Genomic DNA, 72,089 nt, shown 5'->3' on the forward strand with positions numbered 1-72,089 from the left:
CCTCGATAACACAAAAGTTTACTCCAAACCAAACTTAAAGAACTTGGAAAACCTTCAATGCACCAACTTTTAATATTAAGCGTCGAAACGCTCTCCGGTCATTCAAAACCCGATCCGAACACACGCTTAAGTCCAAAATTATCATACGAACCTATTGGGATCGTCAAATCCTGGTTCTGAGGTCGTTTACTCAAAACGTTGACTCAAGTCAAACTTAACCATTATAGGCTACTATTAAGGAACTAAGTGTTCAAATTTTAACCCGAACCCTTCCAAACCCGAACTAACCATCCCCGCAAGTCATAAAATAGTAAATCACATATAGGGAGTCTTAGTTAGGGGAACAGGAAAAGCAAAACGATCGGTCTAGTCGTTGCACTATATTAAAATAACTGTCATGAAAATGGATATTAAATTCAAACAAGCTAATAAAAAGCCACATGACAATGTAATAATTTTAAGTATTTAATAATATAATAGCAAAATAAGGAACAAATAGAGAAAAAATCAAATGTTTATCATAAAGGAAAAAAAAGGATAAAACTTACTCAAATTTAATATGAGAAAGTTATTTTTAAGTATGATAAGAAAGGTCATGATGTGGATAATGCTACAAAATTAAAATTTAATAGATAAAATAAAGAATTAAAAATATTAAATAATAAAAATAAATTAGAGAGAATGGGATGATATTTATACTAAGAATTAGTTTAGAAAATAAAATAAAATAAATATATAATATTTAAAAAGATTATTAATAAATTTAAATAATTTAACAATTTCGTGTATTAATATAAAATTAAATAAATAAATATTTCAAGATTAAAAAACCACATATCGGTCTATATTATATTAAAAGATAATAATGGATTATGATATAAAGAGGCAAGTAAATGAAAGCCGCATGAAAACATGAAATACTATATATTAGGTAACGTAATTGTCACGAGCCAAAATTCACTATAAGCCATGATGCCGCCCAACGTCACCGTTAGGCAAGCCAACACTTAATTATTTATTTTATTATTTTTAAAATCATGACTCTTACTTAGATAGAGAGGTTAGTGCATTAAAATAAATCGTAGTTACGTACAATTTTGTTAAAATAATAAGTGAAAGTGTATCAATGTAAAACAATCCATAACAAATTCTAGAACACACCAAAATCCGGTATCACAAGTGCATGAGCATCTACTAGAAAGTACAATAACAATAGAACATTCGTATGGAATAGTTAGACAGGAAAAATGTAAATAACTCCGATGGAGACTCCATATGCTGCGGATCGTAACATGGGATGCAGCTCGCCGTAAATCCTCGCAATAGCTGCGCCTTTGTGCCCAAAAGACCACCCGAAATATATACCTGCACAATAAGTGCAGAAGTATAGCGTGAGTATGTAAATCAACGCGTACCCAGTAAGTATCTAGACTAACCCCAGAGAAGTAGTGACGAGGGGTCGACATTGACACTTACTAGTGGTCTAATAAATCAAGTATAATAGAAAATAAATAAGTATGAGGCATGGTAAATAAACAATGTAAAAAAATATAGGTACATGGTATGATCCTCCTCTAAACAGTAAACACAAGCTCTCCATTATCGGTTACCTCCTCAACCGGAGTAGATAGGCCGTCACAATTTAAATCAGGAAAACTCATGGATACATTGGCTTCTTGTCAAATATTAAGCATGATTATCCTAAGGCGAATGACCCGATCCCATAAGAGTGTTTCATGAAGTTGCCAAGGTGAACGACCCAATTCGATAAGAGTATTTTACAGAAATGCTGAGGTAAACGATCCGATCCCATAAGAATATGATACTTGATACTGCCGAGGCGAACGACCCGATCCCATGAGATTATGATACTACCAAGGCGAACGACCTGATCCATAAGAATATGATACTGCCGAGGCGAACGACCCGATCCCATAAGAATATGATATTATCGAGGCGAATGGCCCGATCCCACAAGAATATGATACTGCCGAGGTGAATCGCCCGATCCCATAAGAATATGATACTACCGAGGCGAACGACCCGATCCCATAAGAATATGATACTACCGAGGCGAACGGCCCGATCCCATAAGAGTATGATACTTTAACGGGTCCTTGACCCCACTCACGAATAAACGTGTGAGTTATGAAATTTATGGAAGCTTTTTAATGGAAACACATAACATGGGAGAAATTCGTAAGGGAAAACAAAATTATTTCACGGCTAATCAAGTAGCTCATCAAATCTCTACAATAGCGAGTTTTTCACTCCACGCAAGCATAGTCTCAGGTCATAACGAGAAATAAAGGAATTAAACAGGCAAGGATAACTCAATTAGTACAATTAAAGCATGGAGTGAACCTAGGTCTACCCGGACATAATCAGGAATTCTAGCATACGCATGAACACTCGTCACCTCATACGTGCGTAACTCCCACAATAGGTAGAATATAACATACGAGGTAAATTCCCCCTCACAGGGTTAGACAAGAGACTTACCTTGCTCCGAAGTTCCATAACTGGCCTCGATGCCTCTCTAACACCTCAAACGGATGGCCATCGATCCGAAACTAGTCAAACAATATTAAAACCAATAAAAATATACTCTAATACTCATAATAATCAATTTGTATCAATTCCTAACTCCGCTCGAAAAGTCAACAAAGTCAACCATCGGGTCCACGTGCCCAGATTTTGAAATTGTTTGAAGATAAACATTATCCATAAAGTCACGAACTCAAATATATAATTTATTCTTAGATCCATGTCCAATTTCATGGTCAAAATCCAAAAATACGATTTTTATGTTTTTCTTCAAAACAAAATCCCACAATTTTCCATAATTTTCATGTTAAATCCTTGTAGAATCCATGTAATTAACTCACAATATGTGGGAATTACTTACCTTTCAATAGATGATGAAAATCTTGCCTCCAAGAGCTCCAAACATCGGCCAACCAAATAAAAATATAAGAGAAATGGGCTAAGTCTCGAAATGAAGCCTTAATAACAACCTCAGATGTCGCATTTGTGACAAGAGCCGCGCAAATGCGATGGTCGTAAATGTGAAATTGGCATCGCAAATGCAAAGCCTGACTAACACTGTCTACATCGCAAATGCGACAAAAGTCTGGTATATGCGACCATCACACCAGAACCTCGCAAATGCGAGAACAGTGCACCAGAACCAGCTGAACCTCTCCGAACTCCTCCGAAACGCGTCCAAAACTCATTCGAGCTCTCGGGGCTCCAAACAAAACATCCATACAAGTCTAAAAATATAACGCGAACTTGTTCGCGCGATCAAAACACACAAATAACCTCTAGAATAACCCTTGCAAGTCGGCCGGTCCAGGACCGAGACCGACCCAGGACCGCGACCAATATGGGTAGTGGGCCTAAACGGTCATAACAGTTTAAGACAGGGACCGGAGGGAGGTGGGCCTGCAAGTGGGCCGGTACTTTGCGCGAGGCTCGCGAGACCAGATCATTTGGGATCGGGACCGGACGGGTCGTGGTGGGCCTAAACGGTCCCAAACGGTCCTAACGGCTCTAAACTTTAAAAACAAATCTCTCGTTGGGGAATTTAAAATGTAGTCGTTTCCTTTGCCAAAATAGTCATTGGTCATTTACAAAATAGCCATTTAACCCTCTAACTTTGTTTTAACCCCAAACTTTTTATAATTATACTTTTTCCTATTTTCAACTATAAAGACCCCCTCATTCTTTCATTTTTTCTCACAAAATCATCAATCTCTCTCTTATTATCTTCTATAATTGCTTACTTTATTGTTATAATTTGTGCAAAATTGTGAAGTTGATGAATTGAAGTCTTCAAGTCTTCAACGATAATTAATTTTCAACAAGTTGTTCGTCAATTCGGTAAACTCGTTCCAACTCTTAAGTTTTAATATTATAGTTTTTTTTGTTTTATTTACTTTCTATTGCTTGATTAATTAAGATGGCTTATTCCTTAAAAATATGTTTAGTAAAAATAAGGAAAAATCCAAGAGTGGTGAATCTAGTGGCCAATCTGTTCCTCCTCCACTTCTCCCGGCTCCCCGACCCAAACCTGTTACCCGTCCTATACCTGATATTCTTGATAGCGATAATAGTTTATTACAATTAACCGAGAGTCAATTTTACAATAATATTATACCTGGCGAACAATTAAACCATGAATATATGAATGCTCTTTATGGTAATCGAACTATTGATGAAAATGATGATGAAGAAATAGATTTTGATGAAACGCAACCGGATGACGATACACCCATTAGTTCTGCTCCTGATGTTAGCCCAACTAATAATAATCCAAATGATACCCCGTCTGACCCTCCTGTTACTGCCCTTACTTTTTCTAGACAACCTTCTAAACGGACAGAAACATCTATTGTTTGGCCTTTTTTTACTCAACTAAGAGAAAAAAATAGGGCTTAGTGTAAAACTTGTGGCAAAGAGTTAGTTTTTAAATATGTTGGAGGTCGGGGGAGGGGAGGGGGGACGAGAAGTTTGACTAGACACATATTGCTACACCCTCAAGATAAAGCTAGATATTTTCGTATGAAAGCTTTGGCCGAGGGGACAAGTGTACCTAGTCAGGCTGACCTTAGTACCTGGTCAAATCAATTTAAACCGGAAATTAATATTGTTAGTAGTGGTATTTTATATTATGATCCAAAAAAGAGCGGGAAGAATTGGAATAAATGGTTACTGTTATGTGCTTACCCTATAGATTTCCTTCTAACCCTCACTTTGTGCATTATATTAGAAAAGTTTATAATCCTATTTATAAAGGTTTTCCTCGCACAACCGTAAAGAGAGATATTTATAAATATAAACATAAATATGAACAATATTTGCTATATTTATTTACTTATATAAATTATCGTGTTGCTATTACAACTGATATTGGTAGAAGTGGTAATGACTGTGATTACCTTACTGTTACCAGTCATTGGGTTGATGAGGATTGGATAATGCAAAAGCGCATTATTGCTTATAGAATAATTAATTCACGTCACACAAGGAAGTTTATTTCTAGCACGGTTACATATATTTGTTGATATTTTTGCATTAGTGATACAATAATATCAGTTTCAATGGATAATGCTACTAGTAACACAAATGTTGTAGCCTTGTTTACCACTATACTAAGTCCTGCATTTAATAATATTTTTCATGTTAGATGTATTTGTCATATTTACCATTTAATTGTGGGTGATGGTATGCGAATTTTAAATGTTAAAATTGAAAAGGTTAAAATGGCTCTTAATTAGCTTTTTTAGTCAAACCGTAGAAGTAGACTTAGAGAATATTTTAAAAGATGCGATGAATATGGCCTAAAGGAAAGAAAGGTTCCTAAACCTTGTCCAACTAGATGGAATTACATGTATGAAAGTTTAGTTGTTGCATATGAATATAGAAACCCCATAAACTCAACGTTTAATGCTCATGTAAGTTATGATGAAAAGCACCTTACAAATGTGGATTGAGCTAATGTTAAAATGCTTGTTCATACTACTACAAATAAATATTTTGGGCAATATTATCCTACTATTTCTAACTGTTTAGTTTATATTGCAGAACTTACAAATTTGTTTGATCATTTTTCAGAGGGTGGGGAAATTTATTAACTTGCTATTGATTCTATGAGAAAAAAAGTTTAAAAAATATTTTTCCCCTATTCCCCCTATTTATGGTATTGCTGCATTGTTAAATCCTACTATGAAATTAGGAGGTCCTCAATTTTAGTATGAAACTGTTTATAATGGTTTAGCACTTGAAGATGAGGAGTTGTCTAAACTTCCGGACGCAATAGCCTCAATTAAAATAAATGTTCAAACTATTTATAATGCTTATCAAGTTGCATTAGATCATGATAGACCAAATATTCCAAGTCCTTCTTCTTCTAGATCTCAATCATCTAAAAGAACTGTGGGAGTAAGAGCACTTAGTCTTGGGCGGGGTTCAGGGGTTCTCAAGGTTCTAGTACTAGTGATTTTTCACAAATAAATGAACTTGAAGTTTATTTGTCATAGGGAATTAAGGAAGTGAATCCTGACGGCTCCTTTAATATTTTGGAATGGTGGAAGGACAAAGAAAAACACTTTCCGATTCTTTCAAGGATGGCCCGAGATATTTTAACTATTTAAGCTTCAAAGTGGCATTAGAGTGCGCTTTCAGTCAAGCAAGACATCAACTCGGTGATTATAGAGCATCTATGAGGAAGATTTTGGAAAAATTAGTACTTTTCAGAGATTGGATCCGTTCGGATAGAAGAAATTTTGGACTTGCTGAATCACAACCAGAGGTAGACGAAGCTTACGAAGAAATGCTAGCTGAACTTGCGGAGGATGCTGCTTCGCCCGGAAGCGGTGATAACCATGCTTCTTTTCCGCCACCACCAACGAAAATTCCTCCGAACCTTGAAGGATTTATGAAATTTGTAAGAGATACCATGTAACTTGTATGAACAAAAATTAATATGTAACTTGTATTTTGGCACATCTTGATTATTTTCTTTTTCTTCTCAATGGTAGTATTAGCACCTTGTTGTGCTCATTTTATAGGGGCAGGAAGACTAAGAAAGATATTGCCATGTTGTTTTAATGCTATAATAAAATTATAGCGCATTGCTTTGAATATATCTTTACAATATTTTTGTCTTTAAATTTGAATTAAAAAATTTAGGTCACAATTCTATAATATAATTTACAAGGAATTGCCTTAGATATTTTTATTACCATTTTTTTTCTCTAACTTTTATAATTTTAAAAAAAAAATAGAAAGTATCTGTTGGGATAAGAAGCCTGCGGAGCCCGGGCCCACTTAGCACCATTTAAGTTGGGATCGGGCCCACTTAGGACAGGACCACGAAGCCCACTTAGGACCGGGCCCGGCCCACATGCTACCCTTACTCTAGAATCACGAATCGGACACAAAAATGCATAAAAATCACAATGAACTTCAAGAACTTCTAGAATTGCAACCAATCGTCCGAACCACATCAAATTAACACCAATGACACCAAATTTTGCAGGCAAGTTCCAAATGATGAAACAGACCTATTCCAAGTCCCGAACCTAAAATCTGAACTCGATAGCCTTAAAGTCAAACCATGGTCAAACTTAGGAAAAATTCCGAACTTTCAAACATTCAAACATCGACGAACTCGTCTGATTCATACTTAAACATCCCGGAATGACGTCAAACTTTATACACAAGTCATAAATCACAATACGAACCTATTCCAAGGCCCAAAATCCCAAACGGACATCGGTAACACCAAAGTTCACTTCAAACCAAACTTAGGAAACTCTTACACTCTCAAACTTCTAACTTTCCATAATAAGCGACGAAATACTCCCGGACCACCCGATACTCAACCTGAACATATGCCCAAGTCCGAAATCATTATACGAATCTATTAAAACCTTCAAATCTAGATTCCGAGTTCGTTTAATCAAAAGTCAAACCTTAGTCAACTCTTCCAACTTAAAGCTTTCGAATTGAGAATTTTCCTTCCGAAACAACTCCAAACTTCCCAAAATTCAATTCGGCTACATGTACAAGTCATAATGCATAAAGTTAAGCTACGCAAGGCCTCAAACTGATGGGCGACGCGCTATAACTCAAAATGACCGGTCGGATCATTATATTTTCCCTCACTTAAATATACGTTCGTCCTCGAACGTGCTAAGAACCATTTCGGAGTTGACCAAAAATCACTTTTTAACACCTCGTGCACCTATTCGTGCCACCACAACCCACGTGAGCCCATTCGCTCGAGCCAGACCGAAGATCCTCCTTTTATTTTAGCCAACAAGCCTTAGGACCAAATTCCAACATCCGAAATTCTCTACCAGGTCTGATTCCAACATACAAACATCGTAACAGTCTCTACCATTGTACCAAATATGATTATGCACCCATACTGAGATCATACAATGTACGACATATTTTGTATGATTATAATAACATCCTCTGACTACAATAGCTGCTTATTTACGAACTAGATGCTCGTAGTATACATCATAACACACATAAGCCCGGTCTTAACCCTCACAATGCTGCAACGATGAAAGAGATGTGCAGGAACTCACCCCCGTTAAATAAATGTCTCATGGAGTTTCCTCGTTTGACAAGAACCATTACCCTATTCTGAACTGAATAGTGACATCTTCTCGTTAATATACTTTACATAATCGTACTAATTTCAAGTCCAATAGCCTCGTCTCAACCAGTGCAAATTGCTCAGGTAATAAGCTACCTCAAACACTGACTAAAATCTCATATGATGCCATTAATGTGCCAACAAGCTATAACTCGAATATGACACATAAGGAAGAACGAACTCTGGCAAAGAACTATCCAGCCCGCGTAACGAATAAAACAGTCAATGAATGCTTTGAACCTTTCAAGGAGATGAGAAACAAGACACAAAAACAAGTATAGGGAACCGTACTCAATATCTCACGGTTAAGGCGTGCAACCCAATCCACACATGATACCGTTACGGTGTGCAACCCGATCCAAACATCATACCTATGGCGGCGTGTCACCCGATCAACACATAACAATCAATAAGGAAATACCCATTGAGGCATAATGCCCTGACCTACGAAATGCTCGAATATCGACCACAAGCACGCCAAGTGCATAAATAAAACCTTGGGGAAACGGATAGTGCTACGCGCTATAAAAACTCAAGCACATCTAAGGTGCAATAATGACAAGCTACATAGGACCACAACCAAAGGAATAGAGCACCTCTCAGTCATAACCTCTCCCGTTGGCGACAACACCAAAATTTCCATACCTGATTTCAATCTCTAACAATTAAATGACTAACACATCACACTTATACAATATTCCTATGGGACATATTCCCACGACTTTCCACACCAGGTAGTAAAATTTGAATAATAATGGCCATCAACCATGCTATTACCATAGTGCTAGACATGTATCCGCATTTCAATTCCCAACACTTCTTCCACAAAATAGACCATCATCAGATTGCCCGAAAATAATGCCAGCATACTTTGAACACCTTAAACCTTCCCTCGTTCCTCCGAGCTCGTGACATTCTTATCAAAACCGAACCGCAACCTTGATCCTCAACTTCCAATCTCTATACCGCTCACTGTACCCATCAAGACGCTACGCGAGAGTCCAAGAATTTCATCAAAATCCCCTAAACCACAAGTAGAATAAACACTTCATCAGCTAGAACCCCCTTTCACTCCACTTATTTTAGAAGAATAATTGCAACACGCAACCAATTTCCCATAATCGCCGGAAATCAAACCTCCAGTTGTAGTCTAAACTACCTTAACTCTTCCGGAATCCATTTACACATAACAGAACCATTAGAATTAAATACCTCCAAATCAATCAAATCACCGAGGCTACCAATCTCATACGTACAGCCAAAAATCACCTATATAATCTTACCACACCGAAGGAACAAATCATTTCCTTAACCATGCTGATCCAAACCACTACTAGGCTGACTCACCTTCGTCCGATTTCTCCTTGACTTGCCTTTAGAATCAATACCTATATTCAATCATATAATGGATCCCAATCAACACTCATCCCGAGTGACACAAATCATGAGAACACGTCATTTCGATACCTATAAGCCATCTCATACCCTCCTCGTGCACTCCATAGTATCTCCAACTGATGCACCTGCGCTGATTAGATCTTCTGCAAATCTAAAGTTGTTTCTCCCACTTCACTAACATTATACCGTAGACCTAATGATAACATAGAACACTCCAAGTACCTTTCACACTTTGCTGCAAAACCCAATCTTTAGCCATATAACGAACCCAAAAATCCTTTAGCCCATCTGTGTACCCTCATCTCAACCTGCTCTAACTTCATGGCTATAGTTCCATCCATCATGAAATCAACTAACCTCCCTAGGTCCACACTGATCCGCCATCCGTAAGAATCCTTTCATCCATCAACACCACCCGAAAGGTCCAACAACGTGTTTGAAACTTGAAGTCATAACTCACCCAAGACAATGATCGAATACTTCACCTTTTCCTATATTCCAATCAAGCCCTTCTCGTCACGTTCAAATTCTCAAGCATCAAAACCACCTCAGAGATTATATCTCTCAAACCATCAACACTGGAAACGCCGGTCCGATTCTAAAGTCGCAACACACAACCATCCCTGATAACTTCCTCTTTGGTTCCATCTTACAACACCGTGCCCAGAGGTAACCAAATGAAGACCAACATACCGATGAGCCTAAATGCATTCAATCAAGGACGGTGACACTACAATATTAACAAGAATTCCACCAAATTCAAAAATATCAAATCTCGAATGTAAGCAATATCAACACTAGGCTGAAATGATAGAACACCCCTCCACAAGGCGATGATAATAGCCCACTCAAATACGTAGGGAGAAATATCCTGCACCACATATGCGATACCTTTACAAATCCTTGATTCTCAATTGATAACAAGCGCTCAACACCGTATAAGAATGAGTAGAAAGGAAATGAAGGTATAAGCCTTAATGGAATCAAATCACACACGAGGAATCAAGAAGGGAAGTGCTCTTAACAGCCATGTAGCCTCTTGAAGATAAGTATAAACGTCTTTGTACCAATCCGCAAGACTCTACTAGACTTGCTGATGACTCATGAGATCTAAGTGAACCCAATGCTCTGATATCAAGCTGTCACGACCCAAAATCCACTATAGGTCGTGATGGCGCCCAACGTCGCTCTTAGGCAAGCCAACACTTAAGTATTCATTTTATTATTTTTAAAATCATGAATCTTACTTAGATAGAGAGGTCAGTGCATTAAAATAAATCATAGTTACGCACATTTTTTTTAAATAATAAGTGAAAGTGTATCAATATAAAACAATCCATAAAAAATTCTAGAACACCCCCAAAACCCGGTGTCACATGTGCATGAGCATCTACTAGAAAGTACTATAACAATACAACATCTGCTTGGAATACAAGTTAGACATGAAAAATGTAAATAACTATGATGGAGGATCCGTATGTTGCGGATCGTAACATGGGATGGAGCTCACTGTAAAATCCCCGCAATAGCTAAGCCTTTGCGCCCAAAAGACTACCAGAAATATATACCTGCACAATAAGTGCAGAAGTGTAACATGAATACGTAAATCAACGCATACCCAGTAAGTATCTAGCCTAACCATGGATAAGTAGTGAGGAGAGGTCGATATTAACACTTACTAGTGGTCGAATAAATCAAGTATAATAGAAAGTAAACAAGTATGAGGCATGGTAAATAAACAGTGTAAACAAATATAGGTACGTGGTATGATCCTCCTCTGAATCGTAAACACAAGCTCTCAATTACCGGTTACCTCCTCAACCGGAGTACATATATAAAATAATCCCCACCAGATAGGCCGTCACACTTTAAATCAGAAAAATTCATAGATACACTGGCTTCTTGTCAAATATTAAGCCCGATTTTGCTGAGGCGAACGACCCGACTGTTGATACCAAATTTTTCCCTCATATTTTATAAATATTATATATACTTTCAAAATATTAATTTTCACTATTATCCAATTTATTGTGGTTATATAAGTATTTCCTGTAATTTTTCCATAATATTTAAAGATTTAAAATTGATTTTGTTGCATTTAAATTGTTCAAATGTTTACTAATTACCCTTTTCAAATTACCTTATGATGACTTAATCATTAAAATTTATTATTTACATTCACATATATGTTTTATAACATATTTTTACTTCATAAGATGTAATTATATTTGTATTTTTGAGTTATTTTCATTTTTGCAATAATAGCCTATATTTTACAACTAATTGCATTTTACTATTTTATTTAGTGTCAAAACAACTTTTTATATATTTATAACCTTAAGCTATTATTTGTAAATACTTGTTTGTTTAAATAATATTTTTTATACTTATTTAGTTATTTTATTAATTTATGTTTCTCTTAATTTCATTATTTTAAAATCTGGCCCAAATTATGCCTAATATTCTGACCAATTAAGGTCCAAACAAATGAGCCCAACCCCAATTGACCCCCAAAAACACAAAACCAAGCAACCCAATAAGCCTGGACATTTGCGACCCGACCCTAGCACCCTTTAATCTCGGTCGTTGATCTCAAATGATCAACGACCCATAATAAATCCCACATTCTCCTTATATCCCATAACCCAAACCCTAGACCCCATTTCCCGTCTCCGCCGCCTTCAAACACTTTCCCTTCTTCTCTTAGAGAAACGCTAACCGACCTAAAAGAACCCCCATTGCCTTCGTCATATGCGTTCCTACATGGATTCTACTTACCTTTTCTGTTATTATCATTCATTTATGGTAACTTTCGCTACCATTATACTTATGGAAAGTTTGATCCTCACAGATTTGGATTTGATTCTATGGTTCTGGGTGCGTTTATGGTTTTATACACTGGAGAAGAGAAAAATCTCTCTTGTATCTAGTATATATTCATTGATTCCGTCGTGATTGGGGCTTGTGAATGATTTGCCCTGAATTCTATTCCAACTAGGGTTTGGGATCCGATTCCTCTTTTACTGGTTCTATCATTAATTGCATGTGATATTTTCTTTCTTATTTTGTGTTTAATTGATTGTCTTCTATGTTTGTTCGTTCAATTTCTACCACTATATAAATCCTTCCCCAAATCTCCTAAGGAGACCGGAATCACTGTATTATTGTCTCACTCTCATTTATAATACTCTGAAACTCGAGACCTTGGCCGGAAAGCCAAGGCCATTCAAATTCGATTGTGTTCTTTCTCAGTGAGAGCACTGCCCGGGGTTCATTTCAAACCCTTGGGAACTCTGACGCACTGGGATTTTTAGGGGTTCTATTGCTCTTTTGCTACTGACAATTAAAGCACTACTGGAAATTATTCTTCTTACTTACCTGTTCGTTAATTTGTAATTGGTAAGTGCCTTTGGCCTTTGCAGTTTCATTCTCTATTCATTTGTATTCACGCTCTGTATATTTATGTGATTGAAACCTTTTTGAATCAATGTGCTACTATGTCATCTCTGTTTGAAGCCCTTTTTGCTCTGAATTTATTCTCGTGGCTTTATATTTTTTCTAGCACCTGAACTAGCCCAAATTCTAACCCTGATTCTTGCTTTCTTAAGCATGTCTAGCCTATTGTGTTTGTGTGCATCTGAATGCTTACATCTGCTTCTTGTCGTGAGTTTATCTTTTATATTGTTCTAGATTCTTGTGATTAAACCAATTTACGCCCAGAATATGTTCTAATTCCTGTTAAACCATTCATATATAACTTAATGCTTTCATATAGTTATTTCTTGATCATGTTGATTAGCCAAACATGCTTTCTTTGTACTTAACGTGTGCTCTTTGATTTGTTCAATCCAGTGCTCTTTAATATTGCCTAAGACATTTAGAATGAGATTCAATATCTAGCTCATTCTCCTATATGTGATTAAGACCTAGTGTATGCATATCTTGTTAATTTGGAGTTGATATATTTTCATCTATCATGAGTTCTGATATTATTTTTGAACCTTTTATAATGTGATTGATAGTCAATATGTTAAGTCTCATGTTCGACTAAGTGACATGTTTGCCCATTGTTGTAAATTATGTCCACTAGCATATTTTTATACTATTTGTGACCACATGCACACTAGGCTTTCATGTTAAAAACCTTCATGTAAAAACTGCCATCCACTTGTTACTGTCTATAACTTCACTAGATTCTCATGTTAATTGTCTGAAGACTTTTAGGCTAATTCTGGACTATGCTTTGCTTTGAAACTCTATTTGAAGTAGTTTTCTAGCTTAAGATGTTCAATCCTATCTCTTTGAAACCTAGTATGAGCCTACCTTATCTATGCCTTGTTATTTTCCAAAACTTCAAGTGATCCTGTCTATATACCTTGGTTAGAATTGATGTTAGTTACAGCTTTAAGATCTAAGTGTGTGGCCTTCAGAGCTGCTTAATTACTTCATCGAATAGTTGTTACTTGCATGGTTAAGTAAGCCATGCATCTTAGGCTTGTTATTGGGACATATATACTGTTGGACCTGGGTGACATATTCAGGTATACTCTATTATTCTACTAAGTTTAGGATTTGTGCCTGCTGGTTGTATGGTGAGTGAGGCTGTTGAAGGCCCAGTCAGTGCTGGGCTACTTTCGTTTGGGCATGTTCTCAGGCTCGCAGATGGTTCTTTGCGTAATATTTGTACTTGTACTCATTATCTGTCCCTGTAATAATTTCTAAACAAACAATTGGGGAGTTAGTAAAATTGGGGAAGCATGTATATTCTGGTTTTGCATAAAAGGGGTAGAAAAACATGCCTATATGGTCTACATGACTTGTTTACTATTTGTTTGACATTCTCCATTTCTACACACTAGTAGAAGTCATGCCTATAAGAATCACGCACACACTTCACTCAACTTGTCAAAATGTGTTGCTACACTTGTTTCAATGTATACTGCTCAATGCTTAAGATAAGCATGCCTATAGGATACAATAATACAACGCCTTTGCTAATCTAGATATCATGACTATAAGGTTTGATAATTGATCAACTGCTTTATCTTACTTTTGTACTGGCTCACTTAGATGACATGCCTATAGGGATAAAAGCATTATAACATCAAGTCTAATTGTCTTGTTAGAAATCCTTCCTATAGGATGTTTATCGACGCTGCTAATCCTGTATTTTCAAATGACTTCACTGCCTCACTATGCGATTATTAGAATTCTTGCCTATAGGACATGTCTATAAAATCAGCACTGGTAATTCGTAATTATGGGATCGTTTCATCGCGCAAACAATTAGAAATTATGTCTATAGGATTTACAATGCCTGTAATCTGCCTAAGCATTAGTCTAAAAATTGTAGTATTGCCTGCATAATACCATAAATCAGAATCACATAGGAACCATGCCTATAGGATTTAACGACTCAAACATGTCTTAATCCTGAAGTTGTCTACTGTGTAACATGAAATATGATCGCGTGCTTTTGTGCTTTTGTGTGGAGGTTAGCTTGAGCCTTTAATTACTAGTGTGTGCAGTCCTATCTTTTTTGAATGTAGCCTAGTTTTATCATTTTGAGCAACCTAAGTAAAGTCTAGAACCACATAATAGTAGGTCCAAAGCCTCCTGGACCGTAGGCATGAGATGGGTAGTGCACGCATATGGTACGGTTTAGAATTGAATTTGAGAACCTTTAAGTAACAACTTCAACATATTAATTGGGTAGAAGGAGATGATAGTCTGTGCCCGCTGAATAATATGAGCAACCCCCTACCATAAGGGAGTTGCGAAGTATTATTTATGTTGCACGGGGTGATCCTTTAGGCTAAGAAACTTAGGACATACTTTCTTTATATACTTATTATTTACACCTAGTCACCTAACATAGACCAATGTAGTTGTATCCTTGTAATCATTAGAGATTTGTACCGATTCTCATGTGTTATGATAAGACTCTTCGACTTCTATATCTTCCTTCATTTATTTGATCACCTAGCCTAATCACATAATCCACATAGTTTAAAATTCGGCTGGGACCCATAGTTATGGACCTCGAAGAGTGCCTAACACCTTCTCTTTGAGGTAATTTGAGCTCTAACCCGATCTTTGGTGACACGGACTAGTCAAACAAGGTTATTTTTAAATAGGTGCCCTAACGCACCTTAAAAATCGTTAGGTGGCGACTCTTCTCTTTTAATACCTCCCTTTGAAAGAGTTGTCACACGTCGAGGCCCACTTTTGCAAGAAAATAGGGCGCGACATCATGGCGGCTTTACTGGGGATATACTTAGGCTCTTACCATAACGAACGTGACTTACGTGGATTATTTCTCTTATTTTTCTATATTTGTTTAAATTGCTATGACATGCACATCCCTCTACTTATTCTCCTATATTTGTTTAAATTGCTATGACATGCACATCCCTCCACTTATTCTCCTTTATTTGCTATGGCGTGTATGACCTCTCTCCATTTTCATCATCATGTCTAAGATTACTATATCATGATTCTCCCGTCCCCATTTCCCTACTTTCTTCATTACGTCCTCACACCTTTTCATGAGCTAAACTGACTTCTCTTTGTCTTTCTTTTCTTTTCTCTTGTTTTCATGTTCGCTGTTACTATGTTATTTACTGCTTTTATGTATTCTTATTATGCAAATACTTCTAAACGTGTTACTATTTCTGCATAAAGCATGCTCCACATCATACTCCCCTCGTGCCTATTATCAACATAGTGGCGCTTGATGAGTGTCCGCGCTTTCCTAAAATCACATTTTTAAATCGGAAAGGCTTATTTACGGTAGACTAGTCGATCGATAGTGCAGTCAATGGTCCCGTGAATTTCCCTCTTAAGTTGTCCACTTGAGAGTACCAGTTTAGACCCTTTTAGAAACCACACTACGATTTGAAATGTACATGCATCATGCTAAGCCTAGTACTGATTGAGATGTCATTGGCGTACAACCCATTGAGATAAAACCTTGTCCAAAGTCCGATGAGATTTCCACAATCCCAATGGACACTATCATATTATGTGCATCACTTGGAGAAAATGTGCCAACATGTTGATCATTGCTGCATAAGTAGTCGAACATGGAGGGGGAAATGGCTAACTCTTATTTTTTTGAAAAAAATGAGGCACGAAATCCCCAAGTTCGGTATGGTCCAGAATATCCCTCCTTTGCTATTTGACTGGTGGAAAGACATTGCACCTTGTGATAAAAATCATCCGGGGAGAGTACTTGGTGACCTACCATCTTTGCTGAACATTCGACCAAATAGGGAATTGATTGAGGCCGCTACCATGTTCTGGGATGAGAAAATAGCTGTTTTTCAATTTGGCAATATAGAAATGACTCCTCTCCTAGAATAAATAGAGGGTTTTGCCAAGTTACCACGGGATAGTCCGGGACTGCTAGTTCTAGAAAATCGCACTCCCCACGGTTTTCTGAAAATGTTGGGTTTTATGAAGAATGATGAACTGCTCTGTCTAAAGAAATCATACATCCCTTTTGAGTTTCTTTACGAGAGTTATGGGCATAGAAAGTCATATCGTCTTTATCATGATGAACTAGCCATTACTTCTTTGGGATGGGTGCATCACCGGGTTTATATTTTCATTGTCTACTTCCTGGTGTTGTTGATCTTTCCGATGCAAGGAGAAAGAATTCATACTCACTTAACCATGGTCGCCAGGACCTTAATGGATGGTATCGAAGAACAAACTTATACTATCATCCCTATAATCTTAGCTAATATGTACCGTGCTCTGGATCGGTGCAAGTACGGATTCAGACACTTTGAGGGTTGTAATCTATTTCTACGAGTTTGGCTGTTGGAACACTTTCAAAGGGGAGAGTACCGCCAAGAGCTTATGCGAAGGCCACTGAATGACTACATAGCCAACCATCATGAAAATGACGTTTATTCTAGACAGGTTTGCAAAGCCGGGAAATAATGTAGGTTGGGTACGTTTCTTCAACAATCTAATAGAAAAGTAGGTGCATTGGATGTTTGAATGGTTTCCTAGTAGTGAGTTCATCATCAGATCAAAAGGGACTACTCACCTGGTCCTAATCGGGTTGTGAGGCATCTACCCTTATGCTCCTATAATTGTAATAAGGCAAGCGGTAAGAAAACAAGTCATATCTTGGGTTTCCAACATGGTCCAGTACAAGGCAAATTTCAAGGGAGATATCATCCCATTTAAGTTCGTAGCGCAACACATGTAGAACCAAAATATTATCATGGAAGGAGAAACCATTGAGCTAGACAGGTATCATGCCGGCCATATGTACTACTATCTATCATGGTTAGAAGATGACATAGCTGGTGACTTCAAACCAGGAGTCAATTTGAAGGACAGGATCATAGATGAAGTAGCTGAGGCACATGTGAAGTACAGGAGGCTACGCAAAAGGGTGTTTGAGTTCGAAGCTAAGCATCCGGAGCAACACAAGGTAAATATGGAGGCGATAAGGAAATGGAAAAAGATTGCCACTAAGTCAACATAGTGGTTAGAATACTTGGAGCAAGGGCTAATGGATCTAGAATGGAAGATGAGAAAGAGACTTTGGGCTTGTCAGGGCATGGACCACGATGAAGGAGGAAAGCTAGCAAAAGCTTTCTTATTGATGGACATGTGCGATCTGGGGAACATGATTGATGGGGTCAAGATAGACAATTATGGAGAAGGTCCTTCAAGGACCAAGTAAATAAGGAGATGATGTTCTATACTGCTTTCTAGCTTAGATTTATATTTCGATGTAATAAGGCCTAATGCCATTAGTGACTCATTATTATTGTCGATTTAGTGAAAACTTGTTTTGGCTTATTTTCGCATTAATGAAATGAAGCAAAGTTGGCATCAATTTTATCCAAGTCTATGTGTCACTTAGGCTTACCTCAAGAACAATGAGGTCCCCCAAATTAGGACGTGAAACATGTTTAAATATTGTGAAACATGTTTAAATATTGCGAACACTCTTTTATTTCATCTTACTGACTTGGTTACCTTTTGCTTTTTCTTTCTTTTTGATTATTCTCATTCCCAGAGGTTAGTTCGTGCATACTGGCATCATCAACATACCATACTAGATCTAGAGGTCCTCCACCTAGCGACCCGAAAAGCAAAAGTAAGGGCAAAAGGAAAATGGATGATTTAAGTGGTATCTGGAAAGATAATGTTGTTGTGACTGAAAATGTTGAAACTTCAGATGGGAGAAGCACTCCGGGGCAGAATGAGTTGGTCTTAGTTAGGAGCAAAAAATCCTAGAACTACAGGGCGATCTTGAGCAGGTCCTAAATCTGGCAAACCTTTCCCTTACTCTCAATGTTCCTGAGATCAACCAGCAAAACCCGACTACGTAGAACTAAACACCGCCACAAAACACACAAAACTAGAATCCACTACCCATAGCTCCAAATCCTCCTGCACCATACCAGTATCATAATCCCGCACCTCCCAGAACTTTAACCCACCACCAATGCAAACCCCTCAACAACATCACCATCATCCCTCTCAATACCCGCAAATCACCACTTATCACACTCCCCAAAATGCACCACAACCTATGCCCGATTCTCACAACTCAACCAACGACCACCCGTATACCCAAGTTCTAGGGAATCATCAAAGCAATCTGATATATGTGGAAACCTTACCCCATACCCCGCAACAAACTCTATACATACCCGAACTAACTGAGAAGGACCTGCTCATTAAAAAATGGTGGAGGAACTTAAGAAACTCATAGGTAGAGTCCAGAGTGTTGAAGGTGGGAAAGGCGTTGAAGGTCTGAATTGCGAAGATCTGTGTATTGAGCTAGATGTGGAACTTCCAGATGGTTACAAACCTCCAAAGTTCAAAATGTTCGATGGCACTGGTGATCCGAAGGTGCATCTAAGCACATACTGTGACAAGCTTATAGGAGTAGGTAAGAATAAACAAATCCGCATGAAGTTGTTCATGCAAAGTCTTACAGGAGACGCCTTGTTTTGGTAAATCAGTCAAAACATAAAGAAATGGGCAAATTGGGTAAGTATGGAATCAGATTTCATGAACAGCTTCAGGTTCAACACAGAAAATGTGCCAAACATTTTCTATATTCAAAACGTCAAGAAAAAGCCGACAGAAACCTTCTGCGAGTATGCTACTCATTGGAGATCAGAGGCCGCAAAGGTAAGGCCAGCACTCAAAGAAGAACAAATGAACAAGTTCTTTATTAAGGCTCACGATCCACAGTATTATGAAATATTAATGGTTATCGAGAATCCTATGTTCTCAGACATCATCAAGTTGGGAGAAAGAATAGAAGAAGAAATCAAGAGCGGGATGGTGACTAATTTCGAGGCTCTGCAAGCCACAAATAAAACCTTGAAATCATGAGGTATTTCAAAGAAGAAAAAAGTAGATGTTATGATGGTAGCCCAGGGCCCTAAGTCTCCTTTCACATACCGAACACCTACACTCACATTTCAACCCTCACCCCCAAAATACCAATACCTTGCCACCACCTACCACACCTACAACACTCAACTTGCATATTACCATTCACCTCTACCCTCCCACCAAAACTACCCAAAGCCACATCCAAATTTGGACTGCGAAACTCCTAGACAATACACCCCAATTGCTGAACCCCTAGCCCAACTGTATGAGAGATTGAAGGCCGCTAGTTACGTTACTCCTATTCCTATTGTTCTTGTGGAAAATCCTTCACAATGGATCAACCCCAACAAAACATGTGCTTATCATTCAGGCATGAAGGTTCACACTATTGAGGAATGCCGCACGTTGAAAGACAAGATGTAGACGCTTATCGACACTAAGTTTATACAAGCAAAAGAAGACGCACTGAGTAAATGTGATAGAAATTGACGAGGAATCGGATAAGGAATGGTCCATCGAACCTTTTTCGAAGGAAGGACACTCTTAAAACATCTCTGGCCACCCTAACGCCAATTTCGGTACAAAACCAGGCACCATTTGAGGTTGAGGTAGCTACACCCTTCATTCTAATGGTAGCTCCCACACCATTGTACAAGTCTGATGTCGTCCCATGGGATTGTGTTGTGAAAGCAAGAAGAAAGGGAAAAGCCAAAATGGAAGAAACAGGTGCCACATAAGGTATGAGTAGAATTGACAGAGCTTACACACCTAAGAATCTAGGATGAACAAGAAAAGAAGATGCACCTAAACCACATGTTGTTGAGACTGGCACTGACGTCCTTTGGAGAAAGATACAAGCAAGGGAATACTTCATTGTTGACCACTTGAATAAGATTCCTGCTCAGATATCTATTTTTATCATTGTTGTAAAATTCAGACGCACAGAAGAATGCTTTGATGAAAGTATTGAGTTAAGCTTATGTACCCACAATAATCACTAATGGAGATATGGATAACATGGTCGGGAAGGTACTAAAGAGCCACAAAATCACTTTCTAAGAACATGAATTACCACCAGAAGGATTGAGTGACAACAAGGCATTGAACATCACAATGCAATTTGAGGAAAAGTTCATTGCTAGGGTCCTGGTAGATGGAGGCTCGAGTCTAAACATATGTCCACTGACCACTCTGAAAAGATTAGGTAAGGGTTTGCACGAGATACGAATGGGAAGCATAAACTTGAAGTCATTTTACGGATCTCAGAGAGGCACTATCGGGTAAATCAACCTTGATCTGCAGATGGGTCCGACTTGGTTTGATGTTGAGTTCCAAGTGCTAGATATATATATATGCTACTTACAACCTATTATTGGGACGACCATGGATACATGCAGCTGGGGTAGTGGTTTCTACTCTGCACCAAGCAGTGAAGTTGGAATGGAATCATGAGGAGGTGATCATTCATGGAGACGGAAGCAACCCGATCTACACTAACCAGACTGTTCCAGTCATCGCAAAATAGGAGGAAGTTGGGTGGACAACATATCACTGCATTGAGCGGGTGAACGCAATTGAAAAGGATCGATGGTGGAGGAAGAAGATAGAAAGCTTATTGTTGTGGACGGGATATGAACCAGGCAAGGGTCTCGGCAAAAAGCTTAAGGGGATCACTAAACTCATACAACCACAATATCATGGAATGACCTTTGTTCTAGGGTATGAATATACCGTACAAAAAAATCAGGATTGGATACCGCCATGGCGCGCCCATTATTATCTGTCGGAACAACTCGTACCACCCCTGCACCAGACATTCCATCAGGCTGACAAAATGTGGGAATTCGAGGAAGATGAGATTTTGGCCGATATGAGAAATTTGTTTCTGGATGAAGAAGACATGGATTGCAGTGCAATTGTTGATGATGAGGAGGAGGAAGAACTTACCATTCAGACAATGGAAGAAGGAGCTATTCTCAAGAACTGGACTGTTGCACCATCCTGGGCTCGCCGAGTTCCTGGGTAGCCTGGCAAATTAACATGACTTAATTTCAAATTGTTTTGAGCATTTAAGACATTTTCAGTATTTTGTTTTGAAATAATTACTCGAGCCATCGAGTCGTACTTGTTGACATTTTAAAGTTTTATTAACGCATTACTACTTTTCATATTTATTATTATCTTTCTACATTCTTTCACCATAATTATTACATATCCTGATGAACGTACGACTGTGACATGTAATGAGACAACACAACATAAGGACATCAATTCGGAAGATCTGGAAGATGGTGTAATACTTGAGGAAATTGTCAAAGAAGTAGAGAATTTTGAGAACAAACCAAAGTCTAATTTGGAGGAAACTGAGGCCATTAACTTAGGGGATTCTGATACAATCAAGGAAACGCGTATAAGCATTCATCTATCACCGTCAGAGAAAGAAAAGTATGCCAGGTTCCTAAAGGAATATGAGTACATTTTCACATGGTCCTACGACGATATGACTGGGTTAAGCACATCCATAGTAGCTCACAAGCTACCCACCAATCCTATGTGTCCACCGGTAACACAGAAGCTTAGGAAATTCAAGCTAGATATTAGTTTAAAGATGAAAGAGGAGGTCACCAAACAAATTAAAGACAAGGTTCTCCGAGTGGTCGAATACCCGACCTGGTTAGCCAACATTGTACTGGTTTCAAAGAAAGTTGGGAAAGTTAGTGTATGTGTCGATTACCGAGATCTGACTAGAGCAAGTCCTAAAGATGATTTCCCATTTCCTAACATACACATACTAATTGACAACTGTGCCAAGCATGAACTCCAACCCTTTGTGGATTTCTTCGCATGATACCATCAGATCTGGATGGACAAAGAGGATGCTGAAAAGACCGCCTTTATCACACCATGAGGGGTATATTATTACAAAATGATGCCGTTTGGATTGAAGAATGTTGGGGTCACCTACATGAGAGACATGATGACTATCTTCTATGACATAATACATAGGGAAATAGATTATGTGGATGATGTTATCATCAAGTCTAAAAGGAGTTTGGATCACATAGCAGACCTGAAGAAATTTTTCCATTGGCTTCAAAAATACAATTTGATGTTGAACCTCGCAAAATGTGTCTTCGGAGTCCCTGCTGGAAAGTTGTTAGGTTTCATCGTCATCTGTCGAGGTATTGAGTTAGACCCGACAAAAATAAAAGCTATCCAGGACTTACCACCGCCAAAGAATAAGAAAGATGTGAAGAGTTTTCTAGGATGCCTGAATTATATTAGTCGTTTTATAGCACAATAAACGGTGATATGTGAGCCAATCTTCAAAATGCTGAGGAAAGATGCTGCAAAAAGTTGGACCGAAGAATGCCAGAAAGCCTTTGACAAAATCAATGAGTATTTATCTAAACCGCCTGTGTTGGTCCCGCCAGAACCAGGAAGACCCCTGCTTCTTTATATGTCCGTGTTGGATGAAGCCTTTGGCTACGTTCTGGGAAACATGACGAAACTGGTAGGAAAGAACATGCGATATATTATCTGAGCAAGAAGTTCACGCCTTACGAAGCCAAGCACTCTTTGTTGGAACGCACCTGATGTGCTTTGACATGGATAGCCCAGAAGTTGAGACATTATTTCTATGCATACACTATATATCTCATATCAAGGATGGATCCACTAAAATACATCTTTCAGAAACCCATGCCTACGGGTAAGTTAGCAGAGTGGCAAATACTGTTGAGTGAGTTCGACATCATCTACGTAACTTAGAAGGCAGTCAAAGGGCAAGCGTTGGTTGATCACTTGGCAGAAAATCCTGTAGATGGAGAATACGAACCATTGAAGACGTATTTTCCCGACGAAGTGGTGTCATTTGTAGGAGAAGATATTATCGAAGCATACGAAGGTTGGAGGATGTTCTTCGATGGAGAAGAAAACTTCATAGGAGTGGGCAATAGAGTTGTCTTAGTATCAGAAACCGTTCAACATTACCCGGTATCCACAAAACTCAGGTTATCGTGCACCAATAATATGGTAGAATACGAAGCTGGCATTTTTGGACTCAGGTTGGCTGTCGACATGAACATTTAGGAGTTGCTGGTAATCAGAGATTCTGATCTATTGGTGAACAAGATTCTAAGAGAATAGGCTACCAAGAACACCAAAATATTACCATACTTGCATTGTGTATGAGAGTTGATCAAGAGGTTCACAAAATATAGAATTAAAACATGTTCCAAGGACTCAGAAAGAGTTCGCAGATGCATTAGCCACCTTGTCTTCCATGATAGAACATCAAGACAAGAATTTCATCGATCCTATCCCAATAGGAATCCATAAGCAGCCAGCTTATTGTGCTCATGTCGAAGAAGAGTTTGACAGAAATCCGTGGTTCCACGACATCAAGGAATACTTGGAAAAAGGGAGAATATCCAGAGAATGCTACACACACACACTCAGAAGCGCATGCTCCAAAGATTGGCCAATCATTTCTTTCAAAGCGGAGGAATTCTGTATAGAAGAACTTTTGACTTGGGATTATTGTGATGTGTCGATGCCAATGAGGCATCTAGATTGCTCGAAGAAATACATGCCGGAACTTGCGGACCCCACATGAACGATTTCGTTTTTGCCAAGAAAATATTAATATTAGTGTATTTTTGGATGACTATGGAAACATACTACATCAAATATGTTCAAAAGTGTCACCAATGCCAGATACATGCTGATATGATACGAGTACCTCCCAACGAACTCAATGCAATAAGTTTGCCCTGGCCTTTCTTAGCTTGGGGCATGGATGTCATCGGACCAATCGAACCCGCTGCTTCAAATGGACATATCTTCATTTTGGTGTCTATAGACTACTTCACAAAATGGGTTGAAGTCGTATCCTATAAGGCTGTAACTAAGAAGGTCGTAGCAGATTTTGTTCGGGACCATATTGTTTGTCGATTTGGAGTACCTGAGTCAATCATTGCTGACAATGCCGCCAATCTTAAGAGTGACCTAATGAAATCTATGTGTGAAACATTCAAGATAAAGCACCGGAACTCTACATCATACATGCCATAAATGAATGAAGCCGTAGAGGCCGCCAACAAGAACATCAAGAAGATAATAAGAAAAAAGGTGGACAACTACAAGCAATGGCACGAAAAGCTACCGTTTGCTTTGCTCGGGTATCGAACCACTGTTCGCACGTCCACTGGGGAAACCCCCTACCTACTGGTCTATGGTACAGAGGCCGTTATCCCTGACAAAGTGGAAATTCCTTCCTTAAGGATCATACAAGAGGTCGAGCTCAGCTACGCAGAATAGGTACGGAACCAATATGAACAACTAGCTCTCATTGATAGTAAAAGAATGAACGCAGTGTGTCATAGTCAACTCTACCAAAACAAAATGGCAAGATCTTTCAATAAAAAGGTTAGGTCAAGGCAATTCACACCGGGGCAATTGGTGCTGAAATGAATCTTCCCACATCAGGACAAAGAAAAGGGGAAATTCTCACCCAACTGGCAAGGGCCTTTCATGGTTCATCGAGTACTGACAGGAGGAGCACTTATACTTACATAAATGGATGGAGAAGTATGGCCAATACCTATCAATTCAGACACAGTCAAGAGATATTAAGTTTAAGACTATGATTATACTTTCTATTTAATGTAACCTGACCTACGCTTGACTTGATTCTCATTTAAGAGGGGATACGTAGGCAGCCCTGTGGGTTCGGTCACATCATAATAAAATCTTCCTTCCCCTCTATGGTTAGAAACTGGGGCAAGATTTCGAGTTTTCAGATCTCATTATGTCAAGAATCACCAAGAAGAGTATTGCCAGAAGTAGGCATTAAACTGGGGCAGAATTTTGAGGAGGGTCCTCAAAATTCCGAGTTGAGGAGGTTGCAATGTCTCAAAATGTGTCATAGTCTCCGATTCAAACATTATTTGCATCATCACACATTTTGAACAAACTGCATTTTGATATAAATGACTTATCACATTTACATATATTCCGAAAATTTCATTTTCTGTAGTAGCCAGACGTTACCCAGGGTGACTTAAACAAGACCTCAAGACAAAAAAAAGAATCAAAGGCACGAACCAACCTTTCCCCCACAACTCACAATTTTTCTTTGAATGCAGGCACAATGAACATAACAAGCAAGTCCGCAAATATATACATACAATAAGATCACTATCTTCACACCACTAGAAGTTGCCAAGCACAAATGCATCAAGCTAAGAATCATTTTCCCTCTCACATTTAATCCTTACTCTTCCTGCATAGGGCTAAACACTACCCTCATTTTTGCATAAGGATAAGCATTGACTTCCCTTGCACGTGAATAAGCATTGTCTCCATTCTTTGCATGAGGCTAAGCACTGCTTCCATCATTGCACATAAGAGTATTTCATGAAGTTGTCGAGGCGAACAGCCTAATCCGATAAGAGTATTTTATAGAAATGCCAAGGTGACTGACCTGATCCCATAAGAATATGATACTTGATACTGCCGAGGCGAACGACCCGATCCCATAAGAATATGATACTGCCAAGGCGAACGACCCGGTCCCATAAGAATATGATACCACCGAGGCGAACGGCCCGATCCCATAAGAATATGATACTAGCGAGGCAAACGGCCCGATCCCATAAGAATATGAAATTGTCGATGTGAATGGACCGATCCCATAAGAATATGATATTGCAGAGGCGAACTACCCGATCCCATAAGAATTTGATACTGTCGAGGCGAATGGCCCGATCCCATAAGAATATGATACTGCTGAGGCAAACGGCCCGATCCCATAATAATATGATACTTTAATGGGTCCTTGACCCCACTCACGAATATACGTTTGAGTTATGAAATTTAAGGAAGCTTTTCGATGGAAATTCACAACGTGAAAGAAATTCATAGGGGAAAACACAATTATTCTGTGCCTAATCAAGTAGCTCATCAAATCTCTACAATAGCGAGTCTGTCACTCTACGCAAGCCTAGTCTCAGGTCGTAACGAAAAATAAAGGAATTAAACATGCAAGGATAACTCAATTAGTAGAATTAAAGCATGGCATGACCTGTGTCTACCCGGACATAATCAGGAATCTAGAATATGCATAGACACTCGTCACCTCATACGTGCGCATATCCCACAACATGTACCATATAACAGGAATAACACCTACGATGTAAATTCTCCCTCACAGGGTTAGACAGGAGACTTACCTTGCTCTGAAGTTCCATAACCGGCTCCGACACCTCTCTAACACCTCAAATCGATGCCCATCGATCCGAAACTAGTCAAAAAATGTACAAATCAATAAAAAATATACTCTAATACTCATAATTAATCAATTTATAACAATTTCTAACTTCGCTCGAAAAGTCAACCCTCGAGCCCACGTGCCCGAAATCCGAAAATATTTGAAGATAAACATTACCCATAACACTACGAACTCAAATATATATTTTATTACAAGTAATTTCTAGGTTTTTCTTCTAAAACATATCCCATAATTTTCCACAATTTCCATGTTAAATCCTTATAGAATCCAGGTAATTAACTCACAATATGTAGGAATTAGTTACCTTGCAATAAAAGATAAAAATCTTGCCTCCAAGAGATCCAAAAATCTCCCAACCAAATGAAAATGTGAGAGAAATGGGCTAAGTCCCGGAATGAATCCTTAATAACATCCTCAGATGTCGCTTTTGCGATAAGAGGCTTGCAAATGCGAAATTGGCGTCGCAAATGCGAAGCCCGATCAACATTGTCTGCGTCTCAAATGAGACAAAAGTCTCGCAAAATCGACAGTTTGTTCGCAAATGTGAACTCCCCTGCCCCAGCCCATCTTCGCAAAAGTGAGAATGATCTCGCCAATGCGATAAAAACCTCACAAATGCGAGAACAGTGCACCAGAACCAGCTGAACCTCTAAGAACTCCTCCGGAACGCGTCCAAAACTCATTTGAGCCCCCGGGGCTCCAAACCAAACATCCACACAAGTCTAAAGACATCACGCGAACTTGTTCGTGCAATCAAAATACTAAAATAACCTCTAGAATATATAATCGGATGCCAAAACGCATAAAAATCACAATGAACTTCAAGAATTTCTAGAATTGCAACCAATCGTCCGAACCGCATCAAATCAACTCCGAATGACACAATATTTTGCAGGCATGTTTCAAATGATGAAACTTACATATTCAAGTCCCGAAACCAAAATTCGAACCCGATAGTCTTAAAGTCAAACCATGGTCAAACTTAGGAAAAATTCCAAACTTCTAAACATTAGAACTTTGACGAACGCGTCTGATTCATACTTAAGCATCCCGAAATGACGCCAAACTTTACGCACAAGTCATAAATCATATTACAAACCTATTCCAAGGCTCGAAATCTTAAACGTACATCAGTAACACCAAGTCCACTTCAAACTAAACATAGGAAACTCTTAGACACTCAAAATGCCAACGTTCCATAATAAGTATCGAAATGCTCCCAGACCACCCGATACTCAACTCGGACATACGTCCAAGTCCATACGAACCTATTGGAACCTTCAAATTTCAATTCCGAAGTCATTTATTCAAAAGCCAAACCTTAGTCAACTCTTCCAACTTAAAGCTTCCAAATTGAGAATTTTCCTTCTGAGACAACTCCGAACTTTCAGAAATTCAATTTCGACCACACGTACAAGTCATAATGCATAAAGTGAAGCTACTCAAGGCCTCAAACCACCGGGCGACACGCTAGAGCTCAAAACGACCAGTCGGGTAGTCCTTATTAAAAATTCAGAAATATTTAACATTAGAAATAGAAGGGAAAGGCAATTTGAACTTGAGATTAGTTAAAATTATGGTGAAAATACTCTAACTATGGATAGGACTACAAAATTAAAGTTTAACTAGATAATTAAAAATTAAATTGGATAATAAATTAAAATATTAAAAATAGAGAATAAATGTCTCTTGTAGGTAATTTTACTAATAAAAATTAAAGTCAAATTTGTATCATGAAACTAGAAAGAAAATTTAATTGCACGTGATACAAAAAATAATTATAAGAAAATTCAATAGATTTAGAATATAATTTAAAAAAATTATTTATTAATACTTTAGACTAATTCAAAGTTCAACCCTGTCTCCCTATTTACTGCTCAAATTGTGCTTTACGGTTGGTATTTGACTTGCCGGGGTAATTGGTTCGGGTCCGGTGAGTTTTTGGAATGATTTTGAACACTTAGTTCTAAGGTTTAGAACTTAAGTTGAAAAGGTTGACCGGATGTTGTCTTATGTGTAACGACCTTGGAAAATATTTGCTAAGGAAATTAAGGTTTTGTGGTGCCGAACTAGGCTTACCTATTTGAGAAGCCTGCTCACCGCAGCTCGGACTTTTTATATTGAGAAATGCGCTGGTGAGTAAAGAAAAAACAAAATTTGCGGCCCACTATGCGATCGCAGAATCACTCTGCGGACCGTTTAATGGCCGCAGAGTGAAGCAGGTTAGGCCAAGTTTGGAGATCAGGTTTGCGGCGCATTATGCGATCACAGACCAGTTCTGTGGTGTATTATACAACCGTATAATAGGTATGCGGGCCACATAATGACCGCAGACTGAAGCAGTGATGCCCAGTTACGGATGGCCTTTTGCGACCTATTATGCGGGCCGCATATGCGACCGCACCGTGGGTTTTTGTAACGACCCAACAGGTCATTTCGCATTCTAGAATCATGTTCCCTTAGATAATACTCCCCGTATGTGCTTTTACTGTTTTATGACTTACGAGGATGGTTAGTTCAGGAATTGGAAGAGTTCGGGTTAAAATCGAAACACTTGGTTCCTTAGTTGGCTTTAAAAAGGCTAAGTTTGACTTCGGTCAGCATTTTTAGAAAATGACCTCAGAATCGGAGTTTGACGGTACCAATAGATTTGTATGATGATTTTGGACTTGGGTGTATGTTCGAATTGGGTTTTGGACAACCTGAGAGCGTTTCAGCGCTTAATAGTGAAAGTTAGCTATTTGAAGGTTTTAAGGTTCTTTAAATTTAGTTTGGAGTAAGTTTTGGAGTAATCAAGGTCTTTTTGGAATTCTGAGCTTGGGAATAGTTCCGTATAGTAATTTAAGACTTGCACATAAAATTTGGTGTCATTCCGAGTAGTTTAAGTATGCTTCGTCCCGTTTAGAGTAAGTTTGAAAAATTTGAAAATTTTAAGTCAAATTGATTTGGTTTGGGGTATGATTCTTTGTTTTGATGTTGTTTTACGTGTTCTGCGGGTTCAACCGAGTCCGTTTTATGATTTCAAACTTGCTGGTATGTTCAGACGGGACCTCAGGTGTTAACCGGACTAGACTCAGACCAAGTTTGGACTTAGGAGGAACATCTGAAGCTTCCAGCTTCTGGTGTAACCGCACATGCGAATGGGCAGCCGCAGGTGCGAGCTCGCAGAAGTGAACAATGAGCTACATAAGCGGAAAAGAGGGGGCTACCAGTGACCACAGAAGTGGGGAAATGGACCGCACCTGCAAAGGCGCAGGTGCGAAGAAGGGCATCGTAGGAGCGGAAGAGGTCGCAGGTGCGACGCATGCACCACATGAGCGGTCTCGCAGAAGCAAGCCGCTGGTCGTAGAAGTGGAAGATCCGGCTAAGGGGGATGACCATATCTGCGAGGTCCTTTCCGCAGATGCGGAGCCACAGAAGCGAAAAATCGCTGGGCAGAATGTCTTAAAACGGGGCTCAACCATTTTTGAGCCCATTTTGTCCATTCCTGGGCGATTTTGGAGCTTTTTGAGAAGAGTTGTCACCTAGCAACTCGGAGGTAATTAATTCTACCGATTGTGAGTTAAATATATAGATTAGGGGTAGATTATAATGTATAAATTGTGTAAATCAAGGGTTTAGATGAAAAAACTAAGTTTTGATACCAATGAGATTTTTACCACAAAAATGGTTATGGAATAGGATGAAAATTTTATATTTGAGTTCTTGAGATTATGGGTAATGATTCCTCCAAATATTTTTGGAATCCGGTCACGTGGGCCCGGGATGAATTTTAAGAATTTTACCATTTTGGGTCGGGTAATTAATCTAATACTCTAATTTCGAATTGCTAAGCATGTATTAATTATTTTATATAATATTTGGATAGTTTCAGATTTTTCGGCATCGAATTGACGCTTTAACACGACGTTGTGATCGGGAAGTGGACTTTGAGACAAGGTAAGTCTCTTGTCTAACCTTGTAAGAGGGAATTTACCCCATAGGTGATTTAAATTAATAATTATTGCTAATTGTGGGGGTTGCATACGTATGAGGCGACGAGAGTCCATGTGTAGCTACTAATTATGCTATGTCCGGGTAGTTTAGGACTCAAATAATTAATTACTTGTAATAATTTGCATCCTTTATTAGTTAAAGTACTGGGATTATATTGAAAATTGTTAGAGAAAAATAATAAAAGACAAAAATTTCACATACTTGAATTTTTGTGCAAATTACTTGACTATTAATAGAAATTGTACTTACTTATGTGTTAGCCTTATAATAACTTCACATTCCGGAGATTCATAAGAAAATGTCCTCCTTTCTTGTGGAGCGGGCCGAACGCCTCGGTAGTATAGATGTATCTATGGATCGTGTCGCACGTCCCTCGGCAGTGTACATGACACTCTGGATCAGGCCGTACGACCTCGACAGAAATTGTGCTTAATAATAATAATTACATGTTACCTTGATTTGAGGTTAATCAGACTTGATTTGATAGGTTTCGGCATCGAATGTCGATGTTGGAATTTTAAAGTTCATTAGGCTTGAATCGATGCGTGATTCATGATTTTACCGTTGTTAGATGTGATTTGACACTTCAAGCGAGCTCGTATGATGTTTTAGAACTTGATGGTATGTTTGTTTGGGATCCCGAGGGCCTCAGGTGGATTCTGCATTGTTAACTGAAGAAAATTTGGACTAGAAGCATCGCTGGAAATTCTGACTTCTGGTGTGATCGCACATGCGAGGGGATTCGCCGCAGGTGCGGCTGGAGAGGCGCAGAAGCGAGGTTGGCTTGAGCTGGGGAGTTCCGCAAGTGTGAAGGGAATTTCTGCACATGCGAGTGCACAGACGCGGAGGAAGCTTCGCAGAAGCGAAAGAGGGCCTGGTGAGGCAGGTCCGCATGAGTGGAGGAATTATTGCAAAAGCGAAGTCGCAAGTTCGGATTAGTGGACGCAGGTGCAAAGGGACAGGGTGCAGTATAGCTCCATAGATGCGGCACTTGGATTGCAAAAGCGGAATCGCAGGTGTGGCTAAATGATCCGCAGAAGCAAAATCTCACAGCTGTGCAAAATGTTAAATTCGAGGGTTTCATGATTTTTCTCATTTTGGACTTTGCAAACTCGGTCTAAGGCAATTTCTGAGAGGGGTTTCTTGAGGTAAGTCACTTATGATTATTTTTATTAAATAATCTTGTTTCCCCTATTGAATTTTCCACCTAGTTTGTGTGTCTTTGAGGTGGAATTTGGGAGTTTGAAAATTGGAGATTTTAATTTGGGGCTTTGAGTGGTGAATTGGTATCGAAATTTGGTAAGTTTGATATGGTTAGACTCGTGTTTGAATGGGATTCCGGATTTTGTAACATTTATTGGATTCCTAAATGTGGGCCCGGGTGTCGGCTTTTGATAAAGAATTTAGTATTTTCTTATGGAATTGATTCCTTTAGCTCGTGTTGATTGTATTGAATTGTTTGTGGCTATATTCGAGGCATTCATAGGCCAATTCGTGAGGCAAGGGCTTATTGGAGTAGGGATTTTCATGATTTGAGGTAAGTAACACATCTAAACTTGGTTCTGAGGGTATGAAACCCCTGAATTATGTGTTATGTGATTGGTGTTGAGGTGATACACATGCTAGGTGATGGGCATGCGCCGTAGGATTTATGATTTGGTTAATTCCATGGAACTATATAGTTGAATAATCTTGTCGTTACCCATATTTTCACCATGTATTAGAGAAGTTGAGTAGCCAATCATGCTACAAATCATGCTTAGGCTACGTGTTGGGAATGTTGGGACCTACAGAGGTCGTGTTACATGTTGGATTATTTTCTTAATTGCCATTTCGTACTCAGTCACAACTATTACTTGCATGTTATATCTCAGTCTCTGTTGTCCTTTATTGATACATTATATCATCATTGTTTGGGCTGATTATCATGATTCTTGTGAGCCCGAGAGACTGGAGAGATTGATGACTGAGTAAAGCCGAGGGCCTGATTGTGAGGATATTATGGGATCGGGATGCATGCCGCATCATGTTTATTGATTTATGCTAAGATTGGCTTATTATAGTGCTTGGGCTGGAATTGCCCCTCCGGAGTCTGCAAATCCACTGTGGGCGCAGGTACCTATTGAGTGCGAGTGCAGCTGTCGAGCGATTGGGAGAATTGAATGGTTGTGAGGATTGAGTGACTATGAGGAATGAGTGACTGTGAGGATGTAGTGAATGGGAGGACTGAGTGACTGATACTGTGAGAGTATGCATATGATTTCATTACTATTTTTATACTTTAGTTGGCAAGTATAAGTATCATGTAGAAACTGAGGTGTACCATATCTTGTTTCAATTGAATTTGACATGATTTACCCGTTTGGGCTTTAACTGTATAATTTGGAAGCATGCTTACGTTTTTGTACTGTAATTTTGTAATTGAACTGTACTTGTGAAGCTCGTCACTACTTTCAACCCAATAGTTAGACTTGTTACTTACTGAGTTGATTTTACTCATGATATACCCTGCACTTCATGTGCAGATCCAGGTGTTTCTGGACACGGTGGCTGCTGACTATCAGAGTTTACCAACATTCAGAGATTTTAGAGGTAGTTGCCTTGGTGTCCACAGACCTTGACTCTCCTCCCCTATCTCTCAGTCTTATTTATTCAGTTTCAATTCTCCTAGATAGTATTTCAGACTTGTATTTTATAGACGCTCATGTACTCAGTGATGAGATCTTTTACTTATTTAAAACCTATTTTTTAAAATTTATTTTAAATTTAAAAGTGTTGGTAATGTCTGAGTTGTTGGCTTGCCTAGTACCGTGATAGGCGCTATCACGACAGGTTGGGTTTTGGGTCGTGATAGGAACCAAAGGAAGAAGATAGCTAAATCCGGAGGCAATCATCTTTCTTGTCACCGAGAAGAATGATACTCAGAACGACAAAATTAATGCTTCCATCTGGCAGCACTCAATAAAGAATATTCTACAGCATTAAGTGCATGATCCATTATAGAGAATATGTCATTCACTGCCCACGGTTACACATCCTTCAATGGCCCTCATAATTGTCATTAAAGAGGAGCTTAATCCTAGGACCTTGCTCCCTAGGTGCAACTATAAATATTGAGCTATATTATCATTGTCAGGGACACGAATTGTCTGACAAGTATACACAATATTCTATCAAAATACTCAATAACATTTTACTTTCTTGCTTATTTGTATTGTTCTTATTGCTCCCGGCAGCTCTGTGCCCGGAACCAAGATATCTGTTGTCTATTTCGATTTAAAGGCTAAGTCTTATATTGCTGTCTAATTCATCAATTATTTTTGATCAAATTAATTCACTTATCTATAAACCACATATAGATTTATCTGTACTGTTTTATGGGTAAATATTTTGGAGACCAGTGTGGGGCATAGAAAATCGTGTAAATAAATTGATCCCTGCATCTGTTACTAACTTGTTTGATTCTTTATTCTTAGCTAAAATCATTAATAATGGCAGATAAGGGTGTTAAAAACACACACAACATTGAGGCCCTAGGAAATCAGCCTCAGTACGAGGATTCAATCAGTGATACCTACAACGGGGGGAACGAGGCCACTCCAGTCCACGGCGGCAAATATCCGCGACATGTTCGGGAGGAAACTTCTAATGATACTTAAGAAGAGCACGTCGTCGAAGCAGTCAGGGTCTTGCAAGAGCAACAGGAGGCCATTATAGGCCATCCCACATGGTAGGATACGGTGATGACGGAACTAAAGCAGGAGTTGTCGGGCGCTTCCAACTATTCAAATGGTCGAGGCCCAGATCTTCCAGGTGCTCCCGCAAACCAAACGACGCAAAGGGTCGACAACAACACCTTGAGGGGTGAGGTCGGCTCCGATGGGGCCGGGGAGAAAGGATCTGGTCACAATAACATGTGTGATCCCTTTAAAATTAAACTCATGTGATTTATAAGGGAAGTAAATGCCTGAATGGATCAAATTCAGGGTGCACCACCAGTGCTGAAAGGGCCAGACTCAAAGAAGTACACACAATTGTTGTACAAACCAAGTACGGAACCAGAGCTAATCCCGAAGCAGTTTAAAATATCAGACGTGCCGATGTATGATGGGACTTCGGACCCTCATGAGCATATCACCACCTATACAATAGCAGTGAAGGGAAACGATTTAGCTCCCCACGAGATTGATTCCATTTTGCTGATGAAATTCGGAGAGACTCTTACGAAGGGAACCCTGACGCGGTATTCGCTTTTGCCCGAGCATTCCATAGACTCCTTTGAGATGCTCGTGGATTCTTTCATCAAGGCCCATGTTGGGGCCATAAAAGTACAGGTCCAAAATGCCAATATATTCAGGATTGTGCAAGGAGAGTCTAAGTCGCTGCGGGAGTTTGTAAGAACGTTCCAAAAGGAAAGGATGTTGATATCAGCCATTCCAGACGAATGGGCGGCCGAAACATTCACCAAAGGTCTGAATCCGAAAAGTTCTGACACTTTCTAGAAGTTGAAATAAAGTTTGCTCAAGATTTAGGCAACAACTTTGACAGATGTTCACAATCAGTATGAGTTGAAAATAAGAATTGAATATGATCAACTAGGTTTCCTTGCGTCGGTTAAAGGTCAAGGCCGGGAGAAGAATAAAGAGAAATTGAAAGACGATTTTGATACAGATCGGCGGTCTTCGAGGAGTCGGTTTTTTCACTATGAACGGGACGAAGGACGTGGCAGAGGTTTTCGGTCGGCAGAGAGATTCGCTACTGATAGGAGAACCGATCAAGGCCAAAACAACAAGTCATTGCAGAACAAGGAAACATCTGATTTTTCCTACCCCAGGTTTTATGAATATAAATTCAACGTCATCTTAGTGGAACTGGTATCGGCCATGAGGAACATTAAAGAAGCAGAATTTCCGAAGCCAATGAGATCTGACCCTAGCCATAGGGATCCTAATTTATGGTGCAAATACCACAGGACAAACGGTCACAGGACTGGGGACTATCGGCATTTGCTTGAGGAGGTGGCGATATTGCTGAAAAACAGCCATCTCAAGGAATGTTTGAGTAACCGGGATAAAAGCAACTACGGTCGCAATTATGATAATGCAGAGCCTTCAAAAGCAGGAGAATATCCCCATTGCATGATGATCAACATGATTTGTTGGGGGAATGAGATCAACGGGGTTACATTTTCGGTGGCAAAAAGTTGAAAGTATCAGTGACCCACAGCAAAAGACTGCAAGAAGTTCTTGAAGACGACATCACTTTTATAGAGGAAGACATCGATGGACTACCGCTACCGTATAACGATGCCTTGGTAATTTCTCTGGGGGATCCAGGAAGTTCGGCCAATATCAACCAATGGAGAATGTTGGAACAAGTCAAGCTCACCGAAAGTATCATTTCGGCCACAAAACTCCTCGTCGGGTTCAATCTAGCAAATGTGACAACCCATGGAGAAATCTTGCTGCCTATGAATGTCGAGGGGGTGATGAAGACGACCCTTTTCAAGGTAGTGGACGGTGATATGGGTTACAATATTATTATGGGGAGACCATGGCTGCACAAAATGAAGGCTCTATCAATGTATCATCACTTGTTGAAATTTCTAACTCCCGAGAGAGTTAAACAAATAAGAGGTGACCAACCGGCAACAAGGTAGATGAATGCAATCTCAATCTCTAGTAGGAAAGGGAAGGAGCATGCATCATATCAATTATAGGATTCGACGCCTGTTCCCGAGCCAAGCGAAGTCCACCAGGGGGAAGGGGCGTTGGAATCCTATCAAGAACTAAGGTATTTTCAGGTACCGGAAGAGACGGATGCAACAAAGTACACAACGGAAGAACTTGAGCAAGTAGCATTATTCGAAAAATTCTTAGAGAGGAAATTCCACTTGGGAACAAGACTGCACCTTGAACTCATGTCTGGATTTATTGAATTTCTTAAATTTAATGCCAATTGTTTCGTGTGGTTGCATGCGGATATGGCAGGTATTCCGCCAGAAGTGGTCGTACACAAGATAAACTTGGATCCTAGCATTCCTCATGTAAGACAGAAACAATGTCCTATTGCCGAGCCTAAAGAAGGGGTAACTCACCTGCTTAATATCGGTTCAATCCGAGAGGTAAAGTATCCCGACTGGCTAGATAATGTAGTAGTAGTTCCAAAGAAAAATTATAAATTTTGCATGTGCGTAGATTATAAGGACTAAAATAAGGCGTGCCCAAAAGATTCGTTCCCATTGCTAAACATTGATCAAATGATTGATGCAACCGTAGGGTATGAGTTAATGAGTTTCCTTGATGCTTACTCCTGGTATAATCAAATCAAAATGGATCCGGGGGATCAGAAACAAATTTCGTTCATTACGAATTTTGGCGCATATTGTTAAAACGTGATGCCCTCCTGGCTAAAGAATGTTGGAGTCACTTATCAACGGCTTGTGAACAAGATGTTTGAAAAGCAAATAGGAAAAACCATGGAAGTTTACATAAATGATACGCTTGTTAAGTCTTTAAACGCAGGTGATCATCTCAAACACATGCAAGAAACCATTGACATCTGAAGGAAGAACAAGATGAAGCTTAACCCTGAGAAGTGTGCGTTCGGGGTCAGCTCCGGTAAGTTATTGGGATTCCTGGTGTCACAAAGGGAGATCCAGGTTAACCCCGATAAAATTAAGGCCATCGAAGACATCCCAGATCAGCTATCAAGCGTAAGAGAGGTTCAAAGGCTAACGGGGAGATTGGCCGCTTTGAGCAGATTCATTTCCCGATCTACAGAGAAATGCCATAATTTCTTCTCACTGCTCAAAAAGAAGAACAACTTCGAATGGACCCCGGAATGTCAATAGGCTTTGAGGGATTTAAAAAGGTATTTGTCAAGTCCTCCGTTACTATCAAATTGGAAGAAGGCAAAACATTGTTGGTCTACTTAGTAGTCTCGGAGGTAGCGGTAAATGCTATTTTATTTCGTGAGGATGAAGGTACACAATCTCCTATCTATTATGTTAGTAAAATTTTAACGGGAGCAGAAACTCGCTACCCATATCTGGAAAAATTGGCCTTAGCCCTCGTAGTCGCCGCTCGAAAACTAAGGCCTTACTTCTAATGTCATTCGATAGTTGTGGTGACCACATTTCCCCTACGGAATATCCTACATAAACCCAAACTTTTGGGTAGGCTGACCAAGTGAGATATCAAAATGAGTGAATTTGACATAGACTATAAGCCTTGGACTGCAATTAAGTCACCAATTTTGGCAGATTTTGTGGTTGATTTCAGTCCGGGACTGTTACACTTTCCTACGGGATCGATTAGAATATGGGAGGAGATGACCAAAACATTTCTTGATAAATATTTCTCCTTAGCTAAAACTGGAAAGTTTAGAAGAGAAATCCATTACTTCTGCCAAAAAGATATTGAAACTGTTTTTGAAACATGGGAGAGGTTTAAGGAGAGTGTTCGAAAGTGTCAACATAGTGGAATTGAATGTTGGATGCAACTCCAGGACTTTTGGGATGGATTGACATCGGCCTCACGTAGAACATTGAGCAATGCAGTTGGAGGCTAGTTGATGAAGAGGACTCCATATGAGATAGTTATAGTTCTTGATGAGTTATCTAAATATGCAAATCAATGTCCCTCATAGAATGCTGAAAGAAGAAGCTCAACTGGTGTTCACCAAGTTGATGCTAGCATAATTGTGCAGGTGCAGGTGGATGCTATGGCCAAAGAGATAAGGAAGTTGACCTTAGCCTCAATACAAAGTGAACCTCACGCAGCTTGTGATATATGTGGAAGAGAACACCCTACTCATGAGTGTCAAGCCTCAACTGAGGAAGTAAATGTTATGGGGAACTACAGTTTTAATGTAATGGGTCAAAGGCACCCCAATTTTTTATGGAGTTCACCTGGAGGTACTGCGAATGCTTAGCAACAAAATAACTCTAGACCCAGGGACAAGGAGTTCCAATATACCAAAATCAGCAGAGGCAGCAATTTCAGCCTCAACAGCCCATTCATCCTGGTGTAGAGGATCTAATAAAGGCTTTCATTATCAAGACAGATGAGAGGCTGGACGCTCATGGAGCTGCTATCAAAGAATTGGGCACTAGTCTTCGAAACTTGGAGAGACAAGTGGGACAGATTGCAACAATATAATCTGAGAGGGTTCTAGGCACACTCCTCGATGACACTGAAAAGAATCCCAAAGAAATAGTGAATGATGTAACTCTGAGAAATGGGCAAGTTTTGAAAGATCCCACCCCGATACAAAAAGATGTGGAACTTGAAAAAGAAAGTAGGGAGCAGCTAAAAAGTGAGGTTGATAAGAAGAAGAAAGGCAAGAAGGCAACTGATAAGAAGAAGAAGGGATAGAATTCAAGAATGGAGGAACTTTAGGAGAGCAAACATATGCATGCTCTACCTTTTCCTCAAAAGTTATGTAGAGAAAAGCTAGACAAGCAGTTTGAGAAATATATGGATGTGCTCAAACAAGTCCATGTAAACTTACCATTTACAGAAGTGGACTCACAAATGCCTGGTTATGCCAAATTTATGAAGGATATTCTAACAAATAAGATAAAAATATAGGAGACCTTGGTGGTGAAGCTCACAAAGCATTGCAGCGCGATCTTACAAAACAAACTCCCACAAAAGGGTAAAGATACAAGGAGTTTTACTATACCTTTCTCTTTAGGCTATATTAATTTTGATAAGTCTCTATGTGATTATGGTGCTTCAATTAATGTAATTCCTCTATCTATTTACAGGAAACTGGAGAAGGAGATTGGAGAGATAAGGTCAGTGCCAATATCTTTACAGCTGGCAGACCAAATGACTTTCATACCTGAGGTGATAGTGGAAGATGTGTTAGTTTGGGTGGATCCTGTAGAATTTATAGTGGTGAATATTTGGGAGACCAAGGAGGTTCCCCTCATCCTAGGGACTATTCTTAGCAACAGGTAGAGCAATATTAGATATACACGAGAGGAACTCATGCTTAGAGTGGGTGAGGAGCCTGTGACTTTTGATATGAATATAGAAAAGGGGGCACAAAAGGAAAAACCAGCTGCTAGTGTTGAGTGGAAAGTGAAGGGCTCAAAATAGAAGGCTGCACTGAGTGAGAAAGATAAGTCTGGGGTGTACCCCAGAAAGGCTGAGAAGAAGCTGTCTGCATGGATGTGCGCATTAGTTTGAAGGCGAGGAATGAATCCCGACATCGACTCAGACCCCGACTAGATATTTAGGGAAGTTTCCTCTGCCTTATGCTTTTTAATAGTGTATCATGGGGACATGCCACAACATAAAAGGGTGGGGTGGGGGATATTTGTATGTTTTATGTATGTATAGTAGTTTTAGTTTTTGTTTTGTTAGTTATTGTTTTGTTAGTTTTAGTAGTTAGAGATAGAAAAAATTGAAAATAAAACATAAAAATCGATTTTTTTTTTATTTTCCCCGATGATGGATATCATTCGATGGGTTTCTTGACGGATTAAAGTCAATAGAAAAAGACAAAAAGATTTTCTTTTGTTAGGTAGTGTAACAATTCCCCCTTGGTTTTTCTTTGTGTTGCGGTTTTTTTTCAAGGGTTTTATTTGAACCAGTTGTAGTTAGTTTTTATTTTTGTTAGGAGTAGGAAACTTTGTGCTATGATTAGAATTGAAGACAATGTATCTTGAGTTTATTATACCTTGAGAATAGTGAGTGCTTTAGTTGTGACGCTTAGGCTCAGTTTTTGACTCTTGTATAAGTACCTTAAATTGTATGATCTTAACTTTCCTTAACTGCTTTGACTAGAGTGTCTTGATAGCCCAATCTTGAGTGAGTTATGTTCCATGTGTGTGTGATGTTTTGTATATTCTGTGCATTACATTGATGTCTAGAACTTGCCCCGTGTGTTTTCAAAGCGAAATAGTAAGCTTTATTTAGTCTTGGAAGTGACATAGGCATTTCTTTGTTGAGCCAATGATATGCTTTTATCCACCTAATTGTGATGTATCTTAGTTAACCTCGTTGAGCCTGTAATCCTATTTCTTTGGCAACCACATTACTAGCCCTGCCCATTTGTTTGAATTGACCATCTATTTGAACCTTTTACCTCTCGTGATCACTTGAATTTGGTATGAACTTCGTAAAAGTTGAAGTGTGGGGTGGTTGGTTTGGCTTTTGAGTGAAACTAATGAAATAAGGAGAAAGGTGCAATGTATCGAAAAAGCAAGAGCCACTTGAATTGAATAAGAAAAGAAAAAAATTAATTGTATGATTGAGCAAAATATTCTTTGATAGTTGTAACTCTTGATGTAATTGTGCTTAAAGAAATTAGGAGTTAATGTATATTGATGTGAAGGTGAAGTTTTGGTTTGGCTTAAGTGTGGGATTTTGAACAATGAAATGTATGTATTAAAGTGATTATGGAGATGTAGTCACTCTTATATCTAAATGTATCCTACCCATCTCGCAGCCTGCATTACAACCAAATAAAGTTCTACTTGATCCTTGACTGAATGAGCTCAGTTAGTAGAGTAGTACACTACGGGCAAGCCTATGGTACGTCTTTTGTGGCATATGAATGTTGTTTCTGAGAATGAGAGAATTCTTTCTATCTTGAGTTCCTAATTGTTCTTAATTTCTACTGTGTATGGAACTACTCTCTATTGTTGTGTGAGAGCACTTGATTCATGAAGAAAAGATAATGTCGTTGACCTCTGTGTTAGATTAAGTGAGCAGGTTATAAATAATACATGGTGCCTTTGAGTCAAATTATGAGGCTATGATGTTATGGTATTGTACTTAATCTGTTTTAAATATTCTTGGTGTAATGAATTATGAGAGTTGTTGAAAAGGGTCGTGGTTATGTAAAGTGTAGTTTGATTGCTTGAGGACGAGCAATGGTTTAAGTGTGGGGTTTTGATGGTAGGCTATAATCTCGTATTTTAGTCACTTATTGCACTCTAATTCACTGCACTTTATTCATGTTTGAGCTTTAATTGATTGTGTTTTGCACTTATTGTGTATTTTATGCCATATAGGAGTGATTCCGAGCTATGTAGACGTTATGAAATGAATTCGAGCTATTTGGAGCTTTGAAGTCTGAGTAAAAGCCCAAGGGATTAAGTCGGGATTGCGTTCGGGGGTCAAAAACCACATTTGGATATCAAAAGGCGAGGAAAATTTTGTACTCTGAGAAAAACTCACTAGCGCGGCGCGTGGGGCGCTACAGCTGCCCATTTTCCTTCTGTTTATCAGAAATCCACTCTCTGGATTTCCCCTCTAATGCCCCGCATGGCGCGTCGCCCCATGCGGGATGCCTACATAATTTTTACAGAGTAATTTTCCTAATTTGTCTAGGAGAAGGTAATTTTATTTGGGGCCGACCCTACTTGGTATAAATACATGAAAACGTTATTTTTGAGGATTTTTCGATACATATCCGACTGAAGGGAGGCTAAGGAGGAGTTGGAAGAACACGAGCACCCGAGTTTGGATTGAATCTATATTTTCCATTACTTTAACTTTATTTGTGATGAATTACTCCATATCTAACTTTCTCTCTCTAGGATTTCTTCTCGGCACACTATAGTGGTGAAATTATCGTACGCCATCGCCGGAAATGTCTAGGGTTTGGAAGAAAAAGGTAACAAACAAAATTGAACAATCAGATATGAAGTTAACTAAAGTGAACCATAGATTATTGAAGAAGGAACAACTTGCAATTGTACAAAATTGAACAATCAGATATGCAGTTAACTAAAGTGAACCACAAATTATTGAATAAGGATCAACTTGCAATTGTCAATGAGAATATGGATAGAGTAAATTTGGGTGAATCTGTTGGAGTTGACATACGTACAACTAGAGTCATTGATTCACCAAATACTGGGGTGATGGTTACTCCCCCAAATCTAATTGTTACCAATACCAAAGATAGAAAGCAGGTATCAGCTCCGAGACCTATTGAAACACAGTCATTTTCTCCAAACATTGTGATACCAACTGAACAGGGGATCACGGAAGTGGAAAATCAGCAAAGCGAACAAGGTGGAGCACAGAGGCATCTGGATATGGCAAATACAAGTACTGAGGGGAATTCATGGGCGAATTTATTTATCGGCAACAAATTGGCTTCAAAATATATGAACCTATAATTTTTTTCTCCTATTATTAAAGATGGCGTTAAAATGGTGCAATTAGAAAAGGCGGAAGTGGATAAGGAGACTGATAAGTGGAAGGCTTCAATGATCTTGTATATTATGGGAGAATCACCAACAATAGGGACAGTAGAGAGGTTTATCATAGGTCAAGGAAAGTTTGCTAACAAACCAAAAATCTACTATCATAATGAGGGGTATTTCTTGGTAAAGTTTTATAGCATTGATAAAAGGGATGAAATCCTATTTTTTGGGCCTTACATGCTGAATAACAAACCTGTGATTATCAAATCATGGGTTGCTGATTTTAATTTCTATGACGAAGTGTTAAAAATGATTCCTTTGTGGTTAAGTTCCCAACCTTACCCTTAAATTGGTAGAGCATGAAGCCATTGAGTATAATCACTAGTGGGATGGGAACACCACTATTAGCTGATGATTGTACTTCAAGAATAGAGAGAATTTCCTATGCCCGTTTGTTGATTGAAATGGATGTCAAAAGACCTCTGCCTGAGATGGTCATGGTGATTGATCCAAATGGTGAAGTATTTAAGTAGGAAGTTAGATATTCTTGGAAACCTCAATATTGTCCCACCTGCTGTCAGATAGGTCATTCTTGCCAAATAGTTCAACCAAAACAAATCCTGAAGAAGCCAGTTAACTATGTCAAGCCGATAGTTAAAAAGTTTAAGCAAGTTTGGATAAATAAAGAAGGGAAGGAAGCAAGTGTCCAAGCCCATTAGGATGTTGGACAGAAGAACAACAACAAACAAACAACAGAGGATAAAGAATCTGAAGAAAGGAATGGTAAGAAGGAAGAGAAGGGGTGGACACAAGTAAAGGGCAAATCTGTAGGCAAGTCTTTAATGAATGCAGCCCCTTGTGATGAAACAGTTGAGACTGAAAATGGTTTTACTCCACTAGCAGAGCATACTTTGCAGTAGTTGATACATGCTTCCCTAGCAACGGTGGAGAGGGGACAATGTAGTCAGAGAGGTATGGTGAAGGTTACTACTCCCCCGTCCATTTTTAAATAAATGTAGCTACTTGGAATGTGCAGGGCTTGAATAAGCTTTACAAGAAAAAAGAGCTGATGAGGATAATAAAGAAAGAAAAAATAGTAGTTCTAGCCATTGTTGAGCATAGGTTCAAACAACAAAATGCTAGGACGATAATCAATAAAGTTGTTCAAGGTTGGTGTTGGCGTGCTAATTACAACTCTGATAATAGAGGAAGAATCTGGTTAGTATGTGATTCGAGATTAGCTGATATTACAATCATGGACACCAATAGCCAATATATACATTATTTTGTTAAAGATCCCATCAGAGGCACAATGTTTATACTTACTGTTGTATATGGTCTTCACACAATTGAAGATAGGAAGGAGCTGTGGGGGAATTTAGAAGAAATGGAGTCTAGAATTCATAATCTTTGGTTAGTTATGGGTGACTGTAATGCAATACATAAGTTGGAAGATAGAATTAATGGTACCTAAGTGCAGGATGGAGAAGTTAAAGATTTTGAAAATTTCTTGACTAACTCTGGTTTGGCTGAAATGAAAATTGTGCGAAGGTATTACACTTAGACTAATAATCATGTGCATAGTAAGATAGAGAGAACATTGGTTAATTCTGAATAGTTGACAAAGTGGCCTCATCTGGAAGTTATAGCAATGGATACTTATTTCTCAAACCACTCTTTATTGTGTATCACTGTGGAGGTGCAGCAAGATAGAAGCCCCAGACCTTTCAAGTTCCTGAACCATCTAGCTGATCACCGAATTTTCAGGAAGTTGTTGAAAATGTATGGTATACAGCTATACAAGATACTCCTATGGAAATAATATGGCTGAAACTAAAGGCTATAAAGGTAGAAATGAAGAAGTTGAATGAAAAAGGATTTTCAAAAGTGAACCTAAGAGTGCAGACAACAAGGCAATATTTAATGGAGTTGCAGGAACAAATGAGGGATTGCCATCAACAACTTGATATCTATGCAAAAGAGAAAGAGTTAAAGTTATCTTTAGAGAAGCGGGTCATGGTTGAGGAGAGTATTTTGAGACAAAAATCCAGGGTACAGTGGTTAAAATTGGGGGATGCAAACTTTACCTATTTTCATGCTAATGCTAAAAGCAGAATAGCTCATAATCATATCAAAAGACTTATCTTAGAAAGAGGTAAAATCATACAGACAAAGCAAGAAATTATAGAGGAGGTCATAGGGATTTACAAGAAATTGTTAGGTATGTGTTCCACACATCTGCTTGCAATCCAACCTAACATAATGGCAAATGGTCCTATTCTAAATAGAGGACAGCAACTCTAGCTTATTGTTCCCATTACAAATGAAGAGATCTACCAAGCTTTGAAAGATATTGCTGATTTAAAGGCTCCAGGTTATGATGCACGTTTTTTTAAAAGAGCCTAGCCTATCATTGAGGAGTGAAGTATCTGATGCCATTAAATATTTCTTCCAGTCAACAACAATGTACAAGGCTATCAACTACACTAACATCACCTTGATACGAAAGGTACAAAATCCTTCTTCAATTAAGGAATTCAGGCCCATATCTTGTTGTACGATGCTTTATAAAATAATATCAAAAATACTTACTAAGCAACTTCAAAAATTTATGGATGATCTCGTGGATAGAAATCAAGCAGCATTTGTCCCAGTGAGGGTGATAACCGATAACATTCTGTTAAGCCATGAGTTAGTTAAGGGTTATGGGAGGAAATGGATTTCTCCAAGCTGTATGCTTAAAATTGATATGCAAAAAGCCTATGACTCATTTGAGTGGATTTTTCTAGAACAAATTTTGATTAGCTTGAACTTCCCTGCAATTCTGGTTTGTTGGATTATGACTTATGTGCAGACAATGTCTTATTCTATTATTATTAATGGGAAATCATCAAAACCTTTTGAATCTAGAAAAGGATTAAGACAAGGTGATCCACTATCTCCTTTTTTGTTTGTCCTGGTAATGGAATATCTTAGTAGGATGCTCAAACAATTAGGGACACAACCAAACTTCAATTTTCACCCAAAGTGTGCTAAAATGAACATTATCCAGCTAGGTTTTGCTGATGATCTACTTTTGTTCTGTATATGGGATGTTCTTTCTGTTCAATTACTTTTTGATTAGTTTTAAAAATTCTCTAAAGCATCTGGAATTGTTGCAAATCTTAGTAAAGCTCTGTCTATTGTGGGAGAGGGGGTATAAAATGAGGTTCAAGCTGAAATTCTGGACATCTTGGGATTCAGTAAGGGGAAACTTCCATTTAGATATTTGGGGATCCCTCTAATTACTAAGAGAGTCTCAATTATCCAATGCCAGCCTCTCCTTGATAAAATGTTAGGCAGAATCAAGTCATGGACTACAAAATTCTTATCTTACGTAAGAAGAATTCAACTGATAAAGTCAGTACTTTTCTCAATACAAGTATTCTGGGCTCAGATTTTTATCCTACCTAAGAAAGTTATTAAAATCATTGAAGCTACTTGTAGAAACTTTCTTTGGTATGGAGGTGTAGAATTATAAAAGAAAGCCTTGCTAGCATGGGACATGATATGCTACGCTAGAGTTGCAGGAGGATTTAATATTTTGGATATTACAACTTGGAACAAAGTTGCAATAAGCAAGCTATTATGAAATCTTTGTAAGAAGGCACATAAATTGTGGGTGAGGTGGATTTACTGTTATTATGGGAAGAACAGGAATATCTTTGAAGATGTGCCTAAGCAGGCTTCTTGGGTTGTTCAAAAGATACTGAAGGCCACCAAATACTTTGATGAGGCAGGTTACACGATGGAAGAGGTGCAGAATATGGAGTGTTTCTCTACTAATCATTTCTACATAAAGCTAAGAGGTGAGTTCCAGAAAGTGACATGGAGGAAACTAGTTAGAAGTATAATCGAAAGAGGTTCTCCTAAAGACCAATCCACTACGCATTCTTGCATATCTTCACGTGCTTAAATTTATTCATCTTATGAGGTTAAGACTTAATTGAGAGAGAATTTTTTGCTGAACATTTGAACTAATAATTGAGTGAATTTGAGAGACTCACTTAAACATTAGAAGTGAATTACCTAGAGTTAGATCTAAAATAATTATCTTGCACCTATCCTATCAACCCCTATTTTCTCCCACTGATAACTTTTTTGCTTATCTTTGTTCGATTGTCATTAGTCAATAGATTTAGATTTTTAGTTAATTTTAGTTAGAAATCATATAAATCTCGACTATTGATTCTCTTGGATAGAAACCAAGCTAGAAACTACAAAAATATTGTTTAACTCCAATCCATGTGGATACAATATTATACTATACTATCTTTGACTAGCGGGCATAATTAAAGTGGTGTTTTGTGCTCGTCATTCTCAGTTAGTGTAACTAACTCAACAAGTTGAGCAGTCTATTAAGGTGAGGAAGGTCGTCGTCTTCTATGTTAAGAAACCCCCTCCTTGATGGCTTCCCCATCATCGTAAATCATTATGGTGTCTATGACCGGCCCGGGCCGAGGGCTCATCGCCACAACTTCCGGAGACGACTCGAGAGCGGTACTCTATGCCTTTTTATTTTTTTCCCCGGCCGCGGAGGAACGTCTTCTTTTTGGTCGCTTGTTCTCAGGCCGGGGACTCCGAGAAGAAGCACTCATTCCATAAGCAGGCCCGGAGACACATGTCTGCGTAAAAGCTTCCTGCAGCAACCTCGCCGCATTAGCAGGATTAGCCAAAATGTCCTCCTCGGGGATGACAACTAAGCCCTGGGGTAGACCTGAGTCCAACAGGAGAGAAAGGTTAAATAAATTCATTATACTAAAAGGTAAGAATGAGGTGAGTTTGACTTACTATGATTTTTAGCCTTCCACCCATATTTAAGGGTTGGTTCTTTCTACGTGCGGGTCTTAGGCTTAGTAACGTCCAAAATTTTCTGGACCCACTGGTCTAAGACTTCAACCCTAGGTGGAACCCACTGAGCCATTGAAAAAATTGAAAGGAGAAGGGTCAATAACAACATGGAATGATCTTTAACAGAATGAAGTTGTAGCCGGAATGATGTCACTGGTGGCAACTGAAACGAACCATTCCATCCACCCATGGTCATTGTCATCATCCATGCTGGATAGAAGATTTTGGTGGCCACGCTTGCTAAAATTTATCATTTCCCCGCGGAAGATCTTGGGGTAGAGGTTCATCAATCTAGCTAGGATTAGCTCATCTCCCATCTCCTGGCACAGGCGCCGAAGACAAGCGACTGTCCTTCCCACCGAAGGACTTACCTGTGCCAAGCACACCTAGTAGTGGATACAAAACTCCACGATGACAGAGTCAAGCTCTCCACTCAAAGAAAATGATCCCAAGGTGAAGGTATACGTATAAAAATACGTAAAACCCTTCTTGGGTAAGGTTATCCTCTCTGCTAGGTCGGGAGCGATAATGTCTAAATCTTGACAGTGACAATCTTTCTTCACAACAAGAATACTTGAAGGACGAATAGAAGAAGGATATACGCTAATGGCCCACGTACGAGGGTGAGCGGAAGGATACTTCTCTTCGAAGTCTTTGGTGGTGACAAGACTCTTCAGGATGATGCAGCTCACCGTAGGAGGAGCAACATCATCAGATTTACCTTTGTTCTTTGAAGAGCTAGGGTTTTTGGAAGAAGATGCTATTTTTTATCAAAAATGAGGAAAGATTTTCTCTCAAGAAGAAGGTTAGAGGAAGGTTGAAGGCAAAGCATGAGTTGAGTAAAGAGAGTTTGAGAAAGTGTAGAGAATTATGAAGTGTAAATGAAGAGGTTTGATGGGTATAAGCAAAGGTATAGGAGGCTAAAATCGTGGCCATAATTACCTCGATAACCGGCAAAAATGATTCTAAATCATGGGATGACGCGTATTCGGGGCATTAAATGCGGAGAGATATGCGTCTAATCAATCGTCAGAAACTTTTCAGAGGGGATCAGAGAATTTCCCGCCAAAAAAGGTACTTCTACCAACTTTCCGGTGACACAAAGTTATGCCACCGAAAAGCAGGAGGCTATCTGCATGGGTTAAAATATGTTCATATATAATGATCACATGAAAAAGCGACACGTGGAACCAAAGGCAGAAGATCGATAAATCTGGAGGCAATAATCTCGCTTATCACCGGAGAGAATGATACTCATAATGACAAAATTAATGCCGTCATCCGGTAGCATTCAATGAAGAATATTCTACAGCATTAAATGCATGATCCGTTACAGAGAACATGGCATTCACTGCCCACCGTTACACACCCTTCAATGGACCTCATAATTGTCATTAAAGAGGAGCTTAATCCTACGACCTTACTCCCTAGGTGCAACTATAAATAGTGAGCTCTATTATCATTGTAAGGGACACAAATTTTCTGACAACTATACACTATATTCTATCAAAAAACTCAATAATATTTTACTTTCTTGCTTATTTGTATTGTTCTTATTTCTCCCGGCAGCTCTGCGCCCGGAACCAAGATATCTGCCGTCTATTTCGATTTTAAGGCTAAGTCTTATATTTCTGTCTAATTCATCTATTATTTTTGGATCAAATCAATTCATTTGTCTATAAATCACGTATAAATTCAACTGTATAGTTTTACGGGTAAACACCTCTTATATTTATTTCTATATTCCAACTCATTCAAAAATTGTTATTTAGAACCAGTCAATTAGAGTACTTCATAATACTCGGAAAATAAATATGTCTCCTTCTGTATTGTTTTCTAGAACTAATGGGTGCTGAAAATCAATAATGGTTGACAAATTAATTATTTTTATTAGTTTGTTCAGCTCAACGAGTTGTAAGTGTACTGTACAGCAGAGGTTTTACGTTGACGGAGAAGTTTCATTGGATGATAAAGATCAAGTTACCAACTTTAAGATATGATTAGGTTAAGGGACAGGTTAAGATTTATTCAACATTGTGATCCTTGCGGATTCTTTTAATTACTTGAAGGAAAGGGTGAAGAAAAGAGGGAAGGGGACAAAAATAAATTAAAAATAAAAAGACAAAAGCAAAGTGGGTTCCACAACCAACAACAACAACAACAACCCAGTATAATTTCATTAGTGGGGTCTGGATAGGGTAGTGTGTACGCAGACCTTACCCCTACCATGATGTAGAGAGGCCGTTTCCAATAGACTCTCGACATCCTTCCCTCCAAGAACTCCCCACCTTGCTTTTGGGTGACTCGAACTCACAACCTCTTGGTTGGAAGTGGAGGTTGCTTGCCATCAACCAAATAGCCAGAATTGCAGAAATACCTGCTCAATGTAATCTTAAGCAATAATTACTTTTTTTGTTGGTTGGAATATATATCTACCTAAAAATGTCTCAGAGTAACTACAGAAATTTCTTGGGGTATACCTAGTCCCTTCTGAGTCCTCAACTCTGCACACATGCACCATCACTAGGTATTTTTGAGAAAATTAGGTTTAAATTACACGTAAAAATAAAACTTATACAATCAAATGTCTATAAAATAATTACAGGTAGAATTTTATTATATTAGTAATTTATAACCTAATAAAATTGATCGATAATTAATTTACAAGCTATCACATATCAAAATTCACAAATAGTGTAAAAAATCTTTCCACTATCTAAATAGATAATTTAATTTTTTGCAAGAATAAGAATGAAAACCGTTAGTGGTGTCTGTCAAGTAGGTTTAAGCCTGCTGAATGACATAAGAATGGATACTATTACCGTTTTTGTCTCTATTGGTTCTTCTTCCTCAAAATATTCTCCGAAATTGACAACTATTCTATTAATTATATATAAGTATATACCATAAGAGTCAATTAGATGATAAAAAAAGGTGTAATTTCTAACGTTCCATTTTACCTTTTATCCCATTTGATTGAGGAATTACTGGAGCTCTGCAGGGACAAATAGTCTCTTTTTAACTTTTTTGTTTGGTTTATTTTCATAACTCAGTAAATAATCTCAACTAATCCTCCCTTTAAATATCTGGTCGGCTAACCTCAACATCAAGTCTTCCTTGTCCCTTCTCTCTCTACAAATAAACAAAAGTCAAATGTCTTTTTTTCTTACAAGTTTCTGAAAGATATATATAGTACTATCTTCGTCAGTTCTCATTTGTTTGAAAATGGGGTGCAAGCAATTAGTGGAGAAGCCAAAGCAAAAGCATAAGAGGGGATTATGGTCTCCAGATGAAGACCAGAAGCTCAAAGACTACATCCTCACCTATGGACATGGCTGCTGGAGCTCTGTGGCAATCAGTGCTGGTAATTAGATAATTTGCTTCATATTCTGCACATTTTTATGAAATGCCCCACACTGTTACTCCTGCTAAATTTTGCCCATATTGTACCAAAATTTGTCTCTTTACCTCTTATTTAAGTGTAAGGCCATTTTGACCACTTACAAACCTTTCTACTTTAAACACGTAAGAAGATATTCATCGAGTTAGTTTAATTAGGTTTTGTCAATCTCAGCCAAATTCCAAGTTTAAGAGCTTGAAGAATTTCATCCAGTACAATAGCTCTTTTAATTGTGCTATTCTAAACGTGCATGAATACAAAAGGGGAAAAAAGAACAAGATTGTTGTATGATATCATCGTCATAATTGGTTGCCCTTTGTTTATTCTTAATGCTGTGTTTCACTAGTGATTTCATTCAAAAAGTAAACAAATTATATATCCTAATATCATATACTGCATTCGTTTTATTTTATATGTCAGTTATTTGACTAGGCACAAAGTTTTTATTTTAAAAAAAGAGAGGACAACTATTGGATGTAGTACATGCCATGATATTTTTGTGGTTATAAGAGTATGTCATTAATATAAACCGAGATGTTTAAAATTAAATACTTCCAAATAAAATGTGCTATTTTCGAAATAGACTAAGAAGAAATGAGCACCACATTAAATGGAACAGTGGAAGTATACAAACTGGACGCGTGAATGTTAAAAAGAGTAAAATATATATAATATTTGATTACGTATATTGCTTTGAAACTCTTTATTTTATTAAAAGAAATATGAAAAAAGATGAATAAAAAGACTTCAGCTTATGACAAAGCTAAGATACATATCAGCCGAGTTTGTTATCTTTGCCGCGGGAATTATTTATAGGAACAAAATACGACAGCAACACAAGTCAACAAACAATAGAATTTTCTGTTATTAAGGAGAAATTCAAATCATTATCGTTGACATCTAGTGTGGTATTCTTATTGGTTATTTATATTATAGGCTTGCAAAGGAATGGAAAGAGTTGCAGATTGAGGTGGATTAATTATTTAAGGCCTGGCCTAAAGCGAGGGACTTTTAGCACTGACGAGGAGGACACAATTCTGACCCTTCATGGAATGTTAGGCAACAAGTAAGAAACTTTGTCCCTTGGATAATTACTCCTCTTTGTACTGCAATAAATCCACCACAATATATGTCCAATGAGTTTAAGTCATTTATATACGAAAAATATAAGAATTGTTTTACACTATTATCAATGTAATTTAACTATCTAAAGAAGGTTGTTACTTTGTACGTGAACTTAACCTTAACTTGATTTTATAAATATTTATACATTATCCACATAAATTAAACTCATGGCCAATAGCTGTTTAGAATGGGAAGGGATTGGGAGTGCTAAAAGGCACCTTTGTTATTTTAAATAAGGATCATACAAGTATTTAATAAAAGATTCTTGTAAGTTGACTTTAGATATGCCTCATTTGATAATTATGAATCCACCTACTGGCTGCAGTTTTCAAAAATTGCAGCATTAGACTTTCTCCAAATAGTGACTGTAATTTTGGTGACAAGTGAATATAACTGGACAGTGATTTTATCCCAATGTCTTTCATTTCTTGGAATCAAGTGAATGTTGAAAAGAAAGAGATTAAGAAAGGACATTTTTGTTAAGAACTCAATAATTTAAGGTTGTCTAGTTAGATTTTAAACTGTAAATCTCCAATGAAATATTATAGAGAGCATTTATGATATTAAGAATTAATATAGTCCACCGAACTAGCTTGGAATTGTGGCGTAGTTATTGTTATAATCTCTAACGATGGCTCTACATCCACAGGTGGTCTCAAATAGCACAGCATTTGCCTGGAAGGACCGACAACGAAATAAAGAACCACTGGCACTCTTATCTAAAGAAGAGAGTGGCTAAAATGGCAAAAAATGAATCTGGGCAGGCTAAATCTGGATGCACTGGCCTACATATTGAACATAGAGAATCTTCACCTTCTTCCATAAAATTGGCTTCCCAAAATTCAAGTCCGGACTCATTAGCAGATAGTGATCAGTCTGCTTCACTACTGGTTGACTTTGCAAGAGAAAATTGCAAAAGCAATTTACCAAGTGTCTTATTTTCTGAATGGTTCTCGGTAGAGCAATTTAGTGGTCAAGAGGATTTCAAGAACACAACCAATCAAGATCTTTCCAAAAATAATTTTGGATGCAATGATTCAGTGTTCCCAGATGCTTTCATGCAATATATTCCTATTATGAATGAAGTTACCTATGGGAATGGCATAAGTCAAGGTTTTAACAGTGGGAAGGTAAATGGTTTTGAGTCAAGGTTTCAGCCACCATTCAAGTTTGGTTTTGAGGAATTTATATCTGGGGAATTTAACACAAATGGTGATGTAATGTACACATGAGTTCTTTTTTTCAACCTCCTTCAAGGAGAATTACTTCTAATTGCTTTACCAGATAATGTTAATAAATTGTTTGGAACGAATAATGCAGGACAGTTAAAAGCGGTAATGTTATGTCGTGTTTTTTTTCCTCATATATAGAGACAAGAGTTGAGAGTTAAAAGCGGTAATGTTATGTCGTGTTTTTTTTCCTCATATATAGAGACAAGAGTTGAGAGTTAAAAGCGGTAATGTTATGTCGTGTTTTTTTTTCCTCATAGAGACAAGAGTTGAGAGAAAGCAGTACTTAGCAGCAAAGATCTAACATGTTGGTTTTCATTTTTTATAGCCTAATAAACACTTTTACTTATTTCATTTTATCATTCCGGTCTCAATACTTTATAGATTTCATCCAAACAATTGTGGTCGTTAAAACACACTACTTTAAACCCCTCTAGCCTTGCGTGTTCTTCAAAACACATCATCATTCACAACAGATTTTTTTATGACACGTCGTTATATTTTTCACTTGAATTTCAAAAAAATTAATTTTTTTTCTTTTTTCATTCCACTTTTCCCCACACTTGACCACCTATCTCCATTTTTTACCGCAAAAACAACACGACTTTCTGCCTTTATCGGCGGCACCATCACCATGGACAACTAAAAATCACCATTCTCCTACTTTTTATCGTCCATATCTTGCTTTCACAGAATTTGTCCAACGCCGCCACTCACTACTTCAAATTCACCATGTGAACCACTTTGTACATCTTTCCTCCGTTGATGTTGTTGCACCACCACTAAAATTCCTCAATATCCCCACATGTCCGCACATTTTTACACTGTATACCTCACTTAATTCCACAAAGACCTTCGTCAATCACTCTTCACCCTCCAAAACTACCACATCTCCAGCACCTCATTGTAAACTGATAAAAATATTAGATCTTCAGCTTCTCTATCAAATAAAAATTCACAATTATATATCGGCTCCACCACTTGAAAATTCATTAGTCCTGAAACAATTGTCGGCCAAAACAGATTCTATACTGCAATGGTCATAGATCTAAATCATCTCAGAAACACTAATGGTGGTTGCTCTTCAGAAAAGGGTTCTTAATAATTTTTTTGAAATATTGATTGAAGATTTGTAAAAACGGGGAGAAGGAAGAACAGGAAAGGAATAAGGGGAGAAAGAGAAGCGATTGAAAAGGGGTGGGGAAAGAACGGGAGAGGCGAAGATAGGAAGAGAAAAAGAAATGGGGGAGGGGGTGGGGGAAAGAAGAAAGAGAGGAGACATATTTTTTTGTATTATTCTATTTTTTGTGTTTTACTTTTTATTTTTATTTTTACTTTTTATTTTAATCAATTAGTTTAAATATTTATATTTATGCTCGTTGTTATACGCGTCAAGTCCAACTCGTCATCAAGTTGTCATGCTTAGTCAGAGAGATTTAAAATAATGTGTTTTAACAACTATAAATATTTCACTCCACTTGTAATAAACTTGGAAATGCCAATTACAGCTTACTTTGTCCTCAGAGAATTTGATTTCGAAATCCATCTATAAGTACTAATTAACACCATAAAAAGAAGAGCAGTAAAAAGCAATTAATGACAAGGAGGATTTTAACTGGAGAAGTAATTCGAGGAGCGTCCATTATTTTTCCAATCATTTCTAGCAACAGTTTTGACGATGAATGCACATATATATATATATATATATATATATATATATATATATATATATGCATGTATTATACGACCAAATGATAGCATGATACATGAAATAGGAGACTGACGGAAGGCAAATCGAGTAAGAACTAAGATCGAGGACAGCAATTGCGGTTGGTATCGGATAGATCTCGAAGGGAGCATAATCGACGTGAGCTGGTTGAATGTCTGTCACCAGATGACATTTAATGAACAATATTCCCTAATATTAAATAGGCAGCCGTTGCAGAAAATTTTAGTATTCATGGCCTGCCATTACACATTCATCCATGATTCCATTTATTGTCATTTAAGAGGGGCTTGATCCTAGGATCTTGTTTCCTAGGTATAATTATAAATAGTGGCTTCAACAACCATTAGAGAGACATACGAAATCTTTGGCAAAACCTATGCTACATTCTACTATCAAGCTAAGTAATACAACTTTATTTTCTGCTTTACATTGCTATTAATTCTGTCCTCGGAGGCATCGCTCCCGGAGCCAGACATGCCATTTCCTTTGATTTTTACGCTAAGTCTTGTATTTAATATAATTTATTTATCATTATTGGATCTAATCAGTTTGCTTGTCTATAAACCACATAACAAATTTAACTGTACCGTTTTACGGGTAAACAGTTTGGCGTCCACCGAGGGATTAGACAATTGCGTAATTGAGTTGATCCTTGCGTCTATTACTAACTCGTTTGATTCTTTGTTTCATAGAAAAAATTGAAAATGACAGCTAACGATCTCAACATCGCACACAACATTGAGGCATACTGTCTCAACATGAGGATTCAATCAGTGACACCCGCAACGAGGGGGACATGGCAACTCCGGTCCATGGCGGACAATATCCTCGACGTGTGCGGGAAGCAACTCCCGATGATGATGAGGACGAACACGTTACAGAAAAATTAAGAATCTTGAGAGAGCAACAAAAAATAATCATGGGCCATCTTTCAAGGCAAGATCAGGTCATGACGGAATTGAAGCAGGCACTATCAGGTGCTTCCAACAACGCAAACGAAAGAGGCCCAGTTCCTCTCGGCGCTCCTGCAAATTAAACGGCTCCAAGGGTTGATAACAACACCCCGGTGGGTGAGGTTGATTTCAATGGGGCCAGGGGAATTGGTAGCGGAAACGACAACGATAATGATCCCTTCAGAACTGAACTCATGAGATTCATGAGGGAGATGAACGAGCGGATGGAGTAGAACACAAAGGAGTTTCACGCCCGAATGGACCAGATTCTGGGCGCACCGCTAATGTTGAAGGGCCCATATTCGAAGAAGTACATCTAGTTACCGTTTAAATCGAGCGCAGCAACGGAAATGATTCAAGATGCCGGACATACCAAAGTATGATGGGACTTTAGATCTTCAGGAGCACATCATAACTTATATAACAGCGGTGAAATAAAATGACTTGGCCCAATATGATATTGAGTCGGTTCTGTTGAAGAAATTCGGAGAGGACATGTTATTCACTCTTACCCGAGCACTCAATATATTCTTTTAAAATGCTCGCAGATGCATTCATAAAGGCCCACGCTAGGGATAGAAAGGTTCAACCTCGGAAGGCAGACATATTCAGGATCACAGAGGGTGAATCTGAATTACTGTGAGAGTTCGTTATTAGGTTCCAAAAAGAGAGGATGCTGCTACCGGTCGTGCCAGAAGAATGGGTAGTTGAGGCGTTCACCAAGGGTTTGAACCCAAGGAGCTTTAACGCCTACCGAAAGTTTAAGGAAATCATGCTCGAATTCCAAGCGATCACATGGGCGGATATCCATAACCGCTATGAATCGAAGATAAGGATACAAGATGATCAGCTCGGATTCCCGATGTCGACCAAGGGGAGGGCCCAAAATAAGGTCAAGGATGATTTTGATGCAGATCGGTGATCTTCCAAATTCCACTTTTTCCCTACGAGGGAGCTGGGGGACGCAACAGTAAAGGGTTCCAGTCCTCGGGTAGGTTCGCTCCCGAAAGAAAAACTGATCGTGGCCCAAATAACAGATCGTTGCAAGACAAAAAGGTATCGAGTTCCCCGGATTCCACTTATCTCGGGTTGTCAGATTACAATTTCAACATCAGTGTCGTGGAGCTGGTATCGGCGATGCGGAATATCGAAGCGACATGATTCTCGAAGCCAATCAAATTTGATCCCAGCTAGAGGGATCCTAACTTATGGTACGAGTATCATGGGACTCATGGCCATAGAACTGAGAATTGTTGGCATAAGCGCGAGGAGGTGGCAACACTGTTCAACAATTATGGTTGCAGCCGCGACGAAGCAGAACCCTTAAAGATAGGGGAAGACCCTCCTCGGCTAACTATCAACTTGATTTTCGGAGGGAATGAGATTAATGGTGTAGCCTTATCGGCAGCCAAGAAACCAAAAGTATCAATAACCCACAGCAAGAGGCTCCGGGAAATCGCCGTAAACAAAATCACCTTCAAGGAGGAAGACGTCGATAGACTTCTTCTCCCGCTTAATAACGCCCTGGTAATTTCTCTTAATGTTCTTGATTTCAAAATTAAACATGTTTTGATTGACCGAGAAAGCTCAGCCAACATCATTCAATGGAGAGTGCTGGAATAAGCAAAACTAACCGGAAGCATCATTTCAGCTACAAAGTTCCTCGTTAGGTTCAACTTGGCAAGTGTGATAACCCGAGAAGATATCTTGCTGCCCACGAATGCCTAAAGGGTTACAAAGACCACCTTATTTGAAGTGATGGATGGCGACATGGGCTACAAGATAATTCTCGGTAGACCATGGTTACAATAAATGAAGGACGGACCATCAAAATATCACAAACTGCTGAAATTCCGTACCTTAGAGCGAATCAAGAAAATTAGAGGAGATCAACCGCCCGTAAGAGAAATGAATGTCGTGTCAATTTCCAACAATAAGGATAAGGAACCCAGCAAATAGCAATTACAGGAACTGATGCCTGCCCTCGAGCCGAGTGAAGCTAATAAAGGTTAAGGGTCATCAGAATCTCACCAGGTACCGAGATACTTTCAAGTACCAAAAAAGAAAGATGCGACCAAGTCTACAATAAAAGAGCTCGAGCAAGTGGCTTTGTTCGAATAATTTTAGGAGAGAAAATTTCACTTGGGCATAGGACTCAATCCCGAGCTGAGGTCGGGATTTATTAATTTCCTTAAAGCTAACGTTGATTGTTTTCATGATAACACTCGGATATGACAGGTATCGCTCTAGAGGTGGCCGTGCATAAGCTAAGCATGAACCCAAGCATCCCTCCGATAAGGCAGAAAAAATGCCTAATAGACGAGGTCTGAAACATGTTTGTTAAGGAATAGGTAACCCGAGTACTTGACATCGGTTAAACCCGGGATTTAAAGTATCCCGAACGGTTAGCTAACGTAGTGGTAGTTTCGAAAAATAATAACAAGTTTCGAATATGCATAGATTATAAATACTTGAATAAGGCATGCCCTAAAGACTCGTTCCCACTGCCAAACATCGGTCAAATGATTGATGTAACAGCCGGGCATGAGTTAATAAGTTTTTTCGATACCTATTCCGGGTACAACTAAATTATGATGAACCCGGAGGATCGGGAAAAAACTTTGTCATAACGAACTTCAGCACATATTATTATAATGCGATGCCCTTCGGGCTTAAACACACCGGATCCACTTACCAGAGGCTCGTGAAAAAGATGTTCGAAAAACAAATAGGTAAAACCATGGAAGTGTATATAGATGACATTTTGTTCAAGTCTTTGAATTCAGATGATCATTTAAAATACCTCCAGGAAAACTTTGACATCCTCAGGAAGCACAACATGAAGCTCAACTGAGAAAAATACGCGTTCGGGGTTGGATCTAGTAATTTCTTAGGTTTATTGGTTTCACAAAGGGGGATCTAGGTGAATTCTGATAAGACAACAGCCATCGAGGACATCCCAGACGAGCTGACAAGCATAAAGGAAGTCCAAAGGCTAACTGGGAGATTGGCCTCTTGTTGAGTATTAAGGTTTTGATGATTAACAAAGTGTGTTTAAATGTAATGATTCAAAGAACCAGGTCCTCAATGTAGATGTTTAACTGTTCTAAGAACCATCCTCTCAGAAAAAAGGACCAGCTCCTCAGGTTGATGATTGTACGTCTGTACAAGACAGTAACTTTATCTCAAAGTTACCCAGGTCCGAATTTTGTGGAAGAAGGTTGCTACATATGATAAAGGTTGTTGCTCAAGAAGATATGGATAATTCAGTCACATACAAGAGTCCCAAAGCTTATGGAATCCTTGGAACAGTAGGAGTCCTATCAAAGGAGAAGCTGACTATGTATAGGGCTCCTAGAAGATCTCAAGTCTATGCGTTTAAATAGTATCTACTTTGGACTTATGATTTTATCCGTGTACACATCAACTGAAGAATCATATGTTGTTCACTCTAGTTGAGTACCTGTATTATATTCTTCTTGAGTCAGTCTAGTAAATATGTTTTAGGAAATCGAGTTGTAATCAAGTGGCACAAATAATTACTGACTTGGAGTGAGTGTCTGCTTTACAAGTTAGAGTAACTTGTAAATCAAATAGTCGTAGTAGGAGTACTGGAGAGTATTGAATTACAGTCTTGTAATTGATACAATTTTTGGCTCATTATTCTAGTGGAGTTGAAGTTGAAAATCCTACGTAGTAGGATGTGGTTTTTTCACCTTTTGAGCCGGGTGATTTTACAAGTAAAACGCTTGTGTTTACTTTACTATTTACTTTACTTCAAGTTTAAGAAACACGGTAAAGAACCAAGTTCTTTAGTGAATCATATGGGTACTCAAATTAACACTGCTCTAAGCAGGTTCATCTCTCGATCCTCGAAAAAATTTCACCATTTCTACTCACTTCTAAAGAAGAAGAACAATTTCGAATGGACTCAAGAATGTCAACAGGCCTTGAAAGACCTAAAACGCTATCTGTCAAGCCCCCCGCTATTATCGAAGCAGGCGGAAGGAGAAAAACTGCTAATATACTTGGAAGTCTCGGAGGTAGCAATAAGTGTCATGCTAGTCTAGGAAGATGAAGGTAGCAAAATTTTGTCAAGAGCGGAGACTCGTTAACCGCACCTCAAAAAACTAGGCCTTAGCACTCGTAGTCGCCTCTCGAAAGCTTAGATCTTATTTTCAATGTCACCTGATTGTGGTTGTGCGACCTTCCCTTTGCGTAACATTCTTCACAAGCCTGAACTGTTAGGTTAGTTGGCTAAATGGGCGGTCGAAATCATTGAGTTCAACATTTGTGGCCGATTTCAGTCCTGGGTTATTACCCTTGGCTGTTAAAGAACCGGCGATGGTTTTCGGAATGAACATGAGACATCCTCTTCAAGAACATCGTCAACATAAGAGGGCCCTCTCTTATGAAACCCTCATAGTAAAGGGTTGGTTCCGGAAGAGTTTATACCCGGAACCCAAAAACTATCAGAACAAAATACATTTGTGACCTTATCTAATTCGACGCAAAAAGAATGAACTTTGCGCAATATCCAAACAAAAGTATTCTTTATTTATCAACATGCCAAATGGAATAAGTACAAAAGAGCAAAGGAAAATAACAAAGAAAAGAGGAAAAATCTAAACTACATCGCCACCGGAACTCGGGGGGAGAGAGGCATCTACACCTCCCCGAGGAGAAGTGGACAGATCTGCCGCCGGTGCAGGATCTTGGCCTTCGTCATCATTCTCTTGAAGTTCCTCTTTGGTTTGGGAATATTCAAAACTGGTACTCGTAGAAATAGCCACATCAGGCTAAGCCTGGAGAAGTTCTTGAGCAGTTAACTCCAGCGCTCGGTCCTTAGCAATTTCATCATCAATATCAACGACGCCCGTTTTAGCCTCCTCCGGGATTTTCCTCCTCATATGATACATAGAGTATGTCATTTCAAAAATGAGGGAATCCCCTTAGTGCTGAAGCTTTGCCTTAAGTCTGTCAACCTCGGTCAAAAGGCCATCCCTCTTGGATCTGATGGCGCCAGGGCTAAGATCAAGATCACATATTGTAGATATGTGAACCCGGTTTTGCTCCATGATCTTCTTATACCTCTCTTCCATCCGGCCTACATCTCCTCAATAGCAGTAGCTTCTCCAGCTTTGGAGTTTAAGGCTGCCTAAAAAATATTCACTCCCTCAATGGAGCCAGACTCACACTCGGCAGCAGCGAGCACAACATCTTGAACCTCAGCCCATTTAGACTTAGCTTCTTGAAATTGAATATTTAGCTGAGAAGCTTCTTGGCTAAGATCCATTAATTCCTACTTGCTTAGCTGTAGCCGAGCCTCAAGCTCACTCGCCTCAGTAACCTTTTCCTCTAGCACCGGGAGACGAGCACCAAGTTGGTCCCTCTCAGCTAACTGATGATCCCGCTCAGACATAATTCCTTCTTTGTCGAGGATCAATCTTTGAAGTCCCTCGGAAGCAAAAAGTTGGCCTGCAAAATGTATATCAAAGTCAGAAATCGTGTTATAACAGATGAATAAAGAACAAGCAGTAACAGAACATGTATATACCAATGCTTAATTGTGCATGACATTATTCAACTTACACTCCCTTGAAAGGGAATCTATCTTCCTCTTATCTTTTTCTGAAGCCAGTGTCTTCAAATAGTTGGCAAGATCCACCATCTTGGACAGTAGGTGGCACCCCTTTGAAATCGAGAGAGTGACACTCCTTCTCCCTCGGGGATCTATAGACGGGGTGAGTAGTTATGACCTAAATTCCCGTGGTCAGGGTACCGGGCAGTAGAAACATCCTCTTCTCGGGCATCTGTGGCCGGTGGAGGAGGTGCAGTGGATGTTGGTGGAGAAGATATAGCTGGCGTAGAGAGGCGTGAAGTTATAGGTGTTGAAGGTTGAGAAGCGGCTGCATCGGGAGCATCACTAATTATTGGTTGCTCATCAATCGAAGGAAAAGCATATCTGGTGTTCGTGCTCCTGAGATAGGAAAAAGCAATAGGGATCGGAAAGAGAGAATTAGCATCCTCTACTATTTCCATTTCAGCCCAAAGTGCTTAGTCTTCGCCTTTGGTTTGGGGTTCTAAGCTATCCAAATTAAGCATTATGTTGAGCTGATGAAGATCGCTGTCTCCTTAGAAGGGAAGCCTCTTCATCACTAGTTTCCCCATAATCTTCAATGACCACTGTGACCATGGTCGGCTTGGTCGTGGCCTTTTTTATTTTTTATTTTTATTTTTATCCCCAGCTGATGAAGAACGCTACCTTTTTGGTTTCTTATTCTCTAGCTGGGGACTCCGAGAGGAAGCACCTACCTCGGAGGCAGAACGGTAAGAATCACTCCGAGTGAGAGCCTCTTGTAACAACCTCACAACTTCCGCAGGATCGGCCAAAACCTCAACTTCTGAGCAGGTGTCAGAGCCCACCAGAAGTCCTGAATCAAACAAAGAGGTATGCGTAGCAAATTTTCTTATATACATACAGGGGCAGAAAGTATAAAGGATCAATTTACCGTGGTTCTTGGCCTTCCACCCGTATTTGGGGGACATCTCCTTCCACCGAAGGGTCTATTATGAGCCCATTGAACTAGGCCTTCAACCTTTGTTAGTGTTCATCGAGTAGCTGAAATAATGAAAACAAAAGAGTTAACAATGACAAAGAATAACTTTTTCACGAAGGAAGAGATAAGTAGATTATAAACTTACGTGAACGACTCCATGATTCTAGAAAAGATGGAGTTCTGTACGGGATGATATCTCTGGTAGCAACGATGACAAACTGCTCCATTCACCCACGGTCATTGCCATCATCTATGCTGGTAAGCAAAGCATGGTGGCTACGTTTGCTGAAATTTATTACTCTCCCAAGGATGATTTTGGGGGAGTAGAAGTTCATCAGATGTTCTAGGGTTAGGATCTCGCATGTCTCTGAGCATAGGCGGCGCAGACTAGCTACTGTCCGCCATACAAAAGGGCCTATTTGTGCCAAGATGACCTGGTATCAGTGGCAGAATTCCAATATCACGGGATCAAGTATCCCGCTCAAAGAAAATGGGCCCAAAGTGAAGGGGTACGTATAAACATTCGTAAACCCCTTATTGGTAAAGGTAACCTGCTCCACCAGGTCAGAAGCAATGATGTTTAGGCCATGGCAATCACAATCCTCCTTCACAGTAGTAATACTAATAGGGCGAATAAGAGAAGGATAGCTACTAACAGCCCGAGTTCGAGGGTTTGCAGAAGGGAACTTCTCCTGAAAGTCATAGGCAATACTCAAGTGTTTTGGTATGATGGTGCTTAACTAAGGGGATCAGCATCAAAATCAACCTCTTTATCTTTACTTCTCTTCGGGCCTCCGCCGAAGAAAAGACCATAGTTCTTGAAAGATTTTGTAAAATAAGCCATAATGGTAAAAAGAAGATAGAGTTTTTTGAAGAAAATCAGAGAGAGATGAAAGCATAAGGAAGTTAAGTGCAAAGAGGATAAAATAACTTATGAAGAATGAGGTAAAATGGTACGTATAAGTAAAGATATAGACGGCTAACCGAAAAAATATTGTTGAATCGTGGGGCAACACGTGTTCGAAGTATTAAATGCGAGGAGACGTGCGTCTTATCAAGCGCCCGAGACTGCTTAGAGGGTTTCAGAAACTTTTTTGCCAAAAAAGGAATCTTCACCAACTTCCCGATGACACATAGATGTGCCACCAGAAAGTATGGGGACTATCTGTATAGAGTAAAATTAGTTTATATTAAATGACCAAATGATAACATGATACGTGGAATCGAAGACAGGTGTAAGGCAAATCGAGTAAGAACTAAGACCGGGACAACAATTGTGGTTGGTATCATATAGACCCCGAAGGGAGCATAATCGACGTGAGCGGGTTGAATATTTGTCACTAGATGACATTTAATAAAGAATATTCCCTAATATTAAATAGGCATTCGTTGAAGAAAATTTTGGCATTCATGGCCTGCCGTTACACATTCATCAATGGCCCCATTTATTATCATTTAACAGGGGCTTGATTATATGATCTTGTTTCCTAGGTATAACTATAAATAATGGCTTCAACAACCATTAGAGGGAGAGACGAAATCTTTGGCAAAACCTATGCTACATTTCACTATCAAGCTAAATAATACAACTTTATTTTCTGCTTTACATTGCTATTAATTATGTCCTCGGAAGCATCGCTCCTGAAGCCAGACCTGCCATTTCTTTTGATTTTTATGCAAAGTCTTTTCTTTAATCTAATTTATTTATTATTTTTGGATCAAATCGGTTCGCTTGTTTATAAATCACGTAACAAATTCAAATGTACTATTTTACGGGTAAACAATATATATTTTATAAGACCATATAATAAAATACAAAATATGCAATTAAAATAAAGCATACTCTCATTAACGACATGAAAAGGTTAGCTCCTATTGTATTTTATTTTGGGAAAATATACTACTAGGCGGGTTGCCCAGTAGCTATTTTATTAATAAAAAATAAAATAAAAACCACAACAGAAGAATACAGAAGGATCTTGATGAGTTAAACTCTACAAAGGTCTTATGGAGCAATGTAGTTGAGGTTAAGGATGATCAGTTGGGCAAAACTAAGACAACAGAAGACAAGGTGAAGAAGGATAAAAAGCCAAGCTCACCTGGCGATAGGTTGGTGACGCCAGGCCTAAAGCCAGGCTCACCAGGCGTTAGGCTGGCGACGCCAAGGCTAAATCCAGGCTCCCCAAGCGTTAGGCTGGCGACGCCAGGCCTAAAGCCGGGTTCACCCGATGAAGCAGCTATAGTAAACCCCAACCTTAGTGCAACTAGAGAGATTTTGGCCTATGTAGATGGTGTTCCGGTGTATACATCAGAGAACAAACTTGATGGAGATATTGATGTGAAGATTAGGGATGATATAGTGGGTTCAGACCAAATTTTAGGCAATGGGAAGGATGGTGATGTCACTAGAACAGTGCTTTCAGAGCAGACTACTACATTAACTCCTGGGGTAGGCAGTGTCTATGAGCTACAATTCAAGGAGTATGAACAGGCTGATGAGCGGGAAATTGTTCCAAGAGCATCTGGAGAAATAGAGGAAGTGCCTATAGAATCTGGCACTGATCAAATTATGCAGCTATATCTTAATGTGCCACTTAAGACTCCTCCACAACATTTACATGATTTAGTTACACACAATGTGACACCAATTGATGAAGACTTATTAAGACAAAATCCAATGGAGGATGAGGGAGATGATGAATCAACTGCAGAAAACTTCAAACAAGTGGCTAGGGAAGGGGATTTATCACCCACAACTAGTGCTAAAAGAGGTAAAAAAAACTAAAAAGAATCAGAGTAAAGATCCACCACAACCTTCAATAATAATGCCTAGGAGGGCAACTTCTCTATCTAAATAATGATGATCAAAACATTAATATGGAATATAAGGTCTGTGAATACATAACAAGCCTTTCCTAGGGTGATCAACATGAATAGGGAGCATAATTTTTGTGTAGTTGCATTGATGGAGCCTTTTCAAAAGAAGGGACTCATTGATAGATATAAAAGGAGGTTGAATATGGAGACTGTTTATGCAAATATTAATGGGCAAATATGTTTGTTCTTCGATGCAGTGGTGGAATGGGAATTAGTGGAGGATACTGAGCAATAGGTTAATGTGATAGTGTTTCACCATAACCTCGGGCAGCACATGATGATGACATTTGTTTATGCAAAATGTTCAGCAATGGAGAGGTTGGATTTGTGGGATCACTTGTATTACTTAGCAAGAGATATGGAATTACCATGGTTGGTAGGAGGGGATTTCAATGTGATATTGAATGAAGATGAGAAAATAGGGGGACTTCCAGTACACCCTCCTGAATATGAGGATTTTGCATTTTGTGTAAACTCTTGTGGTTTGTTTGAGCAAGGGTATAAAGGAAGTCCATTCACATGGTGGAATGGGAGATCCAATGCTGAGTGTATATTCAAGAGATTGGATAGGAGTTTTGTGAATTTGCCATTTCAGAACATGTTGCCAACTATTGAAGTTGAGTATCTAATCAGAACTGGATCAGATCATACACCATTGCTAATGACATGTGGGGTGCAGACAACCAATTTTGTCAAGCCTTTCATATTCTTGAACTTTTGGGCAAAGCATGCTATATTTATGGATGTGGTAAGCTAGAATTGGGAAGTTGATTTCATAAGGGATACATTTTTTATGTTCAAGTAGAATATCAAGAGGGTGAAGGCAACACTCTCAAAATAGAGTAGGGAAATATTTGGTGATATCTTCAAGCAATTGGCTATTTTGGAGGACATTGTTAGGGTGAATGAGATGTTGTTTGAAGAAGAGCCTACAACTGAGAATAGGATTGTGCTTCAAAAGACTCAATATGAATTGAAGAAATACTTGAGTATTGAGGAGAAGTATTGGAAGAAAAAATCTGGGATGACTTGGTTTGCTGAAGGAGATAGGAATACAAGTTTCTTTCACAATCATGTCAATGACAAAAGAAAGAAATTACAACTGAAGAGGATCAAAAGTGGCAGTGGGGTATGGATTGAAAACCATGAGCAACTGGCTACAGCTGCAGTGGACTTCTATCAGAAACAGTTCACAAATGAAGGTGATGTTTCTGAATTTTCCTTGCTCAATAATGTACCTTCAATGGTCACTATGGATTAGAATTTGGAACTTAGCAGATTTCCAACAATTGAAGAAGTAAGGGCAGCGATTTTTGAGCTTAGTGGGGAGAGTGCTAGTGGTCTTGATGAATTCACTGGCCTGTTTTATCAAACATGCTGGGATGTTATTGGTTCTGATATACACAACATGGTGCTACACTTTTATGGAGGAGTTGCATTGCCTAAATCCACCACTCACACCAATCTAGTGTTGCTACCCAAGAAACCTAGAGTTGAGATATTCTCTGACTTAAGACCTATTAGTTTGAGCAACTTCATTAACAAGGTCTTGCCTAGGGTGTTACATGACAAATTGGAGAGTTTTTTCCCATCTCTAATAACTCATAATCAATTCGGATTTGTAAAGGGCGGGAGTATATTTGAAAACATCTTATTGACTCAAGAAACTGTCACTGACATAAGGTTAAGGGGAAAGCCAGCTAATGTGGTGGTCAAGCTTGATATGGCTAAGGCCTATGATAGGGTTTCATGGAAGTACTTATTGCATGTGCTAAGGAAGATGGGATTTTCTGAACACTTCATTAACATGGTATGGAACTTAATGTCAAATAACTGGTATTCAGTATTGGTGAATGGGCAGTCCTCAGGGTTCTTTAAGTCGACAAGGGGTGTGAAACAAGGGGATCCCTTATCTCCAGCATTATTCATTCTGTCAGTTGAGGTACTTTCCAGGTCTTTGAATAAGCTCTTTGAAGACAAGTCATTTGTGGGATTTGGAATGCCTAAGTGGTCTGATCCTTTAAACCAATTGGAATATGCTGATGATATGATAATATTTGCATCTGCGCATCCTCCCTCTTTGAGCAAGATTATGGAAGTGTTGGGGAACTATGAGAAGATATCAGGTTAGATGATCAACAAATATAAGAGTTCATACTACATGCATTCAAAGGTTGCTAATGGATTATTTCAGGAAGTTGGAGCTATTACAAGATTTGCAAGAGGTAAATTCCCCTTTACATATCTAGGGTGTCCTATTTTTTACACTAGAAGGAGGAAGGACTATTATGAGGATCTTATCAAGAAGGTGAAGGCTAAATTGCATTCATGGAAAGGAAAGTTGTTGTTATTTGGAGGAAAGGCAACACTCATCTCTAGTGTGTTGCAAAATATGCCAGTTCACATGTTATCAGTCCTTGATCCACCAAACATCATCCTGGGGCATCTATATAAGACTTTTGCTAGGTTCTTTTGGAGCACAAAGGAATAAGGGAGAAGCAGACACTGGGCTTCATGGCAAAATCTTTGCCTTCCTAAAGAGGAAGGAGGCCTAGGCTTTAAGTCCTTACATGATGTCTCAAGGGCACTGTTTGCTAAACTATGGTGGAGGTTTAGGACCACAAAATATTTGTGGTCTAATTTCATGTGGAATAAGTATTGCAAGAAGGACCTACCAACAATGGTGCATTTTATGGGAGGGTCTAATGTTTGGAGACAAATGTTGAATGCTAGGGGAAAAGTAGAACATGAGATCGTATGGGAATTGAAGAGTGGAACAACTAATATTTGGCATGAAAATTGGACTGGATTGGGTGCACTTTATCACGTATTACCTGAAGACTTTCCAATCAATGAAGATCTTCAGGAGGTGGCAGAACTACGACAAGGGGAAGCATGGGATGATCAGCTACTAGATCAAACTTTGAATGAGGAAATTGCAGAACATATAAGGCTAAATGTGCATTATGAAGGCAGTGAGGGATATTGGGATAGGCCATACTGTATGCCAACTCCTTCAGGAAAGTTCAGTGTTAGTAGTGCTTGGCAAATATTAAGGCATAGGGCTGATCCTAATCAGGAATTCATGTTAATATGGATTAAAGGTTTTCCATTCAAGATATCCTTCTTCTTGTGGAGATTGTGGAGGCTAAAAATAGCCACCGATGACATGTGGATGAGGCAAGGGCAAATGGTAATGTCTAGGTGTTGGTGTTGTCAACAGCCCCAAGAGGAATCCATTGAGAATATATTTGTCACAAGTCCTACTGCCTCTAAGGTATGGAACTTGTTCATGGGGGCTGCTGGAATTTCGGTGCAATTGATTCAATTGAAGCAGATTATAAGGCATTGGTGGTATGCTCAGTGTTGTCCAAAATTAAAGCCACTATTTCAAGCAGTACCAGCTATCATCACTTGGGAGCTTTGGAAGAGAAGAAATGCAGGTAAACATGGTGGTTCAGTGTCCACAAATAGGGTCATTCATGAGATAAATAGTACATTGCATCAACTGGCAAGGGTGAGGTATGCTTGGATCCCTAATATTTCATTGTTATGGCCAGACATGATTCAATACTTTGAAGGATATAAACCTATATTGATCACTACAAGAGTAACATGGAAGCTTGATTTTCATGGTTGGTACAAATGTAATACTGATGGAGCTTTAAAGGGCAATCCTGGACCTAGCTCCCTAGGATTTTGTGTGAGGGATGATGAAGCTGTTGTGGTATTTGCTAGGGCAGTAGACCTGGGAGTGACAACTAATGTGGTAGCTGAAGCTAAGGCTATTCTTCAAGGGTTGGAATACTGTGTGGAGCATGATCTTCACCCTCTCATATTGGAGACTGATTCATTGGTGATGAAGAAGGCGATAGAAGGGGAATGAGATCCTCCTTGGGTAATTACACAGGATGTGAAGAAAATTATAGAGATGAAGGACAACTTCAATGTGATCTTTCAACATATGTTCAGAGAAGGCAACTCAGTGGCAGATTTTATAGCTAATATTGTATTCCCTTTTGCAGGTACATCTGAGTTTCATTCATTCTATGAACTGCCTAGTGCAAGGAGGAGGTTGATCAATCTAGACAAATCTCAATCACCTAACCTTAGGGTTAGGATAGCAAAGGGAAGAACCCCAGACTGATGGCTTCACAGGATTGGACTCTGCACAAACCTGCATGTTTCTTTGTCTCATTCAGTATGCTATTAAGGTACTTTCCAAAGGTATTAGCATGGTCTCATGCTCATTCTGGGGGTGCTTTGATAGTGTACAGAAAAAATGTGATAAGCAGGTGTGGGATGGTACAATTTATCCTACTTCTGATATGTCCAAATGCTAAGGAAAATGCTGAACCCATCATATGGTATTTTTGGAGAATGTTGAATCATTTCTCAGTGGTATTAGCATATTTTCATGCTCAATCTGAGGATGGTTTAGCAATGTTTAGAATGATATCTACATTAAAGGTTCTAGTAGGGAAGGATCTGAGCTTACAAGATCACAAAAAGACACAATTTCAAAGCCTGGCCTTTGCCCTGCAAAGCCTGATTAAAGCTAGCTCATTCCTGATTTTTGCCTTGCAAAGCCGGCCTAAGCTAAAGCCGGCCTAAAGCCAGCTTATGCCTGGCTTTTGCCTTGCAAAGCCTGGCTAAAGCCAGCTCATGCCTGTCTATAACCTCATAGTCGTTTGGATCTTCCCAAAGGACGTTCGCTCCTATTTAGTATTCTTTATATGTTAATTGTGATAATTCTGTGCCAATATCTACTCGATGATCAGCATTCTAGCTCGATAAGTTGTTGGGCCTAGCCCCTAACACGATTAATAACATACTATACTAAATTTCTCCTATCTTATAAAGGGTAATAGCACACTCAATATGCCTGCTTGGCATAGCTGAAGATATTTTAGTAATTTTCTGAAAGCTGAGCAACATGATTGGCCGAAAAGTAATTGTACCGCAGCTGTTACATAAAGTTTTTAGTTACTTGACAAAACTACCTGTTGCTTGACAAAACTACCCTCGCTTATCTCATCAACCATCAGTGACTACTTTATGAAGTTTCCATTTTGCCCATGTTTTCATTCTTTATTGAATGTATTTTGGTAAATTTGGTAAAGTTTGAGCACAATTATATAGTAGTGAAAAGCAACAAATGTCGTGTCAGTTTGATGTTTCGTTTTCTGTGAAATCTTCACGCATTACACTTTCTCTCTCTTTCTCCCAATCTCTTTTTCACTTGTGACTCTATTTTAATGATATGATTGTATAACCTGTTATACTATAAGTATTACTCATAATTTATAAATTATTTCAATTTTCAAGTAATTATCAATTAATACTTATTTTCAATGTGCGTATGAAAGGCGATGCGCAAGACGAAAGCAGTCGGGAATACAGTGAAGGAAAAAGTTAAAGAATCCAAAGAGGCTATAAAGGAAAATGTTAATAAGAGCATGAACACCACTAACTGAATTTAAACTTTAACATTTCAATACACATAGACATTATCTCTTCCTAATTATATCTCTTTTTTTTAAAGAAATAATTAAGAATTATTTTTCTTTTTTTGAAAACACATACAAAGTTTGCGAGTTTGTAGTATTTCTGTAATTGAGAATATGACTCCACTATGTTGTTTTCTTGAGTATGGAGTTTGTTGTATTTCTGTAGTTGGGAATATGACTCCACTATATTGTTTTCTTGAGTATGGAAAAAATGTACACCGATTAATTATTACTCTCTAATTTATTTTATATGACTTCTTTTTCTCTTTTTACTTTACTAAAAAAAATGACATATTTATAAAGTTGAAAATGATTTAACTTTAAACTTCTTATAATACTTTTAGTGGTATATTTTTATAGCCATAAAAATGCCATTTCATGTTTAATAACA

The 72,089-nt window shown here is 38.8% G+C and overlaps 3 protein-coding genes and 1 non-coding gene across 4 annotated transcripts; 3 read left to right on the top strand and 1 right to left on the bottom strand.

Annotated features, from left to right (window-relative positions):
- The first annotated feature begins 19,297 nt into the window (after positions 1 to 19,297).
- Positions 19,298 to 19,957, top strand: LOC138901837 (uncharacterized). The gene is made up of 2 exons (XM_070189634.1): positions 19,298 to 19,505; positions 19,623 to 19,957. Exons 1-2 carry the CDS (start codon positions 19,298 to 19,300, stop codon positions 19,955 to 19,957), a joined length of 543 nt encoding a protein of 180 aa, XP_070045735.1.
- A 15,264-nt stretch (positions 19,958 to 35,221) lies between these two features.
- On the top strand, positions 35,222 to 36,457 carry LOC138901838 (uncharacterized). The gene is made up of 2 exons (XM_070189635.1): positions 35,222 to 35,720; positions 35,850 to 36,457. The coding sequence occupies exons 1-2, from the start codon at positions 35,222 to 35,224 to the stop codon at positions 36,455 to 36,457; spliced, it is 1,107 nt and encodes a 368-aa protein (XP_070045736.1).
- A 2,173-nt stretch (positions 36,458 to 38,630) lies between these two features.
- LOC117276599 (small nucleolar RNA R71) lies at positions 38,631 to 38,737 on the bottom strand. The gene has a single exon (XR_004506865.1). It is a non-coding gene; the product is annotated as a small nucleolar RNA R71 (small nucleolar RNA).
- Positions 38,738 to 51,418: 12,681 nt separating this feature from the next.
- Positions 51,419 to 54,178, top strand: LOC104095263 (transcription factor LAF1-like). The gene is made up of 3 exons (XM_009601351.4): positions 51,419 to 51,679; positions 52,652 to 52,781; positions 53,490 to 54,178. The coding sequence occupies exons 1-3, from the start codon at positions 51,541 to 51,543 to the stop codon at positions 54,070 to 54,072; spliced, it is 852 nt and encodes a 283-aa protein (XP_009599646.1). The 5' UTR covers positions 51,419 to 51,540; the 3' UTR covers positions 54,073 to 54,178.
- The last annotated feature ends 17,911 nt before the right edge of the window (positions 54,179 to 72,089 follow it).

This window comes from Nicotiana tomentosiformis, chromosome 11 (assembly GCF_000390325.3).
Source record: "Nicotiana tomentosiformis chromosome 11, ASM39032v3, whole genome shotgun sequence".
Classification (NCBI taxonomy): domain Eukaryota; kingdom Viridiplantae; phylum Streptophyta; class Magnoliopsida; order Solanales; family Solanaceae; genus Nicotiana; species Nicotiana tomentosiformis.

What these genes read in the sequence shown, in the direction of transcription:
- LOC138901837 (XM_070189634.1), top strand. Translation starts at nt 19,298, where the DNA reads ATGGTGGAGGAACTTAAGAAACTCATAGGTAGAGTCCAGAGTGTTGAA. An exon ending in TGACAAGCTTATAGGAGTAG is followed by an intron (nt 19,506 to 19,622) that starts GTAAGAATAAAC and finishes GTATGGAATCAG; the next exon opens with ATTTCATGAACAGCTTCAGG.
- LOC138901838 (XM_070189635.1), top strand. Translation starts at nt 35,222, where the DNA reads ATGGATCAAATTCAGGGTGCACCACCAGTGCTGAAAGGGCCAGACTCA. An exon ending in GGCCGAAACATTCACCAAAG is followed by an intron (nt 35,721 to 35,849) that starts GTCTGAATCCGA and finishes ATGATCAACTAG; the next exon opens with GTTTCCTTGCGTCGGTTAAA.
- LOC104095263 (XM_009601351.4), top strand. Translation starts at nt 51,541, where the DNA reads ATGGGGTGCAAGCAATTAGTGGAGAAGCCAAAGCAAAAGCATAAGAGG. An exon ending in CTCTGTGGCAATCAGTGCTG is followed by an intron (nt 51,680 to 52,651) that starts GTAATTAGATAA and finishes TTTATATTATAG; the next exon opens with GCTTGCAAAGGAATGGAAAG. An exon ending in CATGGAATGTTAGGCAACAA is followed by an intron (nt 52,782 to 53,489) that starts GTAAGAAACTTT and finishes CTACATCCACAG; the next exon opens with GTGGTCTCAAATAGCACAGC.